This window comes from Carcharhinus amblyrhynchos, unplaced genomic scaffold, assembly GCF_965287045.1.
Source record: "Carcharhinus amblyrhynchos unplaced genomic scaffold, sCarAmb.v2.hapA scaffold_38, whole genome shotgun sequence".
In the NCBI taxonomy this organism is placed as follows: domain Eukaryota; kingdom Metazoa; phylum Chordata; class Chondrichthyes; order Carcharhiniformes; family Carcharhinidae; genus Carcharhinus; species Carcharhinus amblyrhynchos.
Window position 1 is genome coordinate 4,493,033 of NW_027649779.1, and position 66,663 is coordinate 4,559,695.

A 66,663-nucleotide genomic window follows, 5' to 3' on the forward strand; every position below is an offset into this window, starting at 1 on the left:
TTTTCGAGAATGGGAACATTTTAATGGTTCATCGATATCATTGTCCCAGCATCCTTTTTGTTTTTCTCCCTGTCCTTCGCTGAGACTGAATAAAATGCAATAATTATACAGCTGTCGTCTTTTGTAAATCTTACCTTTTTACAGCACGTGTGTGTGTGTGTGTGTGTGTGTGTGTGTGTGTGTGTGTGTGTGTGTGTGTGTTTGCCAGGAACCAATCCGAAATCCTATTTACAAACCATCACTTTGAACAACTTAGCACTGGATCGAACTTGATTAGGAAAAGCACAATAACGCTTAACATTTATTGCACTGTTCTTTTTCTTCCGGAGAGGTTTTCATACTTAGTCTTTTCAATCTTCACATGTCCTAATTCTGTCTGTAAATGCGGAACTGCTTGTAAAAATGAAAAGGAACAGATGATTTTCTGTTCCTCTGATAGATTCACCATTGTTACCTCAGATAACAGAAATCTATCGAGTCCGCCATGACTGTCCCCCACCCTTGGGAATACCAGCTCTTAGTCAGGTGGAGTCAGTCACTCCTGCGGTTGTCATAGGGTTCCCAATCCATGTTTGTCACACAAATCCCTGTGTCACTCGCCCTGACAAAGAAATCTGTGCTAAGGCCCTAGAAATGATTGTTTCCTTATGGCAGGTCCCAGTCTGACTCCGGGCCCAGCTGTCTCTGTCAGTGATACACTGGGGCCAGTCATTCACATTGTAATGTTCTAATTCTCAGGTTCCAGTCTGACTCCGGGCCCAGCTGTCTCTGTCAGTGATACACTCGGGCCAGTCATTCACATTGTAATGTTCTAATTCTCAGGTTCCAGTATGACTCCGGGCCCAGCTGTCTCTGTCAGTGATACACTGGGGCCAGTCATTCACATTGTAATGTTTTAATTCTCTATGGTTATTTTTGGAAACCGTTACCCAATCCGTTGTGAATTAGAACCTGCATCTGATTTTGCTTCATTTGACCCCTGTCTGTCATTATTGGACAAATCACTTTTTCTAGAATGATCACACGCACAAAAAATGTTTATTTAAATGTTATATCATGTTCTGTCTCTCTTACTCGAAAGAACCCATACGTTGGTTTACGTGATTCTCCTGGTCAGTTTATGTCATCATTGCGCTAGCGTATCTGTCTATATTAGATTAGATTCTTCTTCTGTAGTTGGAGCATTATGTTTAATCATTTATAGGGTGCGGGCAGCACTGACATCTGTTTCCCTTCTCTAATTGCCCCTGACAGTGTGGTGATGACCTGCTATCTTGAATCGCTGCAGTCCATGTTCACCAGGTGATATCACTGTTTATATCACACAAGGTCTGGCCACCCTTATGATACACTTGATCCTGATTCATCGTACTACCGATATTGTACAACCCACAAACAGGAGAAAATATTTAGGATGGTTACCATGGAATTGGAGAAGGTAACGGTTAAACAGAAATATTGTTCCTTCTCTGGAGAGGAGCAGATGTTTCAATCCTTTGCATCAATAGAAATAAGAAGTCTGAGAATTACAGGTGTAATTATCTCCTGTCGGTTATATATGCAGGGTCATTTTCACCATCATTTTCACAAATCAGCTCACAATTGAGTCCTATATCAGGAAGTTTAATGAGACATTGAGAAGATCAATTTCCACAATCTCATCGTCATTCGAGAAGGGATTTATCCATTTTCCAACAGATCTCTTAAGACAGATAAGTCATCACCGGGAACAAAATAGTGAGGCTGCAATAATTGTATGTGCAAGAGCGCACAACAGAAGGGTTGTCAGTAAATAATTACATATTAAATGTTCTTCAGTTGAAACACATGAACTGTTTGGTGTTTTCATGCACTCGTGGAAGGCAGAGATGGGCTGAAGGTTATCACTGGGAAAACTGAAGGGGAATTGCTAAAAGAGATCATTTCTCCAAAGAGGGTTATTGGAAAATAGAATATTTAAAATAAGTAAGCACGCAAATGTTTATGATGTTTGTTAGACATAGAACCATAGAATTCCTACAGTTCAGAGGCCATCTGGCCCACCGAGTCTGCATCCCACCCCAGGTCCTCCCGTCTGCCATATCCCCGTTAGCCCCACACATTTACCATGGTTATTCCGCATACTCTGAGGGAAAATAACGGGCAATTTTGCATGGCGAATCCAACTAATACTATCCGTTGCAATATAATCGAGAGACTGGTTTCGTGCAGTAATGTTGAGACAGGGCCGAATACACCAGATATCAATATAGCACCTGTACTAATATAAATGCAGACTGGGTCCAGTTCAGTCATTACTGAGAGGGTGTATACAGTATCTAACACTCTCTAACCAGCGTGGTATTTTCTCATATGAACAGAGACATGCCAGACTCAAACAACTGGGATTTTGCTGAGTACAGAATCAACTGAGAATTATTGTAGTATTATCATATAATCAGAAATATGATTTCGTGTCATATAAACTGGGTCACGTTTAGGATGGACAAAGACTGAGTCTATTACAGAAATAACTGGGACGATCTTCTGTGTCTTGTCGTGCCAAAAATTGCCGTTTCACCGCCATCTGCTGGATTAGCTTTACTATTGTAGGTGTTGTGAGATGCTGATTTTAGTTGCTGTTTCTCATTCTTTCATGGGCTGTATATCCAGCTGGTAAGGACAGCATATATTGGCAATCGCTAATACATTGAATTTACTTGTTTTCTAGACCATCATAAAAGGCACGTAATAGCCAAGCACGTGTGCGCCTAGAGTCACCTCTGGGCTAAACTGGGAAATGATGGAAAGTTTTCTTTTCTGCAGGGCATTAGAGAATCTGATATATTTCAGGTCATGGCCGCAATCACGGAAATGACCTTTACATTCAAAATTGTAATTGCACTTTGAAGCCTGCTGTAGTTGGACTTGAATATTTATCTTGAGAAATTGGCCTACCCTCACAGAGATATTACCACTCTGTCACTGTCACCCTTTCAACATTGATAAAGTACTTACAGCAGAGAAGAAAGCCATTTTGAAGCGTCATGTGTGTGTTGGCCCTCGAAAGGAGCAATTCATCCAATAACACTCTGCACCCCACAGTCTAGCATTTTGTTCATTTTCAGACAATTATCCAATCCTATTTTGAACCCATTAATTGGCGCTGCCTGCACCACACTCTCAAACAACACATTCCAGATCTGGATCACTCACTGTCTGAAAATGTTTTTCCTGATGCCTCCATGTTTCTTCCACCAATTTACTTCAACCCGCGCCCTCTGTGCCAAGATCCTTCTGCCATTGAACAGTTTCTCTCTATCTACTCTGTCAAGACCCCTCAGGATTTTGAATGCCTCGTTAAAGTTACATCAGCAACTTCCTGTCAAGGAAATTAGTCCGAACCTCTCCAAAATATTTTCGTCACTGAAGTTTCTGATCTCTGGACTTATTCTCGTGCTTTCCGTTACATCCAGCCTATTGACTTTACATTCTGCCTGAGTTCGGTGCCGAAAATTGGACCGAATTTTTCGGTTGACGATTTTCCAAGTGTTTTCTACAAGTTTTCTACAAATTTAACACAACTTCCTTGCTTCTGTATTCTTTTCCCCAATAGACAAAAACTATTCACTTTTTTTTGTTTGCAGCTTTCTCAACCTGTCTTGCATCATGAATGATTTACATACATATTCACTCAAGTCCCTCGGCGTCTATATTCACTTTCATAACTTTTCATCATTTCCATTTTTTTCTCCACATTCTGTTGAACAAAACTGATCATGTAACTTTTCTCTGCACTATATTAAATATGCAAATTACTCGCCCTTTCAACCAATTAGTTCTTTTTGCCCTGTCACCATTTACCTTAAATCACCATCCTCTGCTTTCCAACCTTTCCCCCAACGTGTCGATTATCCCCAAGCTGATTCCCCAATTTCCTGCTAATCATTTATATATCCATGACAAACAGCAAAGGTACCAGAGCTGATCCCTGAGCCACAACACTCCATTCAGAAACGCACACTTGCACAGCTACACTCTGTTTTCTATGACTGAGCCAGTTCTCCATCCACCTAGCCAGCTCACCTCTGATCTCATTTTACTGCAAATTCTGTACCTCTCTGCCATGAGGGACCTTGTCAGAGGGTTTACTGGTGTCCATGTAGATAATATCCACTGCTCTACCATCATCAATCATCTTCGTCACTTCCTCAAAAAAAAACTTGATCGCGTTAGTCAGACATGATCAGGTCTTCAAAAACAAAACATGTTGCCTTTCACTAATACATCCACTTATTTCAAAGAGGGATTAAATCCTGTCTCGAAGAATTTTCTTCAATAATTTCCTGACAACTGACATACGGCTCATTGGCTTGTGCTTATCTGGATTATGGTTGCTATTCTTCCTAAACAAAAACCGGCTATTCTCCAATCCTCGTACTTCCACTATAGCCAGTGATGATACAAAGATTTCTCTCGAGGTCCCAGCAATTTCCTCCTGGCCTCTCTCAGTATTCTGTGGTATATCACATCAGGCCCTGGGGACTTGTCTACCTTAACGTTTCTCAAGAACCCCAATTTCTCCTCTTTTTTGCTCTCAACATGACTCAAACTATCTGCGCATCCTTTCCCAGACTCATCATGCACTAAGTACTTCTCTTTGGTGAATACTAACGTCAAGTATTCAATACCTCGTCATTTCCCTGGCTCCGTGCATAGAATCCCTCACCTGTCCTCGGGTGTGCCAACCCCCTGCCTGGCTAAACTTTTGCCCTTTATATATGTGTAAAACGCCTTCGGATTTTCTTCCATCCTGCGGCCAAATAATTCTCGTGACCCCTTTTCGCCCTCTTTACTCTTTGCTTAAGTTTCGTTTTACATTCCTTGTATTTCATAATTGTTTTGTGTCTTCCTAGGTTAGAAAAAATCTTTTTTTTCCACTTTGACGAGGTTCATAATTTCTCTCGTTTTACAATGTTCCCGAAATTTGCCATACCTACCCTTCATCCTCATTGGAATGCGCCAGTCCGGAATTCCTATCAACTTGCACTTGAAAGCCTCCCATGTACCAGATGTTGATTTGCCCTCAAACATCTGCCCTATTCTACATTCTTCAGTTTCTGCCTAATATTGTTATAATTAGTCATCCCCCAGTTTAGAGTCTTCACTTGCGTATTACACTTACCATTCTCTGTCCGTACCTTAACGCTTACTGAGTTGTGATCTCTGTTCCCCAACTGCTCCCTTACTGAAATGTCGACCACCTGTCCAGGCTGATTCCTTATTTCCAGGTCCAGTTCAGCAGCTTCCCTAGTTGGATTACCTATATAATGTTTCGGCAAACCCTCCTGGATGCTCCTTACAAACACTGCCCCATCCACACACTCAGCACAAAATGAGTCCCCGTCAATTTTGAGGAAGTTAACTCTCCCACCACAACAACCCTGTTACTTTTACATTTTGCCAAGTTCTCATTCACATCTCTTTCTCAATCTCCTGCTGGTTGTTGGGAGGCCAATAGAAAATGTCGAATCTTGCCAGTACACCCTTTCTATTCCTGCACTCTACCCATACTGCCTCGCTGTATAAGCCATGCAAAGTACATTGGGTGCAGTCCACCTGCAGTACTGCTGCAATATTCCGCTTACCAGTCTTGAAAATGTCCCTCCCCTGTTACATCACTCTCTATCCTGCTTGAATCATCTGTATCCTTGTACGTTAAGCTGTCATTCCTCTCCTTTCCTTAACCAAGTCTTTGTAATAGCAGCAACATCACAGTTCCAAGAACAAATCCAAGCTCCAAGTCCATCAGCCTGACCTGTTACACTTCTTGTATTGAAACAAATGCAGTTCAGCCTGCCGGACCCGCTTTAATTAGGAGCCACACTATTTCTGCTCTTTCTCTGAGTCTTACTGGCCCTGTTCTCTAGTTCCACTTCAGCTAATTCACCTTTGCTTTATTCCCCTCTCCCTGGTAGATTTCCTTCCCTAAAGGACATTAGTGAAAGGAATTGATCCTTTCGACAATCAAATATGGTTTTATGGTCATCAGTAGATTTTCATTTCCAGACATTTTTTGTTTAATTCAAATTCCATCAGCTGCAGTGACCGGATTTGTACCTAGAACATTAACAGCATGAGGAATCCTTCCTGAAGTTATGACATCAGTAGGAGCTACTCAGAAAATTTCCTCAGTTTTCCTTCCAAGGACTTACTCAACAATCAGCTGCTTCTGTTTGTCCCACGTCACTTTCTGAACTGTAATACCTGATAGACACCTACCCAACTGGACATGGCAGTATGGACCGGGTAGTAAGGGACACAAGGCACAGCAACACCTCTCCACCCACTTCCCTAAACTCCCACACTTTCCCCAACTCTCAGCGTTTCACTCTCTGCAACTTACAGTCTGTGGAGATCCTTCAATAGGCAGATTTCACAGGCCTCAGTTCCGAAGTTCATACTTGGTCATGCCCAACTCATTAATCAATTTTAAGTTACTGCACCCCCCCCGCCCCCCTCTAGGTCTGAGCAACCGCCGAGGGCTGACGGGCTTGGAAGCCTTTCTTTGAAATTTCAATGCTGGGTCTGGTTCCTCCTGCTCAGCCTCGGACGTGAGTGGGGTTCAGCAGACCGGAGCTCGCCCCTTCCACCATGAGCGTTGTGGCCCGAGTTACCTTTATCCGGAGACAATGTGGCCGAGAGGCTAAACCCGCTGTGTCCATTTCAGACTCCGAGTTTCTTACTGGTGGAGATGGAGAGCAGGAGCCGGAGTATCTGGAATTCTTTCCAAAGTTCCGGGTGTGCCGGGAATTGATTTTCCCTGCATGTCTTGGGGTTTCATGGTTTAGAAGAATGAGGGAAGATCTCATTGAGACATATAAGATGATGAATGGGATGGATAGGATAGAGGTGGAGAGACTCTTCCCGCTCAGATAGGACAGTAGGACTAGATGGAACAGCCTCAAGACAAACGGGGGGCGGTTTAGAACGGAGTTGAGGAGGAACTTCTTCACTCAAAGGGTGGTGAATCTCTGGAATACTCTGCCCGTTGAAGTGGTGGAGGCTGAGTCGCTAAATATATTTAAGATGCGCGTTGATAGGTTTTTGATAGGCAAGGGGATTAAGGGTTATGGGGAGAGGGCGGGAATGTGGAACTGAGCCACGACAGATCAGCCATGATCTTATTGAATTGCGGGGCAGGCTCGAGGGGCTAGATGGCCTACTCCTGCTTCTATTTCTTATGTTCTTATGGTTTGTAGATGTTTGAAACATTCCCATCGATGGTATCTCCCAAGCGGACTTGAGAGGAAACTGGCCCTGTTCCTGACCTGAACGTGCCTCATAACCAGCGTATCCATTGCCATGATTCTTAACTAATCGCCTAACAAATGCCTTTAAGTGCCGGTCCCAGTTGATGGAAACGGCACTGGGTGTCAGCTCCCGCCCTCGGAAGATCAGAGTTAACTTTGGGAAGAGTGATCATGAGCAACTCTGCTTGGGCTGTTCCATTTGTTGAAGAGGGGAGGGGACTGGTGATTGGGAGGGGGTGGGGGGGTGGTGCTGTCCTGTATCTGAAGCTGAATCTTGATAGTTTGGTGTCAAAGGAGGCTGTGGGATAGTTTTTTGAACCTGTTCTTACTGTTTGTGCCGCTCTTTCTGCCAGGCCGTTGGATGATGGGGAATATCGACTCTGTCCTAAAGTGTTCAATTCTGTTCAACTTCATGCAATGCACAAATTCCTGGCTCATGAAGGGTGGACCATTTTCAGAAACCAACAGCTGCGGGATCCCGGGTGTCAAGAAAGAGGTGTGAAGTTTCTCCACTCTTGTCCTTGTGTTTGATGATCTCACCCTCTGTATGGCCATCCATTGTGAATCAGCATCTACCATTATCAGGGACAAAGACCCCATGAACGGTCCGGCACTGTCCATGTGCAGCCACGCCTACGGCCGTTCCAGCCATTCCCAAGTGTGAAGAGTAGTGACTGGTGACATTCGTCCCTTGTTGACATTGCCAACACTGACCCACGACCTGTATTCATACCTGGCCACAGACGTGGCAATTTGGAGGTTATTCAGTTTGTCACTCCTGGGTGGCCACGAGTACCGCGAGGATGAGATGGTGAACCTTGGCTCAGGATGACACTCTTGAACCCCATCGGCGTGTGCCATCTTCCACAGTCAGCTGTCCTCTGCCACTCCAATATGGGTGCAATTAAGGCTGTAACGGCCTTTTGGTTTCCCCGATCAGCACTCGCTGCTTCAGTTTATTCAGGACTGGGTAATTTTGTATCCAAAGCCAAATATTATTGGCTGCCACTGGGAGAGTTTTGAAAAAGTTCATGATTACCGTCTCTTCCACTGGGGATATGACCAGTGTCTGTTAATTGTAGCCAACTCAAGGCATCTTCCTTTGCAACTCTGATGCCTAGTTGCCCATGTTCAGAGGGCAATGAAGTGTCAACCACATTGCTGTGGCCCTTCCCTGGGACATTGATAAACACAGTAAAAAGTCTGACAACACCAGGTTTAAGTCCAACCGATTTATTTGATAGTAAATTCACTAGCTTTCGAGGTTACCCTCTTCATCAGGTGAATGGAGAGTTCTGGTGACAAACATTCACCTGACGAAGAGGGTAACCTCGAAAGCTAGTGAATTTACTATCAAATAAATCGATTGGACTTAAACCTGGTGTTGTCAGAATTTTTACTGTGTTTACCCCAGTCCAACGCTGGCACATCCACATCATGACATTGATAAACCAGATGGGTCTTTCTGAAAATGGACAATGTTTTTATGGTCACTAATGAATTCTAAACTCCAGATATATTTACTCAAGTTCCACCATCTGCGGTGACGTGATCAGAATCCGTGTGCCCAGAACATTAGCTGAGTTCTTGCATTAATGCTCAAGTGATAAAACCTACAGCCCATCACATCCACACCTGAGTGTACACATCCTGAATTCCAGTTACCCAGACACACCATACTATGCATGTCTGCAGGGCTCCCGGATTGGACAGCATTAACTGCCTCAATCAGGGAGCTTATATTCCAAAGCTCCACTTGATGGTTATCGTTGAAGTCCTTAGATATACCTCTCTACCTCTTTCTATGTTTCTTGTGGCTCTCTCTCTGTCACTCTTTCTCTATGTCTCTCTGTGCCTCTGTCTCTCTCGGTGTTTCACTCTGTCTTTTGCCGTCTCTCCGCCTCTCCCCCACTCTCCCTCTGTCTCTCCTGCACCCCCCCAGTGTCACTCTCCTACTCCCACTCCCTGTCCCTCTTTAATTTATTTGTCTCTCTGCCCCCCCACCCACCTCACTCTGACTTTTGCTCTTGCTTTGTCCATTGTGCTTTTTCAGTCCCACTCTTTCCCATTCACTCCTGCTCTGTGTCTCGATATCTCTGTTTCTATCTGTCTCTGGCTATTTCCTTCTGCATCACTTTTTGCCTCCCGTTCCCCCACCCCCCGCCCTTGTCTCCCTCTCCCTCTCGTATTACAAACTCCAATCTGTCTTCCTCTATCTCCCTTTCTCATTCCCTGTATATCTCTCTCGCCATTTTCCTCATTATTTCTGTCTTTCTCATTCCCTGTTTATCTCCCTCGCCATTTTCCTCACTATTTCTGTCTTTCACATTCTGTGAGGCTCTGTCTTTGTCTCTCTTCTATCTCATTGTCTCCCTGTTTATTTTCCTGTACCTGTTAGAAACTCTTTCAAATTCTTTGCTCTCCAAGTCTTTGTGCCTTTCCCTCTCTTTGCTACTCTCTGTCTAATAATCTCACTGTTGCTAACATTGTCCTCTCTATCTATCTGTCAGTCTTTCTATCTCTGTGAGGCTGTTTGGTGATTTACAGTTTGAATGCCCAATAGGAAGAGTCAGAGGTCTTGTTGTTGTCATTTCCTCTCAGGCTGTATTGAGTTGAAAAATTGCAGTAAGGGGATATTTCAGTAGATTTTTTAGCTGCTGCCTGAACTGAGTTTGTGTCACAGCATAAATAACAGTATTTGTACAGCAACTTGTGAGTTGCAGCATGAAGCCCAATTCCATAACATAAAAGTCTAATCTAAATTTAAACCCCAAATCATACATGCGATTCCATGCTGAATAAACCATGAATATTGACCATAAGATAATGAAATTGGCTGAGATAACAAATAGGAAAATGATGGATTTCCTCCGACTCTCCAACTCTGGGTCTCTTGGATTCTCACCGCTGCGGTGAGCCCGGAGTCTCCTGCGGACTCTGCTGCTCACTAAAATGTGTCTGACGGTGAGAGCATTCAGCAGCAGAATCAGGACGAATGGGGCACACGGGTTTAGAATGTAATGGAGGAACTCGATTGCTCCCCAGACCAGAGAGTACATAACACCAGTTGTGACGTGACAAAACCAGGGGAGGTTCTGCAGCCGATATGTATTTAATAACATAAAATACCAGATAATGTTCTTTAAACAGCTCAGCACTGTCACTGTTCCCAGAACCACAGACGCCGATTTCTCAGTGCAATATTTACTTCTCAGCTTGGGGCAGCAAATGGCCACAAATCGATCAAAGGTGAAAGTGACGGTGAACCAGACAGAACAGTCAGTGGCTGCATAAAGCAGAACGGCGTGGATGTTACACACGGGGAGTGACAGCAGGAAATAAAAGTGTTCCCAATAAACAATGGGAATGTGTCTCAATATCAGGTCGAGGATAATGACCAGCAGATCCCCCGCTGACATGGCAACCAGGTAACGAGTGACACATTTGGACAGACCACAGTTTCTGCTCGTCAACGTCACAATTGTGATTATGTTCACTGTCAGGGAGGGAAATACAGAATAAAATTAGATATGATTCAATGGACGGAATTACCATTTAGACTTACGATGGGTTAAAATTTTTAAAAAGTACAGAAACACAACAATTGGAATATATATTTTTAAGCCAGCACGTCTTTTGGAGTGTGAGGGGAAAGTGGAGCATCTGGAGTAAACCTGTACAGACACAGAGAGAATGTACAAACTCAACACAGACAATGACCCAAAACTGGAACTGAACCCAGGTTCCTGATGCTGTGAGACAGCAGTACTAACCACTATACCACCGTACTGCTCCTTGGTAGTGACACAAAGTTAACATTTGGGAGAGAGCTTTCCAGAGAGTCTTCAACATTATCCCTCACTCAGCTACGGGTAAATATCCCCTCTGCCTGTGAAGGATTTGGAGGGTAAGAAGGATGAGACAGTAAACCCTAACAGAAGATGCGGAGTGGAGTCCTGTAGGTGGTAATCTGTTGTCTCTCAGACAGCTCACTGACAACTCCCACAACAGAGCTGGTACCAAACAGTATTGGTTTGACCCTTTCCTCTGGACAATACTAACAGTTGGCAGAGGGAGATCCTGATGCCCTGAAGCACAGAATCTCTATTAGATTTACATCTCCATGAGTCCTCCCTTGGCAGGAATGTTGTCAATATATGCACCAGGGAAAAACTCAAACAAAGGCCAGTAGCAAAGGAAAAGCCAAGCAAGCTGCCTAATGACTCTCATCCTGTGACTCCGACATCCAATATTATGAAATGCATGAAAAGGTTAGTCATGGCATGAATCAGTTCCGGCTTCCCAGATTTCCTGGATCCACTACGGTTCACTACATCCACAACCGGTCCAAAATCCCATCTCTCTGACACTACAGTCAACCCTGTAACACCGACTCATGTTTTTCGACGACAGCTCAGCCATTAACACCATTATTCCTATGCATGTGTCTGTGTGTGTGTGGGTGTGTGTGGGTGTGTGTGAGTGTGTTGTGTTTGACCACCAGAGTACCTGATGAGTGTTCTTAAGTGTATGTTATTCCGGAGCCTTACAACAATTTTGGCTTCTGAATTTGTGTGTGAGTGGGAGTAAGTGTCTAAATCTGATTGCTTCTATCAGTAAATGTTTCTATTAATATATGTATGTTTGTGTTTCTGTGACTCCAGGAAAGTTTGTGGTGGTACAGGGGACAGTGTTGTTGCCTCATAGCACTAGGCTCCCTGGTTCAATTTCAGGCTTGGCTACTCTCTGTGCAGAGTCTACTCGTTCTCACTGTGTCTGCGTGGGTTTCCTCCAGGTGCTCTGGTTTCCTCCCAAAATCTGAAAGTTGTGCTGGTTTGATGCATTGGCCGTGCTAAATTCTCCCTCAGTGTACCTGAACAGGCGCCGGAGTGTGGCGGCTCAGGGATTTTTACAGCAACTTCATTGCAGTGTTAATGTTTGCATACTTGTGACATTGATGAATGAATTTCAATATGAAATATTTTTTCTCTTGAGATCCTGCTGTGCAAACATGATCAATTAAATGCATTCTGCAGCGTGGTGACTGGGTGGGCAATTGCAGTGAACTGGCGTTACATGTAGATGGTAAAAAACGATTCTTCTTTATATTTTTCTCACAAAGGATTAGTGTTAGGTCACATGTCTATGGATAATCACAGCACACAGAAGACACCCTAGCCCATAGGCCCTGAGACAATTGTCAGCGGCTGAAAGAATTAATAACTGGATATAGGGATTCAACAGAAACAACAAGAGCAGCAAACCCAGTACAGTAAATGACAAGGAAATCAATACAGTTAAACAGCCTTTCTGGAATTAGGAACTGGGGACAGAACTTTACAGCCTCAATTTTCCGAAAACTGCAAAATCCTCCCCATGTTCAACAGACCTTCCCATGCTCTGACCCTTGCCTGCTCCGATTCCAGTGGCAGTCGGACTGGTACAATTCCAGACAGGGACTTACTCGGAACTCCAACAATCGCCAAGGTGGGATAATAAACGAACTGAATCACCATCAGTAGACTTTCAATCCGGAAAGCTAATGGCATCCTCCAATCATCTAAGGTAAACAAAGAAATCCAATAGGATAAACTTTTGTCCATGGCTGGAAACTTCCAATCCATTGTTCCCAGATTCCGATCAATTGTTGGAACTTTCTGGGTCATTGTCCCCAGATTCTGATCCACTGTTGGAACATTCTGGGCCATTGCTCCCAGATTCTGATCTCTCCTCTCTCTCCCTCTCTCTCCACAGCCGCTGATCGCTGTTAGTGTTGGAGTTGTTGCTCCCGCTGACTCAATGGGACAACACACTGAACGGAATCCCTTATTATTAGAAGGGGGAAATCCCTCCAGGCACACTAATCAGATCCATGGAGACTCACATCAATTACAGTCACTAAACAAACAGCTTCACCTCACCGTGTTCAATCCAACACTTTTTACACGCAAAGAAGAGAATTTACAGCCTAGATGGGGTGTTGAGGTTCAGGGAAGTATGGGAAGTTGGAAATAATGGAGAGGCAGACATGACTGTGCAGAAGGAGGCCATATGGCCCATTAAGTCTGCACCGAGTCTCCGACAGACCATCCTACCCGCATTGGAATGATCATAGTATATGTTTTCTTTTAAGATCAATGTAAAGGTTTAAGTGTGGAGACCTGAACGCACCTCTCAATGCACACATATTATTGGTTTCGAGATAATTTACTTTAGCATTAACATAAACCCATTTATATTATATCAGGATATGCCCGCAAATATTACCGTAAGGGTAATATACATCATTGAACTTTTTGCCATTCATCGCCTCCAATAAATTCGTGACTTGATTCATTAAGCGCTAAAATCATTCATCTTTTTTTCAGGCTTTAGAGTAAGAACAAAGAAAATTACAGCACAGAAACAGGCCCGTTTGGCCCGCGGAGCCTGCACTGACCATGCTGCGTCGACTGAAGTAAAATCTTTCCCCATCTAGGGTCCATATTCCTCCGTTCCCATCCGATTCATGTAGTTGTCAAGACGCCTGTTAAAAGTCACTACCGTATCCGCTTCCACTACTTCCCCCGGCAATGAGTTACAGGCACCCACAACCATTTTTGTAAAAACAATCTGCCTTGTAATCTCCTTTAAACCTTGACTGTCGCACCTTGAACCTGTGCCACCGAGTAAATGACTCTTCCACTCTGGGAAAAAAAAAGCTTCTGACTATCCACTCTGTCCACCCCTCTCATAATCGTGTAGACTTCTATCAGGTCACCCCTCGACCTCCGTCATTCCAGTGAGGTCAAATTACGTTTTTCCACCTCTTCTCCCAAGTCTCCAATCAATCCTGATCTTGCTGTATCCTCTTATGATCCGAACCGTCATCTGCAAATCCATCAACTTTTGTATCATTTGCAAACTTGCAACCTTTCTGTCATACACAATGTTGCAAAGAGCAAAGTTCCCAGCTCTGATCCCTGAGGAGTGCCACTTGTCAAAACCATCATTCAGAACAAAAACAACCTCCCACTGCTACACTCTGTCTTCTTTGACCGAGCCAGTTTTGTATCAACCTTGCCAGCTCACCTCTGATCCCATGCGATTTCATGTTCTTCATTAGTCTGCTAAGAGGGATCTTCTTAAAGGCCTTACTCAAGTCCATGTAAATAACATCCACTACCTTAACCTCATTAATTATCTTATTCGAAAACACTCGATCAAGCTAGTGAGACACAATTTCCCCTTCACAAAACCACGTTGCCTCTCACTAATACGTCCACTTACTTCCAAATGGGAACAGATCCTTCTCGAAGAATCCTCTTCAATAACTTTCCTACCGTTGATGTAGGGCTCATGGCCTGCAATTAACTGGATTGTTCTTGCCACTTGAAGTATCGAGAGCAAAATCAGTAGCGACTTCATTGTGGTGGCACAGTAGTTAATAGTGTTGCCTCACAGTGCCAGGGACCAGATTTTGAGTGCGTACCAGCTTTGTTCACTGTGTGGAGTTTGTGTGTCCTCCCCTGTGTCATCATGGGTTTCCTCCAGGCGCTCCCGTTTCCTCCCACAGTCCAGAAGACCTGCTCGTTAGGGTGCATTTGCCATGATAAATTCTCCATCAGTTTTGCCCAAACAGGCGCCAGAGTGTGGAGACACGTGGATTTTCACAGTAACTTCATTACAGTGTTAATATAAGCAGACTTGTGACATTACTAAATAAACTAAACTCCTCGTCTCCATCCAAACCAAAGATATATTCCAATAACCTCAACATGAGTTAGGGAGGAAATGGCCGAGTGGTATTATCACTTGACTATTAATTGAAAAACTCACCCCATGTCTGGTGGATCATTGGGTCGAATCCCACTACAGCAGATGGTGGAATTCGAACTGAAGGGACGTTACAGTCTATTGCTCTCAGAATCTGAGGCATTGCTGTCTATTGTTCTCAGGTTTTTATCCAGTATTGGAACATTGTAGCCTATTGATCTCAGATTATGATCCAGAATTGTAACATTGCCGTCTATTGTTCTCCAGTGCTGCGGAATTTTTGTTATGAAGTGAAGTTGAATAGACTGGGGAATCCGCCGCCCTTTCCTATTCTGGCCTACATATCACTCCAAATCCTCATCACTATGCCTACTTCACAACTATCCTGTAAAAGGGTTAAGCGAGCCATTGAGTTGATTGGTAACTAGACACAAGCTACAAATGCTGGCCCAGCCAACGACATCACGTCCATGAATGAATGAAAATAAAAATAGTCATTCACATTGTGTTTGCTTTCTTGTGGAAAATGGTGGCACAACTGGTGTATTATTATTATTTAAAATGGGTTTCCTTTACTTATTAACCTTACCTAACCAGTGGATTGGTGTGATGTCTCACAGCACCAGGGGCCTGGGCTCGATTCCTGGCTTGGGTCACTATCTGTTCAGAGACGACATGTTCTTTCCGCGTCTGGGTGGGCTTCCCCCGGCTGTTACGATTTCCTCCCAAATTCCAGAGATGTGCGGGTTAGGTGGATTGGTCATGCAAAGTTGCCCCTTATTGTCAGGGGGATTAGCGAGGGTAAATGCGTGGGGTTATGGAGATAGGGCATGGGTTGGTTTGTGTTCAGTGCAGACTAGAATCGCCTCCATCTTCACTGAAGGATTCTATGATATTCCCTATGTTATTAAGGCAGGTGTGGTTCAGAACGGGAAAACTGAACAACCTTTACCCAAAGACAAGACATTGCACATATTACAAATGACATCTCACAACAGAACATTTTGTGAAACTGAGGGAAATGGAGAGCATGTTTCATTTCGGTGGTCTTTTATTGGGAAGAATTCAGATATTTAGGTTTTTTCTAACCAGTGCAGAGGCAGGGAAAAGACAGAGGGAGAGGAAGAAAGAACAAATGGTCTTGTGATAAGAGGGAAGGCTGGAGTTTTTTTATTATTTGACAAAGGGAATGATGCTAAGAGATAATAAGAAATCTCATAACACCTGGTTAATGTCCAAAAGGTTTATTCGGAATCACAAACTTTTGGAGCGTTGCTCCATCCTCAGGTGAGTGGGACCTGGACGAACACACACAGCATATATATACTATAAACACACACAGATGCAAATGCAAGTAAGTAGTTGGAATGCGAGTCTTGACAGGTAATTAAGTCTTTAGAGCTACAGAAAATGCAATTGTCGAGAGGATGACTCACAGGTTAAAGATGTATGAATTGTCTCAAGGCAGGATAGTTAGCAAGATTTCACAAGCTCAGGCCAAATACTGAGAACGATATGCAGTATAGCAAGAACTCAACGTTGAGGCCGTCCTCGTGCAGAACTTGGCTATCAGTTTCTGCCCGGTGATTATGCATTGCCGTGTGTCTTGAAGGCCACCTTTGCAGGACACTGACCCAAAGATCGGAAGATGAGCGGGATTGACTGCCGACATTTTCCGCGATCAGCATTGCATCGACCTCCTCAGAATTTAAACACAGGACATGACCGACACATTATCCTTCATCATCCAGTACTTTCCCGGACCAGAAAAGCAATGAGATCTTCTTCGGAACCTTCAACATGTCATCGATGAAGACGAACATCTGGTCAAGGCCTCCCCATACCCCCACCACTTGCCTTAAGACATCCACACAACCTTAAACAGACAATTGTTGCAGCAAACGACCCAACCTTCAGGAAAATAGCGATCTGGACACCAGACAATAACCTCTGTAGGACGTGCCGGATCATCGACATGGATATCACCATCACAAATGAGGACACTATCCAGCAGACACACGATATATACTCATGTGACTCAGTCAATGTGGTCTACCTTACACACTGCAGGGAAGGATATCCCGAGGTGTGGTACATTGGTGAAACAATGCAGACGCTACGACATTGTATAAATAGATACCGCAGGACAATCACCAGGCAGGAGTGTCCCCTTCCTGTCGGAGAACAGGTCAGCAGTCAGGGGCAATCAGCCTCTGACCATTGGGTCAGCGTTCTCCAAGGCAGCTTTCAAGACACATGACAACACCAAATCACTGAGCAGAGACCGATAGCCAAGTTCCACATGTGTGAGGATGGTTTCAACCCAGGTCTTGGGTTCATGTCACATTACATTTAAACCCCAACATTTGGCCTGAGCTTGCAAAATTTTACTAATTGTCATGGTTTGAGACAATGCATACCTCTTTAACCTGTGATTATCTCACCCTCCATTCGCATTATCTGTAACTGGAAAGACTTGATTACCTGCAATTCTGTCGATCTATATAGGCCCTGTTTGTGAACTCTCCATTCACCTGATGAAGGAGCAGTTCTCCAAAAGTTCATGTTACCAAATACAGCTGTTGGACTTTAACTTGGTGTTGTGAGACTTCTTTCTGTGGTGACTCCAGTCCAATGTCGGCATTTCTACTTCACGGATATCACCAACAGCACAAACCGTCGCTTCAAAGTGGAGGGGATCTTCAATTATATCATTTACATCGACACAGACATCAAATTCCTACAAAATGCAAGAAAGCAAACAAGGTCCTGAAAGGATACAGATCACGAACTCAGTCAACACGACCTACTATACAGATTGTGCCAAGAGATGTTGCCGTTGCATCTCTCTCACACTCCTCAACCACCTTGCACACTAGCTCTACAGCGGATGCCACAACGTGGAAACTAAGATAGAGGCAATATTCTGAACTTGCGCTCAGGACACTGCAGACCAGAAAGTAGAGACCACCAAGCAGAAAAGACAGCAGAAGTACACCACCTACATAAACAACAAGAAGAGGAAACCTGACAAACTCGGCATCACCACCAGCAGCAACCAAGCCTCCCCGGTACCACAGTAGAAAACAATACCACTACAGGGAAGTCCGTTGTCAACTTGTCGGACTACACCCTTCAACCAGATGAAATCGAAGTTCTCAGTCGAAGGTCCAATTTCTGTCCCATCACCAGAATGGACCCACTGGTTTTGTGGCAGACACAGAGGAAAACTTTAGTTGAATGAGGCTCTGGAAGTTCATTGACGACCCTTGAAGCCAACCCAATGAAACAACCAGATTGTATCACTATAATCACGTTTACAGTGAAAAAGGTTTTCAGAGTGTTTTTTAAGGGTAGGAAAAAGTGAATAAAAAGACGTCTACATCTTTTCCAGTAACTTACGGCGTGGAATGGTTGTGAATAGAATACTTACTTTGTTCTTCCTGCTAATAAAGATGTCTGTTTTCGGCTAATCATTCCATTACGTTCTATTTTATTATTTTAAATACTTGTTCAGAATTCATTCAAAAAGTTTATTCATAACTGAAGATAAATCTATTTTTGTCTGAATTTTTCAACAATTATTTACTTTTCAGACCCTTCACAAACAAAGACCAACCCTGCTTATATTCTGTTCTGTGCATCTTTAATATATGTATTTGCTTATTTCACTTCAACACTCCAGTGCATTTGGGGCACAAACTAACTTTGATCTCTCACACACGCTGCAAAATCCGCGAGGGTCGTGGAATTTAATGCGCATTCGGCTGAGGTCTTTTAATTGAATTGTACCAAGTGCATTGTCAAATACTGCCATTGAGTTTTACTAAATGCAATCACTGCCACTCCAACATTCTGTCTCAAGCTGCTGTCTAGCACCGACCCTAAATCCTTGGAAGTTTAGCGTTAACATTTTGACCAAAGAGCAAAGAACAACACAGCATGGGAAACAGGCCCTTTGACCCAACGAGCTCACGCTGCATTTCAACATTATGAGTGCCCTCCTCTACCCATGACCTTTGTCTACACCTACTGGGGAAGATTTTCAACCGCCTTTGCCAAATAATCCATTCATCCATGAATCTCTAGTCCAATCTGTTCAATTCACCATTGCTAAATCCAATAATGAATACTGTGCAAAGGGCGCGGGACTGTTTGGGCTGAGGGTCGAGCTGAGCAGGAGGGTGGAGTTGTGGTGGGGTGGAATTGTGAAGAGAGTTCACGGGTGTTGAGTTTTGATATTCATTTCATTGAGGGAGTTGTGTTGCAGTTGAAGTGAAATGCAAACATCCGCGCAAGTTAACAGAATGGTACAAAACTGGAGGTCAACATGATGTCCAGACTGGTTCATTAGTATTAGCTGATTTGAATCCGGATTTTTTCTGGACTCAATTCATTTTTTTATTTGTTTTTACAATTTCAATACACGTTTTAATCAGAAATGGTGACACAAAATATGTCTACACTGTGTATGTTTCACTGAGATATTGTTTTGTGCAGAACACGAGATAATCACCCTGTTCTAACGAAAAATATGTTTATTCTGCAAGTAATTTCACAATTGCAGTAAATGGAGATCTGATCACATTCTTTAGATCCTCTCTGAATTGTGTCTGGGTCACTGCGTAAATGTATGTATTGGTGCAGCAACTCAGAAGTTGGAGCATAAATCCTAATTCCCGCACAAATGCAGGAATATAGAAATGAATTAAGTTTACATTATATAATCGTTGACAAAAGGAGTGGATTAGCAACACTGACCATAGTAGGACAAAATTTCCTGATAGAGCAAAAAGTAAGATAATGGATTTTCTTCTCTTCACTGTCTCTGGGTCCTTTGAAGTGTCCATGCACTTGTGGCTCTGAAGTCTCCTGCGGAATTTGGTCGACCCTAGAATGTGTCTAATGGTGAAAACATTCAGCAACAGAATCAACAAAAAAGGAATGAACGGTGTTAAAATATAATGCAGATTTTCAACTGCTCCCCATGCTGCAGAAGAGAGGGCATCAAAGTCTACATTACAAAAATGGGGAGTATTCCACATCGCATATCTATCACCATACATGAAATACCAGAAAATGTTCTTTACACTGAATAGCACACTCACAGTTCCGAGAACCACTGTTGCAGTTTTCTCAGTGCAGTATTTTATTTTCAGCTTCTGACAAGTAATAGCCACAAATCGATCAAAGGTGAATGTGACAGTGAACCAGACAGAGCAATCAGTGACTGCATAAAGCAGCACAGCATGGATATTACATATTTTAATGTGGTAAATAATTACAAATTCAAACTTAATGGGAATTTGCCTCAAAATGAGATCGATAATAATGACCAGTAGATCCGCTGCTGACATGGAAATGAGGTAACGTATCACACTTTTGGAAAGACCACACTTCCCTCGTGACAGGATAAGAATCGTCAATACATTCACTGTAAGGAAGAGAAACACAATTTACTCGTATTTTAGACTGAGCACAAGAGAAGCAATCTCTCAGGATCCTCGGGAACAGCTGAAACATTTTTATTAAATCCACCCCAGAATAGAATGAGTTCACCTATTCTGCTCGAGACAACGTTCACAGCAGAAAAGCCCCGCAATGATGTAGCCGGACGCCACATTCATCAGTTCATAAAATCTCCAATTTTCTGCCTTCTTCAGATTTGTATATGGGGGAAAATGGTGCCAGTAGGTTTGGAGCAAATATTTCTGGTCTGGATGACTCTGCTTTGATTGTGCTGAAGGCTGTGCAGTTGAAAATATTGAATCAGCTGATTTGGAATTGATTGTGAATCATAGGTGGCATTCTCTGGGTTGCTGCCTAGTACCAGAAGGGCTAGGAATAACGAGATCATGCAGCTGAATGCATGGTTGAGGGATTGGTACAGGGTAGAGGGCTTTACTTTTGTAGACCACTGGGAGATATTTATGAGAGAAGGGCAACTGTGTAGGAGTGATGGGGAGAATTTGAATGGGAGAGGGACAAGTGTCTTAGCAGGGAGGTTAGCTGGGGTGTTTAGGAATGGTTTAAACTAATAGGGAGGGGGGGTGTGGGGATGTGACTGATAGCTCATTAGACACTGGGGCCGGGAGTGAGTTGGGTGAAAGGAAAATTATCAGGGAGAAGGAGGTTCCGAGGGACACTGGTGGGTTGGACTGTGTCTGTTTCAATGCGAGGAGTGTGACAGGAAAAACGGATGAGCTTAGGGCCTTGATGTTTGTGAGGAAGTTAGATGTGGTGGCAGTAACGGAGGCGTGGTTACGTGAAGGTCAGGACTGGCAGCTGAATGTTCCAGGGTATAAGTGTTTTAGGTGTGACAGAGGATGGTTGAGGAGAGGTGGAGGGGTGGCACTGTTAGTAAAGGAGAACATCACAGCAGTGCAGAGGGAGGAAATATGAAGGAGTTAGGGATTGAGTCGCTGTGGGTGGAGTTGAGGAATAAAAAGGGAGAGATTACGATGCTAGGGGTATACTATAGGCCACCCAACAGCCCGAGGTCAGTGGAGGAAGGTATTTGCAGGTGCAGATAGGTGCAGAAAGAATAAGGTGGTTGTAGTGGGTGACTTTAATCTTTCTGGAGTGGATTGGAAGGGGCCTAGAGCTGGGGGTACGGAGGGAGAGGAGTTTGTAAAATGTGTGTTGGAAGGGTCCCTAGAGCAGTACGTAACTAGCCCGACTAGGGAGGGGGCTATACTGGATTTAGTGTTGGGTAATGAGCCGGGGCAGGTGGTTGAGGTAGAGGTAGGCGAACGTGTGGCTAACAGTGACCACAAGTCCGTCTACTTTAGCATAAAAATGGAAAGGGATGAGTGCCGTCCGAAGGGGAGGGTGCTGAACTGGGGGAAGGCGAGCTATAGCCGGATTAGGAGGGAGCTGAAGGACACTGATTGGGAGGGACTGTGAGCTGGCAAGTCCACGGTTGGCAAGTGGGAGGCTTTTAAGGGCAAACTGAAAATGTTGCAGGAAAGGCATGTTCCGGTTAAGCGGAAGGATGGGAAAGGTAGAATTAGAGAGCCATGGATTACAGGAGGTATCGAAGACTTGGTCAGGAAGAAGAGGGAGGCGTATGTTAGGTCAAAGCAACTGGGAACGGAGAGTGCGCTGGAGGAATATAGAGAGAGTAGGAGGGAGCTAAAAAAAAGGGGGAGTTAGAAGGGCGAAGAGAGAGCGTGAAATGGCTTTGGCTGATAGGATTAAGGAAAATCCAAAAGCATTTTACTCCTATATTAGGAGCAAGAGACTGGTTAGAGGGAAAATTTGTCCTCTTAGGGACAAAGGAGGGGAGTTATGTATCGAGTCGGAGGGAATGGGGGAGATCCTGAATGAATACTTTGCGTCGGTATTCACGAAGGAGAGGGGTTCCGTGTTGTGTAATGTCTTGGAGGGAGCTGTAGATCAGTGGCAGGAAATATCCATTACGTGGGAGGAAGTACTAAGGTTTTTAGGTAGCATAAAAACGGATAAAGCTCCGGGGCCTGATGGTATTTATCCCAGGCTGCTTAGGGAGGTGAAAGATGAAATTGCTGGGCCTCTGACGCAAATCTTTGTCTCTTCTTTGGACACAGGTGAGGTCCCAGAAGACTGGAGGGTAGTTCATGTGGTACCGCTGTTTAAAAAAGGTAGTAGGGATAACCCGGGTAATTATAGACCAGTGAGTTTGACATCGGCGGTAGGAAAATTATTGGAAAAATTTTTTAGGGGTAGGATGTATGAGCATTTGGAGCGTTGCGATCTGATTAGGGATATGCAACATGGCTTTGTTAGGGGGAGGTCTTGCCTTACGAATCTGGTAGAATTCTTTGAGTAGGTGACAAAAACGGTTGACGATGGGCGAGCCGTTGATGTCATCTATATGGATTTCAGTAAGGCGTTTGACAAAGTCCCTCACGGTAGGCTGGTAGAAAAGGTTAGGGCACATGGGATACAAGGACAGGTAGCTAGGTGGATTGAAAACTGGCTGGGCAATAGGAGGCAGAGAGTAGTTGTCGAGGGGACCTTTTCGGGCTAGAGGCCAGTCACCAGTGGTGTGCCGCAGGTCTCAGTACTGGGACCTCTCCTCTTTGTAGTATATATAAACAACTTGGAAGAGAGCGTACGTGGTGTGATCAGCAAGTTTGCGGATGACACCAAGATGGCAGGATTGGCGGATACCGAGGAGGAATGTCAGGTGACACAGCAGCATATAGATAGGTTGGTATATTGGGCAGATAGGTGGCAGATGGAATTTAATCCTGACAAATGCGAGGTGATGCATTTTGGAAGGAATAATGCAGAGAGGAGCTACGTGATAAAAGGTAGACCGATTAGGAGTATAGAAATACAGAGGGACCTGGGAGTGCAGGTTCACAAGTCTCTGAAGGTGGCGACACAAGTAGAGAAGGTTGTGAGGAAAGCTTATGGAATGCTAGCCTTTATAGGAAGGGGTATAGAGTATAGGAGCTGCCGTCTAATGCTTCAGTTGTACAGAGCGTTGGTTAGACCGCATTTGGAGTACTACGTCCAGTTCTGGTCACCTTACTACCGGAAGGACGTGGAGACTCTGGAGAGAGTGCAGAGGAGGTTTCCCAGGATGTTGCGTGGCATGGAAGGACTGAGTTACGAGGAAAGGTTGGAGAAACTGGGGGTCTTCTCCTTGGAAAGACGGAGATTAAGGGGGGACATGATAGAGGTATATAAAACACTGAAGGGAATAGATAGAGTCAATAGTGGTAGGCTGTTCCCTAGATTGGGGACAATTACGAGAGGTCACGATCTAAGGGTGAGGGGGGAGAAGTATAATTTGGATATGAGAGGAAGATTCTTCACGCAGAGGGTCGTGGGGGTATGGAACGCATTGAAGAGTAGGGTGGTGGAGGCAGGCACGTTGCACTTGTTTAAGGTTGACTTAGATAGACACATGAGCGAAACAAGGATGGAGGGTTATAGTAGAGGGTATTAAATAGGGTCAAAGCCTCGGGACGACACCGGAAATGTAGAATTACATGTTAACGTTTTTGTCTTTTTATTCCGCAGGTGGAGGTCCACCTCGTTGTCCAACGAGGGGCATGCACACGGTGGGTCGTGCGTGGGCTGCTCTTGGAGGATCCGGGAGTGGCCTAGTACTTCGTGTCGTTGTGTGTGCTTAATCCTGGACCAGCAGACGGACACCACAACAGCTCAGTGACTAGTACTGCTTGCTGTGCAGATGCATGGATTTGGGCCTGTGTCTGTGGGAGTTTGCGCATTCTCTCTGTGGTTGCGTGGGTTTCCTCCGGGTGCTCCGGTTTCCTCCCACACCCCAAAGATGTGCTCTTAGGCTGATTTGGTGTAACAAATTGACACTACTCTCCCCTGAATCTGGCTAAATTAGGGGTTCCACTCACATACACACAGGGCAGGGTAGGTGTAGGGTGATGTGGCGGCGCGGGCTCGTTGGGCCGAAGGGCCTGTTTCCCGTGCTGGGTTGTTCTTTGTTCTTTGTTCTTTATCAGGAGGTACTCCAATGCAAAGTGGAGGAACATCACCTGATCTCCTGATTTGGTACTTACTGCATTCCGGGCTGAACAATGAGCTCAACAACTTCAGAACATCTCTTTTCCTCCATCTTAACCCTATTTCCTGTTATTTTGTTTCATTTCATATATCGTATTTATTCTTTTTTTCACTATTATATATCTTCATAATTTCCATTTTACCTTGTTTATTTAAAATCTCACTTTCTATCTTGTTTCCCCCCACTCCCTCCACCCCACTCGGGCCTTCTCTTACACTTCATTTATCCTGCCATTTACACATTCTGATCTCCTAATGGACAACCAACAACACCTTTCTTAGCCATGCTCACTACCATTGAAATTCTGCCTATTTTTGTATGTATATGTGACACCTTTGTCACCCACCACACACATGTATCCCTCACCGTTACAGTATCAATCTCGTCCAAATGTCTTTGTCTTCAGCTCTGACAAAGGGTCATCCAGACCCTTCTGTGATCACTATAGGGATTCACTGATTCATTCTATATGCTGAAACACCAGGAAGCTCACATAGGAAAACAGAACATTACAGGCCCTTTGGCCCTCAATGTTGTGTCGAGCATTGTCCAAACCCAACGTCATGCTATCCCACTCCCTATCATTCTGGAGTGCTCCATGTGCCTATCAAATAACCGCTTGAAAGTTCATAAAGTGTCCGACTCCACTATCACAGCAGACAGTGTATTCCACACCCCAACTACTCTGAGTGAAGAATCTACCTCGGACATTACACCTATATCTCCCACCATGAACCTTTATCTTATGCCGCCTCACACTGGGGCAAAACTATTCACCTGTTCTCTGTGTGGTGAACAATGAATTGATCCATATTAACAGACGGTGAATCAAACAGGAACCGTGGAGGTAAGCGGGTCGAACCTTCATCACTGGTCCACCACTGAGTTGGAGACATGGGAAACCCATGGATTCTCAAGATTTCAACACCGATTTTTTTTTTTACGTTGGTTCTGTTTTCCTTATACATTTCTTTATTCACACATTAGTTTAGGTGTACATAAACAGGAACATATTTGAAGGATGACCTTGTGTGGCATTGAGAAATGCAGGAATTGTTGGAGTTAAATGAAACTTTCGTTTTCTATCTCATATTTTCAAATCTTAAACACATTAACAAATCATCTCAGCAGATAATTCACTCCATTCTTTAACTCAGTCCTGAAATTCCTCTGAGTCCCTGCATAAATAAACGGGTTGACGCAAGAACTCAGAAACTGAAGCACATAACCGCTTTCCTCCAAGATAAATGACCATTCACTAGTATCAGGATCTGAGAAATAAGGGACCTTTGCAATTTGGACATAGAGAATTGTCACAAAAAATAACGCATATGAGAGAATGAAACTGCCCGAGATGGCAAAGAGTAAAATAATGGACTTTCTCCGTTTCTCCATCTCTGGGTCTCTCTGTTTTTCTCCATTACTCTGTGCCCGGAGCCTGGTGCGGGTCCGATTGGCTGCGAGAATGTGTCTGATAGTCAGAGCATTGAACAGTAAAATCAGAATGAATGGGATACAGGGCATTGAAACTGTTCGAAACAAATCGTAGGCGTTCCATGCGAGGGATGTGTAAAATATTTGTTTTATAACACAGAACCAAGGTATGTTGTTAATTATATATAACGGTTCAAAAATAAAATACAGGAAGGATGTTTTCAGAGTGCTCAGTGTGCAGACGGTCACTATGACCCACGCCGCTGTTTTCTCCCTGCAGTATTTGATTTTCAGCTTCTGGCAGCAAATGGCCACGAATCGATCAAAGGTGAAAGCAACCGTTAACCAGGCAGAACTATCAATGCTTGCATAGGTTATCACAACATGAAGACTGCAGATTGGGGTGACTGACAGAAAACTGCCAGGGAAATAAATCCCAGCAATCCGGTTTAATATCACGCTGGTAATAATGACCAAGAGATCTGTCACCGCCATGGACACCACATAGTAAATTATACATCTGGAGAGACCACAGTTTCTTCGGCATAGGATTACAGCGACTGCCAAGTTAGCTGTAAAATAGAGAAGGCAGGAGAATATATGCACGGCGACATGAGAAACAAGATGTTACTTTCTCAACTCACATCAAAATGATACAAGATTGTGCATGAAACTGAAAATCTTATGACTTGATTCTACATTGCAAACTATCCCTTGTTCAGGTTTCCATTCACATGATCACAAGAATTATAAATAAGGTGGGTCTTTGACATAGAATTGCATCATGATGCAATACAATATAATGAAAGATAAGAAGATATTGAAAACTCATAAATGCACCTTCAGGAATAGTCAGCAGTTTCCAACAGAACATATTGAATATGGAATTATAAAAAGCATTCATTTCAATATTCAACTGGAAAGTTTCCATCTCGCTCAGTTTCAATAGATGCCCCACCTGGCGAATTATTCTTAAAATATTCACTGTTGAAAATGCCTGCATTAAACCAAACTCTAAATCTTCAATCAACGAAGGGGGAACTAATTGGCTTTTCTCTGAATTTACAGAGGAAATATTGAAAGGGGCTCCAAACCTGAAAATGAAGTGTAATTGCTGATGTATAATGAATCTCTGTAACTGACAGATGCAAAGGACACACTTGGAAAGAGTATTGCTCTAATTGCAGGGGTTAAAATATACAAATCTGGGTGAAGTGTATATTTGAAGATGAAGAACTCGCAAGCAGTACTGGGTCCTTTGAACCTCTCTTCTGAAATTTCTGAAACAGGCATGAAAGCATTTCCAGAATCACTTATATTCCATCCAAAATATGCCAACAGTTACCCTGCCTCCGTCAACATGGTCAAAATAATCAGAAAGGAATCGAGAGAAATGATGACTTGCGCAATGAGTGTCAAGGGTCGAGACTGGAGACAAAACAGTGCGCTTTGTTTGTTATTGGTGTGTACCAATCATTCACCAAAGCGCCGCTATTGCAATCCTCCTATATTGTCAAAAACCCGTTGATACCGAAGGTGTGTCAATAAAATCTTTCATGATATTCAGATAGCAATTGTTCGTACGAATCAATCAATTTCTCTCAATATCAACAACATGAAAGAAATCTAGAATTTCTGGATAACAATACAGGAACAGGGAGAAGACAATAACATATTTACATGTACAGGGAGGTGACAATGCGATAATTCTGGAACATCAATGATACTAATAATAAAAAGTTACACGTTTGCAATGGAATAGCTGTAACTTCCAATAGCAGCGCCAGTAATTCTGCAGAAATAGAGTGATGCTGTGGTTTCCGAGTGAAAATTCGCAACAGTTAGTGTGTCAATGTCGTAATTGAACTACATGTACAACATAATAACTTTCAAGGATCCATCTACAATTGCATTGCTACGAAAATATAACTGCATTTCTAAATTGATTTTGCAGTGATAAATGGCAAGTTTGATGGGATCCAAAGTACAGCACAGGTCATAGACAGGCAGAACACAGCTAAATGAGAGACATTATCATGTCAATACTTTTTTCTGTTACTTGAGTGAAATGGCACTGCCTAAAACGACAACGTTCACAATTCATTCAGAAAATTGTGCCAGAATAAAGCTCTTAAAATTTATAAAATTATCCTGTGAAAGAGAACAAAATATCAGTTGACCCGAAGAATCTATATATTTTAGGGGAAAATTCATCACTCTAAATGATAGAAGTGAATGCCATGTGTTGGGGATGTGCTAGTGATAAAACTGAAAAAAAACGTTACAAGCTGAACAAAGACAGTACATGATAATAACAAAACTGTACCTGGAACTCCAATAGCTGCAATGACTGGGTAGTAAATGGCAAACACCAGTCCTTTTGGAGGTACATGCATTTTTATCGGAGGCTTTGTGCATGCATGGTATGACAATAAATGTTGTAACATTTATACATAACGTGAGGCTCCAGGGAAATGATTCTTTTTATATTATTCACATTTAGTGTGAAAAACAATTTCGTGCAGATGCTACCCAGCTGCTGTTTATGTTTTGATCGAGTATAATTTTTTTTTCAATGAATTCTCAAACCTCCTTGAGTGAAATACCCAGAGACTAAGGCATAATCTAGTTTCCCTGGATATTCGTGTCAGTACAGAACATAGCTGTTGGCTTCTGACTGCATTAAAAAATGCAAATAGTCCGTGGAAAACAGAAAAGAAATGTTCAAAATCCCGACCAAATGATAGGACGCATTTTAGTTCTAAAGATCTCTCATTGAGTCAACTCACGTCTAGCCATCTATAAGTGACCACGGTAAGGGCACTTAACTGTGGCTACGTTAGGAGTCGCCTTTCTTCACGATTATGTTAATTTTTGCCACGACATTTCAATTACATCAGTTTGGCCAAGTTTAATTTCCAGTCCATCCCAGTTACTTTCAGGCCGAACGTCCCCGGCTCTGCACAGCTACATTGGATGTTGGGGTACTCTGCTCAGCATCTGTCATGTAGAATAAACGGTTCCAGTCCAACCTGGTTACAATCGGCGTGTACATGCCCAAACTGGCTTGCGTCTGTTCAATGTCGACCAGATTCATCCCAGCAAATTCTCAGGTGCCCGAGAGACCTACTTCACAAGGCTCAACTGAGTGTTGTCAGATCAAATTCAGTATGGTTATATTCACTACGGACATCATAAATCACTTAATTCTGGCAAACGCATCTATATTTTCAGGTGTCGATGTCTATTTGAAAACGATTTTTTTTCGCTGGAGGAAAGTCCAGCTCAACGAAGGTACTGCCATAATGGACTGGACAACTTCATTGAACTAATTGAACCAACATTTCCGAGTCTGAGCTAAGCTCCGAGGAAGGGTCTCCCAGACTCGAAACTTTAGCTCTATCCTCTTTCCACAGATGTTATCAGACCTGCTGAGATTTTCCAGCATTTTCAGTTTCTGTATCACATTCCAACATCCACAGTATTTTATATTTATCTTCGTTGAACTATTGGTTGGTCTGATATAAAACATAAAAGGCTTCAAATTTACAGCGTGTCTTGTCAGTGTAGTTTCCTCTGATGCTACGGGACTGGTGGAGGACTCCATTGATATTCTGCTTTGTTTGAAGTACAATCAAAAAACCGCTGTTTTTTTTAAAGAAACATGCAAACTGTATAATGGAGAAGCGAAAGAAATTGAAGACGAAATATTAGTTTAGAGGAGACAAGAAGGGAAAAAATAATCCAGGGCTTTGACGCAGAAAGTGAGAGTCTATTTATTGGTCTTGTGAAAGAGTTTAAGAATCCAATGTTTATCATCACTCACATGGATTACAGAACATATGAATAAATCTGCGCACATCATTGTTGAGGGCACATTTCAAACGCTTGGTTCGGTTTCCTGAATGTTCTTTCGTTTCTGGTTAAGATCAAAGACAAGAAAGACTGAGGGAAAAAAAGGGAAAGTGATGCAGATGTTGAAAAGGAGCATGAGGCAAATGGTAAAGAGATTGAAGTAGGTGGGCAGCACAGAATTGCCAAGAGTGTTGATTGAATGGAGAAAAAACGGACTTTGCACTGGCCGGGAATCGCACCCGGGTCTCCCTCGTGGCAGGTGAGAATTCTACCACTGAATCGCCAATGCTACTCTAGCTAATCGCATTCAATGGGTTGAACTTCGAGAAAGCTGCTCCGACATCTGCAGTGATGACCTCAGAAATAGTTTTATCCAAGGCTTCCGAGGTGGAGAGAACTCATCGTTTCTGCAGTGCAGTGATTACCACATTCACCTAACGAAAAATTCCCTGTTGGGAAGTGGTCAGAAATATATTTTCTTCATCAATCATCAGTGGATTGTTTTTGTTGTTTTTCAATTCCACCCCCGTTCTGGTGATCCCCAGATTATGAGCTGGTTAAGGGATTAGACCACTGGACGATCTTCTCACCAAAACGCAAGTGCTCCAGGTGAGGGTCGAACTCACAACCTCGGCACAGCCCGCTGGCTATACTGCTATATAAATACCGCGCAGCTAACCGATTGCGCCCCTAGAGCACTATACTTTACTGACTTTTGTGAGATTAATAAAGGCTCCCGCAGCGTTACCTCCGTTAATAACCGTTATTCGAGGCCACATTTCAGACCGGGAAACAAACCCATCAATGATTCTCTTTTCCCCGGCTCCACAGTGAGTGAGACAGGGAGAAGCAGCAGGATTATATCCCGCAGTCTCCAATCGCCAGCAGAAAGCGGTGACTGCAGCTTCAATCAGCGGGTTACTGCCCATCCCCGGGACACAAGATCCAAACCCGTTCAAACCTCCCCATACACCGAATACAAGCTCAGCAAAACGCAGATAGATTATATCCCGCTCACTGAACCTTCGAGTAGCATTTACACAACACCCGAGTGATTCACAAACAAAATTCACACCAACTTTCCAAAGCTTTTCAGTGATAAATTCCTCCATTTGGTTGAAAAGCTGAGTGTTGTGAATCTGGAAATGAGCACCATGGGATTTCTGTTATCCAGTGACTTGTTTCCTACTGTTCTCCATCAGGTTTGTAATTCCATTTGTGTTGTATATTGAAGCGAATCTTATTTCAAAATTAGAAGAAAACGAGGGAAATATTAAATCTTGGAACAAATCCTGAGGGAAATGGATCGCAATATTCGGAAGGAGGTGCAGTTATGAATGGTATTATTGATGACTGAGTGGAAAGTATTGGATCGTTGGGCTACTGGTGGTCGGTTCCCTTTCCTCCCGTTAAATTCCTCCCTGTGATAAGAGAAATGGATTTATTTTACCTGCCCGTTCATAGGAGAAAGGGAATAACCAACACACTACAGCAGTGCTGCAGGATCAACGGAACTAAAGAGACTTGTACAGAATTGTAAACAGTGCGGTCATGCTGCAGTTCTGGGACAGGTTTTGCAGAAATTGAATTGTGGTCATTGACACACTAGTTTAGAATGTATTTAACGGGTGATTGTCTTAGTCTCTGCGGCGCAATTGGTCAGCGCGTTCGGCTGTTAACTGAAAGGTTGGTGGTTCGAAATCACCCAGGGACGGAATTTCATTATTTTCTCACCATCAGCATTCATCGGCAAACACTTGCCTGTTTGCAAAGTGTCCGTGGGTGCCAATAAAAAATAGCTCTCAATTGTTCCCGGCTGTACTGTTATCTGGAGTTACCAACATTATTTAATGACAACTGACTTCAAACATATTACATATAACATTATATATATGCTTCCATTATATTATTAAAGAAATACAATTGAAACATGAACTTGTGGCTAAGCATTTGTTCCAATTCCATGTTCCTGCTTCCATTCATTCCTGGATAGATCATAAATCTGTCTAACCCAAACTGAAATGTGTTCAATGATGGAACATCGGAACCTTCTGGAGTAGAGAATTCCGAAGATTCACGAGTCTTTGAGTGAAGCAATTTCTCCTCATTGCAGTCCTAAATCATCAGCGCCTTATCCTGAGATTGTGTCCCCGTGTTTGAGATTCCCGGATCAGGAGAACTAACGTTTCAGTTTTGTAGTACTATTTATTGTTTCTCGTTAAAGATGTTGAGATTTTCCAGCATTTTTATAGGAGGAACCAGTAAGGGCAATGCGAGTATGAATGGGTGTTGGCCATTGAGGGGATTGCTCAACGGGATTTACATTTCTCTCTGCTATTCAAGGCGGCAGAAATATTGAATGAGGATTTTCGGTGCGCGTGTGTGGTTCCGTGGTGTAATGGTGAGCACTCTGGACTCTGAATCCAGCGATCCGAGTTCAAATCTCGGTGGGACCTTGTTTTCACATGCAGATGGTTGATTTGCTGAAGAGTGTTTTGTTTAAATGTATCACAAAGCACCAATCGAGAGGACAATTTGTCAGCCAGTTCAATTGGTCTGACAATGCACAGTATGATAATCCTCTGGTTCCAGGTGTCTGCAATGTCAGTACTTTTCGTTTTTTTTTGCTGATTTTTAATTCCTCTGTTGGAAAATAAAAAGAAGCGGTTTGTGTCGCATAATAGCAATTTGACTCGAGTCTGGCAATTATTGAGCAAGTGTGTGTGTGTGTGTGTGTGTGTGTGTGTGTGTGTGTGTGTGTGTGTGTGTGTGTGTGTGTGTGAGCGTGAGAGAGAGAGATAGAGAGTGTGTAGGTGTGTGTGCATGTGTGATGTCCCCGACTTGCCCCAAATTTTATAAATTGCCGCTCCCCCTATAAACTTGCCCTAATCTAGTTCACCTCGATTAAATCTCAATCTCCTCTCCAATGGACAACAATCCCAGCATCACAAACCAGAAACTTCTGGCTAATTTGAACTTTTCAGAATAAAACTGACTCCGAAGAAATTCCTCCATCTGTTTTAACTGAAATTTGTCAACTTTTAAAAAAACTCTGTATTTTGCTTCTTAAAATTAAACATGCTTAAAAGAAATTCCTCAATAGATTTCATCAACTTTTTTTAGAAACTATTTTCACCATTCTGAAAAATGTAATGTTTCCATGTTTTTTTTTTCGAGAAATTTCCAACTTTTAAAAGGTAGCTTAAGCTTGCTGACGTATTTTTCCCAAATACTTTAACGAGAATTTTTCATTTAAAAAAGAAACATTTTTCTTTCAAAAGAAAAGTTTTTTCATTTTTTTTGTCAACATTGTTTTTTGAAAAATAAGTAGCTAAGATAAATATCTTCACAGAAGCTGATTGCATTTGGTCAACATTTCCCAGAATTGGTCTAAAATTAATGAAAAATTATTTTTCATCAACACGAACATGGAGTTTTTAAAGTAAAGTGACATAGCGAGCCAGCCAGGAGTCGAACCTGGAATCTTCTGATCCGTAGTCAGACGCGTTATCCATTGCGCCACTAGCCCACAGCAAAACCACCTGCAGCACTATTTACATATCCGTCCGAAGCTTCAAAATTGGCGGAAACATGGTCAAAACATATTCGATTTAGTGAGGAAATGTTACATAATTGAAATTTGCTATTCTCACTCGCAGTCATTCTACTTTGCCTTGAATTGAGTTAACCTGCTGTGTTGGAATTCGAACCCTGGTTCTCAGAGCGTCATTTGCTTCTCTGCGTTATCAATCCAGCGTCAACAACATGGCTGGAAACCGCACCCCTCCCGCCAGTGAATCCACTATTGAATATTACCTGAACACAGATCTTACAATCATATGACATTGGCTCTTACTTCAGCCTCAAAATACATTCAGGAAAAGACAAAAGTGCTGAAAATTCATGACAACACAGAGCAGGAAAGAAGATAGACCTATTCTGACTCAGCACACATTTTATCAGTTCGTTCAGTGGCTAAAAGAGCAGGTTAGAGGCTGGGAATCCTGCAGGAGTAACTTTCCTCCTGACTCCCAAAAAGCATCGAACATAGAACAGTTCAACACAGTACAGGTCATTCGTCCCACGATGTTGTGCTGAGCTTTGTCCGAACCCAAGATCAAGATCAAGATCAAGCTATCCCACTCCCTATCATTCTGGAGTGCTCCATGTGCCGACCCAATAACCGCTTGAAAGTTCCTAAAGTGTCCGACTCCACTATCACAGCAGTGAGTCCATTCCACACCCCAACCACTTTCTGAGTAAAGAACATACCTCGGACATCCCTCCTATATGAACCTTATAGCTATGCCCCCGAGTGACAGCTACATCCACTCGAGGAAATAGTCCCTGAATCAGTGGAACAGTCCACCATCGACGTGGCACAAGTCAGGAGTGCGATAGAATGTTCCCCACTTGTCTGCATGATGCAGGAATCCACCAAAGGCACCTTAAACAGCACCTTCCAAACACAAGACCACTTCCACCCGGCAGCCCCCCCGCACCCCTCCAACACCACACAGACAACAGCATCACCAAGCCTCTCAGCATTCTGTGTGGCGGGAATGTTATTTGCCATTTGTCAGCTTCAAACGTAAACATAAAGTAGCCTACTGCGGACTTTCGAAACCTGAAATAAAAACAGAAAATACTGGGTAATGTCAGTACGTTTGGCACGATCTGTGGAGCGGGAATCAGAACTAACTTGTCCCGTCCAAGATGGGTGTGGGCGCCTGCCATGTGGGTGTCCGAGAGGGCTCTTTCCGTGCTCTTAAACTCTGCCTTTTTACGGAGCCAGTCAGTAGAAAGCCATTTGGTATTTGGTTTGTTGCAGTTTGTGTGAACTGATGTTTGAAGACAGTGTGAGGCAAAATGTACTACCAATTAGCACAGAAAACCAGCAAGGTGCTCCTGCCGAAACCCGGGATTGAACCAGGGACTTTTAGATCTTCAATCTAACGCTCTCCCAACTGAGCTATTTCGGCTGGCGTGTAAGTCGGAAGCTTTCGTCTGCCAGATATCTAAGAGAGCAATGATTTCTGCCCATTCGTCAATGCATCATTTTCATCTTTCTTCAAATAATCTCAACCAAATGTCCTCAGTGATAAAAGCAAATTACTGCGGATGGGAAAAGAGGAAATGTTCCAAAATCTCCCAATGTCTGACAGCACCTGTAAGGAGTGAAAAGGGCGGACGTTTCGAGTCCAGATGACACTTTATCAAACGGAGTTACTCCGATCGCGAAGACAGACAGGAACACAGGCTGAATGGCTGTTTGTCGATATAAGCGACAGAATTGCAAACATTGAGACTGCAATCCTTGCCCAGAGGATGGATTGGGACTTTCTAACTGAGGTTCAAATTCTGTCATTTTCACCTCCCGTCATTTCTCATCGTGATTTATTTTTGTTGAAAATTATTGGAAATAAAGCAATGGGTGCAGAGATGGTCAATTCATTACAAATCTCTCACATCAGCAACACTGAGGGTCCAGTGATCAGGATCGGCGCCGTGACGCGGTTTCGATTCCCAGTCACGGAGTGAATCATTTTTTGTTCAAGACTTTATTCAACGAAAACACGCCCCACAGCGTCTGTGAAGGGAACAACATCTAAATCTTCCAGCTGGATGAACTGGCATCGGAGCTGGAGAAGTCAGAGATGTAACACTAACGATAAACTCTGAAGAACATACATGTCAGATACACAACATACATGTCAGATACACACACAGCACACATGTCAAATCATGTCACTTTCAAGGTGTGTCTTTTAACTTCCTGCTCTCCACCTCAGACATTTCCACATTCATCAAAAACCCCCCACCACAAACCCCATCCTGCTCCTCAATCCACTGATAATCTTACTAGTACCGGGAGGTACTGACAGCATTTGGCTCCATAGCTCAGTGGTTAGAGCACTGGTCTTGTAAACCAAGAGTCGCGAGTTCAATTCTCGCTGGAGCATCTATCCAAAGTTTAGCTAATACAAACTGTTAGAAAAAGGCAAATAGAGTGGGAGGCGAAACAGAGTCCTCTTATGAGTGGAGGGGCAGATTAGATGCTAATTTGGAAAGCAGAACGATGTTCTTCTTCGTGAAAAGAAATCGAAAGAGCAGAACATATTTGACGAGCTGAGAAATATAAATGTTGATATTAAGAATAGAGTAGATGCGTTTGTACAAGGAATGTATAAAGTTAGCATGTAGGTGCAGCAGATATTTGGAAGGGAAATTACATTTTGTTCTTATTGCCGGCAGACTGGAGTTTAAAAATAACGTGGTGTTTCTGCTGTTACACAGGATTTTGTGGAAACCAGGTTGAATATTCTGGGCAGATGTGACTTTCACATTTAAAAATGTTTACGCTTTGCATTAGATCATTAGAAACGGTAAAGAGAAGGTTCACCAGATTGTTCCCTGGGGTCAGTGAGTTGTCCTGTGATGAAATTCTCTGGAGTTTAGAAGAATAAGCGGTGATCTATTTAAACTTACACAGTTCTGATTCGGTTTGATAGGATGGAGGCTGAGAGATTTTCTTTTTCTCTGCTGGTCGGGAATCTAACCCCCTGCGGCACAGATGAGGGGCTGGTCATTTAGGGCTAAGATAAGGAGAAATTACTTCACTCAAAGGGCAAGAATCTTTGGTATTTTCTGTACCTGACAGTTATGTATGCCCCATCATCGAGCACATTTAAGGTCGGGATAAACAGGTTTCTGATCTCTTGGAGAATTCAGGGATACGGGGAGCTGTTGGAGAAACGAAATTTTATCCCAAGATCAGCCATGATGACATTGAATGGTGGAAATCTCGATGGACCGAGTGGTCTGTTTCTCCTCCTATGATTCCTGTTAGAATAAAAACAGAAAGGACGGGAATTTCTCAGCAGGGGTTGCAACTAATGTGGAGCAAGACAGAGTTAAGTTTCCGAGTTCAATATGATTCTTTTCAAACCAGCAACTGAGTGTGAATTATAACAACCAGCACAACATCGAGATTGCAAACACTTCCAGTATCACTTGTATCTGTCTGTTTGAGCACACAATACGCTCAGATATTTCAGATGGTGATTAACCATATTAGTCTGCAACTATAAACTCAATAAATGCTGTTGCAGACTGAACCAGATGGGAATAAATGCTCGTTGTCAAAATCGAACTTTCCCATCAGTGCACCTTATTTCACAGGAAGTATTTGAAGGTGATGTCAGAGCAATGATAACATGTTTTCTAACACCGAGGTTCGGATAATGTTGAGCAGTAAATTGAAATCAAACAATTTTCCCTTCCCCAACATAAGAAAGCTTAACGATTGTTTCTACGCGGTTTCGAACCGGGGATCTTTCGCGTGCGAGGCGAACGTGATAACCGCTACACTACAGAAACATCTGGAAACACCATCGAGCAAATCTGCCTGCCTGCAATGTTCAACTAGGCTGTGTTGCTACAGGTTCCGATGGTTCGACTGAGAGCCCATGTCACTGAATTCAGGAAGATAACCGTTACTTTCAATCTGATTGTACAACTTATCCCTCACATCAAAATTGAAAAGCGTTCGTCTGGCAAATATCTAAGGGAGAAATGATTTCTGTCCATTCATTAATGCATCATTTTCATCTTTGTTCCGATAATCATTCGCATTTTGTACCCTGTCGCTCCCTTATTTCTTTGTTCTTTAAATCTGACATTTCCAATTCAGGTACTGAAGAGGAAATCTCCCTGATCCCTCCAGAACTGGAAGTAACACAGGATTGTTGTACCGCAATAAATCTACATTCCCTAACCGGGAATCGAACCCGGGCCACGGCGGTGAAAACGCCGAATCCTAACCACTAGACCACCAGGGAAGCTGATAAATGCTTCATAAAATATTAATTTATCCATGAACCACCTGCCTTTTGTTCTGTTTCTGTCTTTTTATTCACCAAATACAAGTTTCTTCTTCACATTGCCATGTTTATATCACACACAAGTGATATAAACTTGTGGCCACAGTGCAGAATCCAAACCACTGATCCAACAGGGAAGCTGAAAGTGACTTTCCCAATCAGCGGATCATCGTCATTTTAGCCTTTCTCTTCGTTCTCTTCCGTCACACAATAGGCAGGTTTCTCATTATAAAAACATACTCTGCTTATTTCCACACTTGACACCTGTCATCGAGCCCATGGTGGTGAAAACGATGGCGTTGCACCATTGGAACACCCGGGTTCCGCCATCACCAGCTCAGTGTTACCTTGTTACTCCGGGACCCGGCAGTCAGAGTGTTCTCCCACCCCCAGTAAGTCCCCAGAGTTCAGAAGCTGTGACATCTTCTTCAGAACCTTCAGTGTATACTTGATGGAGACGAATATCGCGCGAAGCCATCTCCACGCCCCCACTACTTCCCTTCAAAAAACAGAGCAACAAGAAATTAAGAAACGACGAGCTTAGGGACAGTTTAAATGATGCAGCCCCTTCAGTGCAGCTCATTGAACAGAAGAACATATGAACATAAGAAATAGGAGCAGGAGTAGGCCATCTAGCCCTTCGAGCCTGCCCCGCCATTCAATAAGATCATGGCTGATCTGTCGTGGCTCAGTTCCACATTCCCGCCCTCTCCCCATAACCCTTAATCCCCTCGCTTATCAAAAACCCACCAACCCACGTCTTAAAAATATTTAGCGAGGCAGCCTCCACCACTTCAACGGGCAGAGAATTCCAGAGATTCACCACCCTTTGAGTGAAGAAGTTCCTCCTCAGCTCCGTTCTAAACCACCCCCCCCCACCTTTATCTTGAGGCTGTGCCCCCTAGTCCTACTATCCTTTCTGAGCGGGAAGAGTCTCTCCACCTCTATCCTATCCATCCCATTCATCATTTCTGTTTGTTACACAGTTCAGGCTGACCTAATTCAGAGAAAGATCAGGCTCAATCCTCCCGATGGCCTTTCCCAACTCCATTTCGTTAAACGAATTTCAGTAACATTTCCATTAAATAATATGATTGTGACACATGTCAATGTGGTTGTTTGGCCAAGCGGTCTAAGGCTCCATTCTCCGTGGAGATGTGGGTTCGAATCCCAACGCGAGCGAAATGGATTTAAATTTTGATCCTTACTGCTTTTGTAAGATTGAATGCAGGAGTGTGTGCAGTGTCGTTTTCGTCATGTGATTCTTCTGTGAAATGTGCGCCTTTTCCTCTAGTTCACTTACAGTATTACTTGTATCTGACTGTTTGAGCACACACTACTATCAGAAATTTCTGATGGTGAATAACCATATTAGTCTGCACCTATAAACCCATTAAATTCTGTTGGAGACTGAACGAGATGCGAATAAATGCTCGGTGTCAAAATCGAACTTCCCCGTCAGTGCACCTTATTTCACAGAAAGTATTTGAGGATGAAATCAGAGAAATGATAACATGTCTTTAACATCGAGGTTCGGATAACGTGCAGCAACAAACTGAAATCAAATAATTTCCCTTCCCCGACATAAGCAAGATTAATGACTGTTTCTGCCCGGTTTCGAACCGAGGACCTTTCGCGTGTGAAGCGAACGTGATAACCACTACACTACAGAAACAACTGGAAAACTAATGGAGCAAATCAGCCTGTCTGCAATGTTCAACTACGCTGTGTTGCTGCAGGTCCCGATGGTCAGACTGAGAGCTCATGTCACTGAATTCAGGAAGATAACCGTTACTTTCAATCTGATTGTACATCTTATCCCCAACATCAAAATTTAAAAGCGTTCGTCTCGCAAATATCTAAGGGATCAATGATTTCTACTCATTCATTAACGCATCATTTTCATCTTTCTTCGAATAATCTCAGCATTTGTGTCATCAGCGCTTTGTAAGCTGTCGCTCCCTTTTTTCTTTGTTCTTTAAATGTGACATTTCCAAATCAGATACTAAAGAGGAAATCTCTCTGATACTGAATCCGACAGAACTGGCGCAGACCGGGAAGTAACTCAGGATTGTTGTACGGCAATAAATCTACATTCCCTGACCGGGAATCGAACCCGGGCCGTGACGGTGAAAGCGCCGAATCCTAACCACTAGACCACCAGGGAAGCTGGCTAACATTAAAATATTAATTTATCCATGCGCCACCTGCCTTTTGTTTTATTTCTACACGGGGACACAATCTCAGGATAAGGTGCTGATGATTCAGGGCTGAGATGAGGAGAAATTCCTTCACTCAAAGGCTCGTGAATCTTCGGAATTCTCTACTCCAGAGGTTTCTGATGTTCCATCATTGAATACATTTCAGTTTGGGTTAGACAGATTTATGATCATTCCAGGAATGAATGGAAGCAGGAATATGGAATTGGAACAAATGCTTAGCCACAAGTTCATGTTTCAATTGTATTTTTTTTATGTTTAAAGGTATAATGGAAGTATATAAATAAATATATATGATATATATATATGTAATGGTGTACAGATATATATGTATGTATATATAATGTTATATGTAATATGTTTGAAGTCAATCGTCATTAAATAATGTTGGTAATACCAGATAACAGTACAGCCGGGAACAATTCACAGCTATTTTTTATTGGCACCCACGGACCCATTACCAACAGGCAGCTGTTTACCCGTGAATGCTGATGGTGAGGAAATTGTAAAATTCCGTCCCTGGGTGGTCTCGAACCACCAACCTTTCAGTTAATAGCGGAACGCGCTGACCAATTGCGCCACAGAGACTGAGACAGCCACTAAATATATTCTAAACCAGTTCGGGACCAATGATCACGCAATCTGAAGTTTAATTTTATTATTCATGCACTGGGCTTTGCTTCTATCAGGGCTACAATTAACCTTGTCTCATTTATGACTGTTCATGGCAGTGTTCACAACAATCACACATTTGGTGCAGTCTTGTACAGTAATGCACTAGGCCATGTCTCTTTATATACTGCGTTTGACTCATTTGAATCATTATTGCAATGGACTTTGCAACTGTGTACACTACATTACATGCCGCTTCATTTATTAATACATGTGGACATGCCATAATAAATGCTACAAGTCATCGTCTCTGAACTATTATTACTTAGTCAAGAGTCCACTTACGTTACATTAGGCTCCATCTCAGATATTATTGTGCTCGGCTCTATGTCATGCACTACTGAACACACCCGTGTATCACTAATAAAGCAGACACTTTCTCACTAATTGTTTTTAAGAACATAATAAGAACATAAGAAATAGGAGCAGGAGTAGGCCATCTGTAAAATTTTCTGTAAACTGTGACTAATAGATGGAATCGAACAAAGAGCGAGTGAGAAGAATAGATGGATATTAACTAAAAAGTGCAATATAATTGTGTGGATGAAATTGTGTTATAGATCAGAGTGAGTTAGGGCTCGAATTGTGCTGAAGTCAAAAATTATAACAAGGAACTATATTTACATATACACAGAACATACTATAGAGGCAAGGTTCGGCTGGATTTCTGAACGGACTAAGGAAAAAAATGAGCGCCGAGGAATGGAAATTCCAGCGAAAAAGAAACATGCGTCCAATTATAATGAAATATTATTTGATAATGTCTGGATGATAAAATAGACAAATTTTTAAATCACTAAAACGTAAGGTTATTCAATAATTTGCTGGTAATCGACACGTTCACTAGCGGGAAGGTAAATAGGAATGCAAGTATTAAATTCACTATCCTTCGGCCAGATTTCCCTGTGAATCCTACTGACAGAGATATTAATGCCTTTGCTTTACTGATTGTTCTCTTTCCATGGAAACAGGGAAATACGTTTTCCTCAAATATCTCCTCAAACCTGCTGCACTAACCTTGTGATTAAAATGATACAACACCACCATCTGCTGGCGGACCACAGCGACTGCAGGCGCTAGTGCTTGTGAGTCTGCGAAGCGGTTACTGAAATATGAATATTGAACGATATTGTCCGAGATTGTAGTTTATAGAAGGATCTCGGCTGGCGTATTCGCCCTTTTTATAACCAGACACCGCAGATAAACCGTGTTCTTCATTTCCCATTGGGAGATAATGTCTGGAGATTGAATTTGGGATTATTTGAAACTTCAACTTGTACATTCGATGCAGTTATCAGAGTTAATCAAATTCAGAATCTTAGTGGGTAAACATTTCTGCCCTCTGCAATTCGTTTGTCAGACATTTTCACGGTTTAGTCTTAAAAAAGGCACAAAGAACCAGACATTTACAAGGACACACACGCACGCACACACACACACACACACACACACACACACACACACACACACACACACACACACACACACACACACACAGGTATTCGAGCCTACAGAGATACAGGGGGGCATACACAGATTCAGGGACACATGTAGATGCAGGGGCACACTAGATTCAGACGCAGACATATAGAGATCCTGGTAACTCGAAAGATACAAGGACACACACAGAATCAGAGGCATGTACAATGTCTCAGCTTGTACACTGCCAAACTCTCTCTCGTAGTTCCAGACTTTTCATTGAGTTGATGCAGGCAACTATTTACCCGTGAATGCTGATAGTGAGAAAAATAGCAAAATTCCGTCCCGGCGTGGTCTCGAACCACCAACGTTTCAGTTAACAGCCGAACGCGCAGACCAATTGCGCCACAGAAACTGAGGCAACAGCAGTTAAATATAGTCTAAACTAGTGTGTCAATGACCACAATTCTATTTCGGAAAACCTGTTCCAGAACTGCAGCATGACGGCACTGTTTGCAATTCTATACAAGTCTCTTTACTTCCGTTGATCCTGCAGCACTCGCTGTAGTGTGTTTCTCCTATGAACGGGCAGGTAAAATAAATCCATGTCTCTTATCACAGGCAGGAAAGGGAACTAACCACCAGTAGCCCAAAGATCCAGTACTTTCCACTCAATCATCAATAACACCATTCACAACTGCACCACTTTCCGAATACTGTGATCCATTTCCCGCAGGATTTAGTTCCAAGACTTAATATTTCCCTTGTTTTCCCCCAATTATGGGAGGAAATTCGCTTCAATATACAGAGTGAACGGAGAAAGAAGAAGCGTTGCATTGGCCGGGGATCGAACCCGGGTCTCCCGCGTGGGAAGCGAGAATTCTATCACTGAACCACCAATGCTGCTCTTCCTGGTGCGACCCCCAACTGCTCTCTCTTCCTTCACACTCAGCAGCATTGTAATTTCCTTACTTTGTACTTTCATTCCCCAATGCCCACAAAAACTCTCACTCAAATCTCACACGCAACATCGCACAAGCCTCTCATGCTGTTCAACACCTTCCTTTCATTCACAACCGCATCTCAAACTTTCAACCTTCCTCCAAAGCACAAACACTCTGCAACAGTCCCCCTCTCACACAGCCTCATTCTCCCAAATATCCCTCTGCTTTCACCACATCAGTCTAAACATGCTTAAAACGTATTCAAATTATTTGCACACTGTCTCTTATACTCAACTCATATCACTACAATAAGCATCATGCCATTCTGCAAAAGTTTTAAGTTGCTACATTTCTTCAAAGCTGGTATCCAGTGCGACACCAGGACAAACTTCCACTGTCAACAGTTGATAACACCTATATAGGGTTACAAGTTAGCTCGGAATGAGTTAAAAAATAGGGCTTAGGAGAGCTAGTAGGGGGCATGAGAAGTCCTTGGCAAGTCGGATAAAGGAAAACCCCAAAGCTTTTTACTCTTACGTTCAAAAATGCATTCAATCTTCATGTATCGAGGCTAGTCTGCGACATCTGAAAGCGCTGAATCCTAACCTCGAGACCACCAGGATCCCCTCTGCCTGATTCTCCCAGATACTGGTTACAGCAATGTGCACAGCGCCAATTGTCCGCACTCACACACTCCTTCCTGTCTGTTAAGATTTGAAATTGTTCATATTTTCACATTGGCTTCCAGTGTGATGAAAGCAGAGCTGTGAAAAGCTGATGTTGTTCAGTGGATTTACTGCAGTAAGATTTATGTCAGTTCGATGCAAACATTGGTGTTTGAATGTGGTCAGTTACAGTGAAATTTAATGCAGTGGAAAGTAGCCTACTCATTTTTACAGGAGGAACCAGCAAGGGAAATATAAATATGAATTGTGCAACGGGACTGATATTTCTCCCTGCTGTTCAAATTGGCACAAGTATTGACCCACGATTTTCAGATTGTCACCTTGGGTTCTGTGGTGTAATGGTGAGCACTCTGGACTCTGAATCCAGCGATCCGAGTTCAAATTTCGGTGGACCCTTGTTTTAATTTGCAAATACAGATGATGGATTGGCTGAAGGGCGTTTCATTTAAATTTATCACCAAGTCCTCATCGAGAGGAGAATTTGCCAGCCCGTTCAGCTGCTGTTACTCAATTCAAGGGCAATTAGGGATGATAGGAAATGAATCAAGACAATCTCAATAATGGACCTTTTCCTCACAAGTAAACGCAAACTTTTTGACAATGTTTCTGCCTGAAACTTTCGAAACGTCGAACTAATATGTAACAACAATCACAGTTGTACGTGTGGGCCAGTGGCGCCATGAATAACGCGTCTGAATACAGATTGGAAAATTCTAGGTTCGACTCCCGGTTAGCTTAGTGCAAAGTTTTAAAAGGTGTTCACAAATTCCTTGTTCCTTTCGACAAAAAAGGTATTCGATAGCTTTATACTTATTCAGGCAAATGTTGGCAAGCATATTTTCAACCTCTCTGAAGAAAGTAATGTTAGGAGATTGCTAAAGAAGAGCAACCGACTATTTTAAATTATTTTTTTCGAAAAAAAAATCATTTAATAAGATTAGGATGTTAAATAAATGCTAACCTCAAATACATTTTGGACATAATTCAACATGTCTTACAGAATTTACACTATTTTGTGAAATTTTTCATAAAATTCATCATTTCTGATTTTGGAGAAAGCATTTCAAGCTGAGGTCAGTGCAAAGATAATATGACTGTAACAGCGAGATTCTGATAATATTCAGCACCAAACTGAAATCATACAGACTTCCCTCACCCTAGCATGTTTCAGATGTTTATTAACTATGTTAGTCTGCACCTAAACCTATTAAATTGTCTTGAAGACTGGATGATTGCTGATATGTGCAGGTATCAAAATAGGGTAGTTTCTTTCCTGGTATTGCATCAAACAATTTATCATTTCTGATTTGACACAAAGCATTTGAGGCCGAGGCCACAGCGAAGATACGATTGGTTTCACATCGAGATTCAGATACTGTTCAGCAACAAAATGCTCCGGCCGATGAAGGCATGCTTTAAGATGCAAGGGGGCAAGGTTTAAAGGAGATGTACATGGCAGATTTTTTGCACAGAAAATAGTGGGTTTCAGGAACTCGCTGCCAGGGAGAGATAGTAGAAGTGGATGCAGTCGTGAGTTTTAAGTCACTTGACAAGTACATGAATAGGATGGGAATAGAGAGATATGGTCCCGGAAGGATAGGGGGTTTTAGTTAAGTCGGGCAGCATGGCCAGTGTAGGTTTGAAGGGCCGAAGGGCATGTTCCTGTGCTGTAATTTTCTTTGTTCTTTTTACTGCCGTTTTACTTTACCCAAAACTGAGCTTCAGACCCTGTAGCTCTATATTTAACCATTCCATCTCTGACACCTTCTCCAGTCACACAACTCTGTGAGGTGTCTGTACTGATCTTATTGTGGCATCATGAGCGTTCAACATGCAACATGACTTGTATCTATAAATTCTCACCTTGAACATTTCAATTGAAATTCAAGGCGAGCAGAGCCTTTTGTGCAGAATGGTTCAGATTGCCATCCCCTTTAATGTGAACAAGTTGTTTCTGATTTCACAACAGAGCTTGTCTATTAAACAATGACTGAACACAGGGGGATGAATGTGAGAAGCTGAAGTTTCCAGTTGAAGAGGTCCTCAGTGTCTCTGAGCAGCTGAACTGGGGAAGCCTTTGGGCAGAGACTGTGCTGCTGTTATTTCCCTTCCTGGCCACCGGGGGTCGGTGTAACTCGACAGGGCGCTGATCGGCCCAGGGTCACCTCTTGCCCACTCCTGCCCGGCCGCTGCTCATTGGCGGAACATCCGGGTCATGTAGAGAGGCGGAGCCAGCCGCCATGTTGCCGTGACGTCACCGTCACCCCCGCCCCCTGTCGAGGAAAAAGCGACGGTTCAGAAATGTAGAAAGTGAGAGAAATTCCCACCCGGAAATCCCGCCAGGAGCGGAATTAAAATTAAATAAAATACATATTTTTATAAAGAGGCAGGTGGCGGAACCGCGCATGTGCTGTAGTATTTTCCCAGAGCGCACCGCGCGGGTGTGATTGAAAAACAGACGCAATAAGAAGAATGTTCCCGAATGGAGAAGGAACCGAAAGTCTGACGGGTGAGGATGTGAATAATAATCATCAAGATTCAACATATTAAAAGATTAAAATGTAACTGTCTGGGCTCATGTGCAGGAGGGGAATTCCCCCAGAGTGTCCTGAAACTAAATATTGAAACATATACAGAGCACAATTGTACAATGAGCGTTGACAAGGTGTCATCTGGACTCGAAATGTCAGCCCCTTTCACTCCTTATAGTTGCTGCCAGACCTTGTGAGACTTGCCAGAATTTTCCCTTTTCTTTTCCGATTCCAGTATCCGAGTGATTTGCTTTTATCGCTGAGTATAATGGATTGAGATTATTCGAAGGAAGATGGAAATGACGCATTAATGAATGAGCAGAAATCATTGCTCCTTTCGATATTTTCGAGACTGACACTTTTAAATGTTGATGTTGGGGATAAGTTGTACAATCAGATTGAAAGTAACGGTTATCTTCCTGAATTCAGTGACATGGACTCTCAGTCTCACCATCGGAACCTGCAGCAACACAGCGCAGTTGAACATTGCAGACAGGCAGATTTGCTGTAACATATTTCCAACTGTTTCTGTAGTGTAGTGGTTATCACGTTCGCCTAACACGCGAAAGATCCCTGGTTCAAAACCAGGCAGAAACATTTAGTCAAATTTCAGCTTTCTGATGTCTGCTATGGAGCATTCCTTGATTTCAGTTTTTTGTTCAACATTATCCGAACCTCGATGTTAAAGGCATGTTTTCACATGAAGGTGCAATGTCATTCGATGGGATTTTTATTCTCCGCCCATTTTCATATCGGCAAATTGTCACTTTGTGCAAAAGGAGGCCATGATGTTCGGTTAGTGATCAGAGAGCGCCCTCCCGTGGACAGTACAGCATTGGAAACAGACGCAGAGCCGAGACCCGAGATATCTGCACTCAGAGACACATCCAATACAGGCACAACACTGGACAAGAGGAAACTTCCTCTCAACATCCACACTGTTAGCACCTCTTAGAGTTTTGAAGGTTTCAGTCAATTTGCCTCTTACTCTTCTGAATTCTCGTGGGCACAAACCTGACATCACCATCCTTTCCTCATAAGATAACCCGCTCATATCTGGCAATAGTTCAATGAAACTCCTCTGAACTTTCTCTAACGCATTAACATCTTTCTTAAGAAAAGGAGACAAGTAGTGTGCACAATATTCGAGATATGTCCAATGCCCTCGCTAATGCCAACATTTCCGATCTACCTTTGTGCGTCAGCATATTTAGCATTTATATCTTCACTCTCTTCATCACTGCAGGAGTCATCCCATTTATATGTTTCTTGACCAATTCAGCCCGAGTGTATTTGTTCAGGTCAAATCCAGTTTAAATATCTTGTTTGAGTTTTATGCTGTGTGACAGAGATTGTTTGTGAGGATATTATCTAAATGGACGTTCAAAAGTCATGTGATACTGTGCTGCACCACAGTCTTGTTCAATGGCAGAAGGATCTTGACACAGAGGGCGCGGGTTGAAGTAAATTCGTGGAAGAAACATGGAGACATCACGAAAAACATTGTCAGACAGTGAGTGATCCAGATCTGGAATGTGCTGTTTCAGAGTGTGGTGCAGGCAGCGCCAATTAATGGTTTCAAAATGGAATTGCATATGGTCTGAAAATGAACAAAATGCTCGACTGTGGAGTACAGAGTGATATTGGATGAATTGCCTCTTTAAAGGGCCAACACATACATGAAGCTTCAAAATGCCTTCTTCTCTGCTGTAAGTACTTTGTCAATGTTGAAAGGGAGACAGTGTCATAGTGGTAATATTTCTGAGAGAGTAATTCCGAGGCTAGGCAAATTTCTCTATATATATATATATTCAAATCCACTTACAAAAGGCTTTAAAATGCAATTACAATTTTGGATTTAAAGTTCGTTTCTGTAATTGCGGCCATGACAAGAAATATATCAGATTATCTAATGCCCTGCAGAAAAGGAAACCTTCCATCATTCACCAGTTTGGCCCAGAATTGACTCCAGGCGCACACGTGTTTGGCGATTATGTACCTTCTATGATGGTCTAGAAAACCAGTAAATTCAGTGTATTAGCGATTGCCAATATATGCTGGCCTTACCAGCTGGGTATACAGCCCATCAAAGAATAAGAAACAGCAACTGAAATCAGCATTTCACAACACCTGCAATAGCAAAGATAGTCCAGGAGATGGCAGTGAAACTGTGCTTTTTGGCACGACACGATACAGATGATCATCTGAGTTATTTCTGTAATAGACTCAGTCTTTGTCCATCCTAAACGTGACCCAGTTTCTCTGACACGAAATCATTTTTCTGATTATATGACAATAATTCTGAGCTGATTTTGTACTCAACAAAATCCCAGTTGTTGCTATACTGCACCAAACCTCATTTGACATTACACCGTTCGTTCTGGCAGTTATGACATCACGGAATTAATCCTCGTCTAATGGCATGAAACTCTATATCTCCGTTGTTACTTCACTGGATCCTCTCTCTCATGATAATGCACCAGGATATGTTACTGTTTGCATTACACGAGGCTCCGTCTCAGTTATTACATTGCTGAAACCTGCCACATGTCAAGAAACATTGACAATATCTCAATCACTGCTGCACTAGTCCACCTCCCTGTTTATACCGAATAATATTCTGTCTATAATTATTATTCTGTTTCATGATTTATTTATTTCTGCAATTGCCCCTGTCAAAGTTTATATCAATCTAAAGGTTTGGTTTGAAATTACTGCATCGGCTTTGTGTCAGTTTATATTATACAATGTCCAGAATCAGACAAAATTACACTGGGAGACAGTTCTATTGCGCCAGCTGCTCTCTCCTTTATCAGTGAGCCAAACCATCCCTCTGCTCATTTTACGCATTATCCTTTCTCAATTATTGCTTTATTCTGCATTGCCTCACTTTTTATTCCACTGGGTCACATCTCTGTTGATATCACACTAGATCATGTCCCTATTTTCTGTTAGCGCTGATACGCTGGAACCAGTCTCAGTTTAAATTACAGTGCACATTGACCCTGCTTATATTAGAATAGACCTTGTCTTCGTCAAAACTAAGTATGTCATGTCTCTATTTAGATGAGAAAACACCACGCTGGTTAGTAATATACTGTGTACACTCTCTCAGTAATGACTGAACTGGGCCCAGTCTGTATTCTTACCAGTACAGTTGCTGTATCGATACCTGGTGCATTCGGCTCTATCTCTGTATTATTGCACAAAACCCATCCCTCGTTTATATTACAACAGATAGCATTAGTTGGATTGGCCACGCAAAATTGCCCGTTATTTTCCCTTAGAGTATGTGGATTAGCCATGGTAAATGTGTGGGGCTAACGGGGATAGGGCAGAGGGGAGGACCAGGGGTATGACGCAGACTCGGTGGGCCAGATGGCCTTTCTTCTGAACTGTAGGAATTCTACTGTTCTATGCCTAAGAAATATCATAGACATTTGTGTGCTTGTGTATTTTATATATTGTATTTTCTAATAACCCCCTTTGGAGAAATGATCTCTTTTAGCAATTCCCCTTCAGTTTTCCCAGTGATAACCTTCAGCCCATCACTGCCTTCCATGAATGCATGAAAACACCAAACAGTTCATGTGCTTCAACTGAAGGTCATTTAAGTTGTAAGTATTTATTGACAACCATTCGGTTGTGTGCTCTTGCATACAAAATGATTTCAGCCTCACTATTTTGTTCTCGGCGTTGACTTATCTGTCTTTAGGGATCTGTTGGAAAATGAATAAATCGCATCTTGAATGACGAGGAGATTATGAAAATTGAACTTCTCAATGTCTCACTGAAGTTCCTGATATAGGACTCAATTGAGTGCTGATTTGTGAAAATGATGGTGAAAATGACCCTGGATATATAGCCGACAGGACATAATTATACCTCTAATTCTCAGACTTCTTATTCCTATTAATGCTAAGGATTGAAACATCTGCTGCTCTCCTGAGAAGGTTCAATACTTTTACTTAACCGTTATCTTCATCAATTCCATGGTAACTATCCCAAATATTTTCTACTGTGTATGGGTTATACAATCTCGGTAATACGATGAATCAGGATCAGGTGTATCATAAGGGTGGCCAGACCTTATGTGATATAAACAGTGATGTTGCCGGGTGAACATGGACTGCAGCGATTCAAGGTAGCAGCTCGTCACAACTTTGTCAGGGGCAGTTAGAGAAGGGGAACAGATGCCAGTGCTCCCGACATCCTATAAATGATTAAAAATTCTGGAGTAACAACAGAGACAGAATCGAATCTAATATAGACAGATATTCTCGCGCAATTATGACATAAACTGACCAAGAGAGTCATGCAAAGCAATGTATGGGATCTCTAGAGTAAGAGAGACAGAGCATGATATCATATTTAAATAAACATTTCTTGTGCGTTTGATAATTCTGGAAAAAAGTAATTTGTTCAATAATAATCGACAGGTGCCCAATGAAGGAAATCAGATTCAGGTTCTAATTCACTACTGATTGGGTAACGCTTTCCAAAAAATAGTCAGAGGGAATTAGAACATTATAATTTGAATGACTAGCTTCAGTGTAGCACTAACAGAGACAGCTGGGCCCGGAGCCAGACTGGGACCTGATATAAAAAAGCAATTATTTCTTGGGCCTTAGCCCAGGTGTCGTTGTCATGACGAGTGACGCAGGGATTTGTGTGGCAAGCACGGATTGGAAACCCTATGGCAACCGCAGGAGTGACTGACTCCACCTGACTAAGAGCTGTTATTCCCAAGGGGGGGGGGGGTGTGGTGGGCAGTCAGTCGTGGGAGACTCCATATTTCCCTGTTATCTGAGGCAATAATGGTGAATAATTGTGAATAATCTGGTCCCTCTCATTCTTACAATTTGTTCTACAGTTACAGACAAAATTAGGACACGTGAAGACTGAAAAAACTAAATATAAAAACATCATCGGAGGCAAAAAGAACAGTGCAATAAATGTTAAGGATTGTTGTGCTTTTCCTAAACAAGTTCGATCCAATGCTAATTTGTTCAAAGTCACGGCTTGTATGTAGAATTGAATAATTGAATTTCGGAACAGTCCACCTCCCCGCCCCCACCCTCCCCACCCCCCAGCACTCCTCCCCCACGCACACACACAAACACACACACACACACACACAAACACACACAAACACAAGTTCTGTCACAAGATAAGAGTAGCGCAAGATGAAAGCTGCATGAATGTTGCATTTTATTCAGGCTCAATGAAGGCCGGGGGTCGGGGGTGCGGTGGGGGGGGGGGGGGGGGTGGGGGAGGGGTACAGAGTCGATGCTTGGGCAATGATACTTAAAGACCTTTAAAATGGACCTATTCTCGAAAATCCTTCAAATTTTAACTCTATGAAGGATATATCTCATTAATTTTCCAAAGTTACTGTGAAATCTGATTCCATCAGCCTTTCAAGCTCTTTATTCCATTTCATGACAACTGTTGTGTCAAGGTGAACAATTAAAATTCTGTCGCCCTGTTCAATAAAATACGTCTTTTCCCATTGGTTACCGACCGTCCTTCGAGTAGAAATATTCTCTCTTTAATTACCCCACTCACAACTTCACGATTTTGAACTCGAATTAAAGTGTTCAAATGATTGACAAGGAAATGGAGAGAGACAACGGGAGATTTGGGAGAAAGAAGAACAGAGTGCTGACAGATAAAAGCTGAGGAACAAAAATAAATAACAGATGGACAGAAAATGATCAAACAAGGAAAGATAACAGCTATCATTCCCTCCCTTCACGGAATCCGGGGGAGTTCAGTGACTGATCCACTGATCATTCCGATAATGTCCGGGAATGGAAACTCTGAACAGATCACATCAGGCTCATTTGTAAATGTCACCGCAATGTGATCTGTGTGACTCTGCCCTGACTCTGTGGGCAGATATAAGCCGCACTGACAGATGTTCTCACCAGATTGTGGTCTCTGGATTTATTTTCTGCTCAGAAGTGAGATGTGCGGTTTGGAGCTGGCAGCATGAAACAGGAAGTTGTGTTACCTGAGAATGAAACAACCGGGGCCAGTTTGATGTTATCATCGTGAACAGTCTTCCTGCCTGTGAGGGTGAACTCACTCTGAAAGCATCAAGAACAGTCACACAGATTGCTGCCGGTCTCAGCATTACATTCACTTCCATTCCCATTTTAAGGAATCAAGAAAATTATCATATTAGGGGGTTTAAATAGATTAGTTGAAGGGAAAATGGACTGACGATTATCACTGAGAGAAAAGAGGAAAAATTAAAGCAACATTTCTTTCCCGCCGAGGTGTTTTAAAATAGGAAGTTTAAGTGTGTTCGGTGCTGTGTGAGAGAAATCGAGGAGAGGGGTTTAAGCGAATGAACTGCTTTGTTTCCGACACTGAATTTTCCACTGATGAGACTTTTGTGCTTCATTTTTTTAGTCAAAAAATGTCGTAACCAAAAAAAATAAACTTTTTTTTAACGAGTAGCCAGATCCGTTTCCTGGGTACCCGTGTAACTGAGTTAATGGAGACTGAGGGAGAGAATAAAATTTATCTGATTTAGGTGCAGTCTGAGGCAGGGAAAGATAGGAGAGAAGTTCAGTGAGTCATTTGAAAGATGCATTGCACTGGCAGCGGAATGGCCAGCTGTACATCACATTCAAGGGCGCCCCGGGCAATTCATTAAATTTAGGTATTGACTGAGACATAGCATGTGCAAGTAAATACTGAATATGTTACTCATATCATTTTCAAAGTTAGTAAGAATTATTTACACAGTGGTTAGCACTGGAACCTCACACTGTTACGGACACAGATTCCATTTCGGCCTTGTGTAACTGTATGGTGTTTGAAAAATCACCCCGTGTGTGCGTGGGTTTCCCCCAGGTTTACCGCTTTCCCTCTACATTCCAAAGATGTACAGGGTGGTTGGAATGGCCATGCTCAGTTACCCTTTAGTGTCCATTTACAGTGCAACGTGACATACATTTATTATGTTCTTCAATCTATTTTGAACAAGAGAACGCTACAAGTTTCATCCCAAGCTTTCAAGAAAAGCTTGGCCTGGGTCCCACAGGTCCCTGGACAATATTTATAGGGTCTTCTTCCGTACAACAGTCTTGGATCAACCTACAATTCCTTTGTCCCAGGGATTCAGAATCAATTCACTCCGTCCAAAGACACGTAAAAAAACTCAAGAGAAAACGCTGGAAAATCTCAGCAAGTCTGGCAGCGTTTGTAAGGAGAGAGAAGAGCTGACTTTTCGAGTCCAATGACCCTTCATCAACGCTTTGTCAAAAGGTCAGCTGGACTGGAAACGTCAGCTCTTTTCTCTCCTTACAGATATTACCAGGCCTGCTGAGATTTCCCAGCACTTTTTTTCTTTTGGTTTCAATTCCAGAAATACACAGTAATTTACTTTTATACTTCAAACAACACCGTTCTTTGGAAATAACACGAGAAACGAAGATTCCTATCTTTATTCCGTCTGTCCCAGATAGACTCCAGTTCCACTGTGAGGAAAATGACCCTTCACCACCACTGAAATTTCCGAGCAAGCCACCCAGTTGTATCAAAGCTTTTATGGAGATTCAAACAATAAAATCATCTCGAGGGCAAGTTTCACCAAGGCGGTTCACAACCGCCTTTTCAGCAGGGATAATTACTGTTGGCTTTGTCGGTGATGCTCACATCCAGAAGATCAATGGAAACAGCGCAAAGTGCTGCAGATTACAGAAATCTATGCAAAAAAACGCTACTCAGCATTTCAAATGGCATCAGCAGACAGAGAAGCAGATTCACATTTAAGGTCGATGTCAGGATGCAATATCTCTTGATATAACCACAAAGAGCATGGCTGTTATGCCCAATATCCGACACAAATCTTCATTTTTCAAATAAAATCGCAAAGTTATGGTCGTTTATCATATCTCGGTTTGTTAGAGCAAGTTAAGCGTCCATTACTGACTGTACTTCGAACATTATAACAGTGACTAAATTCAGCAAAGTGAGCTGTAAGAACGTTGGGACGGCATGAGGTCGGGTAAAATGTTCTATAAATGCAAGTTCCACCAAAATGAAAGTTGTAATTTTTTGGAAGTTCTGAGATTATTGCGGATATGTTCATTCTTCTGCCTGATTAAAGCAGCATGAACTCATAGAATCCCTACAGTTCAAATGGAGGCCATTCTGCCAAAAAAGTCTGCAACGCTCTCCAGCAGAGCATCCTACCTGGGCCCAGCCTTCACCCTATCCCGACAACGATACATATTCACAGGCTAATCCCCCGAACCTAACCATCGTTGAACACTAACAGGAAATTTAACATAGACAATCCACCTTGTGAAGGATGCTCTGATGGATAGCTGGTGCAGACTTGATGAACAGAATGGTCTCCTTCTGCACTGTGGAGATTCCGTGATTCTACGTTGCACATCTTTGGAAGCTAAGGGGCAACTTACCACAGCCAATCCACCTAACCTGCACATCCTGGGACTGTGGAAGGAAACCGGAGCACTCGGAGGGAACTCACATGGATATGGATAGAATGTGAAAACCATTCAGATTCACCCAGGGTTGGAATCGAACCCATTTCCCTGTCGCCTGTGAGGCAGCAAAAATAATTCTATCTCTTAGTGAGAACCATATTGGAATTTTTTTCTATTCTTCTGTCGTGTGAGTGTGATCACTATTTGTGACAGGAATATTGAGACATCAGATTTTTTTAAAGAATTGAACTTGTGTAGTTTAAACAGATTAAATCCTCAATCAAATTAACATTCAGTGGAATATCAGCCTGTTCACAGATGCTTTATTAATTGTGACATCAGAACTTTCAGAACTAATTCTGAAGTGAAATGTATCATTTTCTTTAAATTAAATACAACTGGTGCTGTGAAAGTTCAAAAATTTTCTATTCATTTTGAACCAACTGTTAATATTCTTACAATAATTTGAGTTGAAACTGATCAACAAGTGACGGTTTATCTGGTTTTGCTGCCATGAGCATTTCATTGTAAACAGTGAGGTATTTATGTAAATAAATACAAAAATAGAAACTCCAAATTAGATTGTTGACTGACTAAAACACAACAAATATTTCCCCACCAACACGGCACAGAAATAGAGACAACCATGCAAATCAATCAACGGATTCCAGTAATGATTGTTTTTCAACATTATTTATTCAACAGTTATGTGAGGAAAAACATCATGATGATATCTATGTTCAGAATAGGAAATAATCACTCTGATACCAAAATAAAATGGCAAATGTGTTCATGGAAATTCCCTGTGTTTCATCTCTTTCTCTGCCCTTCTCCTGTCTGGTTCTGTGTCTTGTCTCTCCACGATGATTCATCGTCTTCACTCCACAGCATAAAGTCAATGTCTGTCCAATGTATTCTCTCAGCCACAGTTACAGGCTTCTAAAAGAATGTCATTTATTGAATTGTAATCCGTGAGTGAGATTTACTCGAAAAGATTTCTTGAACATTTTATTTTCTTGAAATGCTGGCTATATTTCCTCCTACACCTATCCTCAGCTGTAGCCGGTGATAAGGATTCGATGAGGCAACACCAAGGGATCTCTCCCTAGATTTAGCCGGTGTTGCCCCTGTCCTTGGAGGACTTGACTGGACAGTGTGGAGGAATCTTTACTGTACATCTAAACTCACTGTAGCTGCCCTTTGAATATTTGATATGACTTTGTCAATATCCCGATTTAATCCCTATCTAATCTCTATTGTACCTGACCTGGGTGTGTTTTATGGAACTGTGTAGGTGATCTTTCCCCTGAACCGAGCACCTGCCTCCCGAATCTCTAAAGCAAGAGTGCAGGAGAGGTTTTACGTAGAACAGAGTCCATTCTCTTTCTGCCTTCATTTTGTTTGAGCAGACTTTGCAGAGGAGGGTTCACTCTGTTTCTATACACAATACTGTTCTGGGAATGTTTGATTTGAATAGTGTAGAGCGAGATTCACTTTGTACTGACTCATGCTATTCCTGCATTGGGAGTGTTTAGTTTGGCAATACAGACAGAACTTTGCATTCTGCAGCAAATCCCATGTAATTCCTGTTCTGTAAATTTACGATGGGACAGTCGGCCTTCTCTACAAATTTCATGGGGATCGAATCTGTCTCATTATAACAGAGTCAATTTACCCTGTGTCAACTTATATCATGAGGCCATGTCTTTGTTTATATTTCACTAGACTCTAACTCTTTTTACATTGTAAGTAGAATTTTATATTGCCTGTCTACGCATATTGAACTGAATGTTTCATCTGTTTATACTAAATTAGACGTTGTCCCTGTTTATTTTATACATCACCATGTTTCTGTTTATATTAAGTTAGACGTTGTCTCTTTATATTAATTTCGATCTGTCTCTGTGTGCATTAAAATAGATGCAGTCTTATTTCTGCAATTGTCCGTGTCCACTTTTATATTGCTTTGGACATGGTCTCACTTTTCACTACACTGGTCAATGTCAGTAATGATGAAAGTGGTTGGAAGATCAGAATTCTCTGCATCCTTCTGCAAGTGCAAACTCTATGAGGTTTTGACCACTAGAAAAGAAGAAGCGATATCTGAAATCTACTTTTGTTGTCTGCATTAAAAATGGATACCAAGCTTTCTGTAGCATGTACTGTCAACAAAGACCAAAAAAAGAGAAAATTATAGCACAGGAAAAGGCCCGTCGGCCCTGCGAGACTGCATCAACCAAATACTGTTGATTTAATACTGTCCTTTTCTGGATCCTGCCTGATAACAATGTTTATATCCCAACATGTTATCTCTTCTCGCAGAACCGTGCAGTAGCACAGACAATACTCGAACAGAGGCATAGTTAAGTGCAGGAATAACACTGACACAGTCCAGTGAAATAGGTACAGTGTCAGCATCAAATATTATACATCCAGAGAGAATGTCTAGTGCAATATAAACTGAGTTCTGGTCTGGAAGAGTATTAACAGAGCCAGATTGTATTTTAATATAAACAGGGGCCTGATTCAACAACTCGGGTTAGTGCCGAGTGTCATGTGGGGGTGGTTAAATGCCAAATTCAAATGCCATCCACATCCCATGAAAGAAACATTTTTTTTTAATGACATTGAAAAGAAACCTGAGACTGTAATATAGGAGTTGTGCGACATGAACTGAGACGGTGGCGAGTAATTAATGATATAGCTGGAGCATTCTCTTCCATTGAACTACTTTGCAAAAAAGTGTGATGAATTTGAATCATTCCTTTCTTGTGGAATGGTGGGTGCCAGGGTGTCACAGTGGTTTGCTCTGTTACCTCACAGCGCCTGGACTACAGGCTTGGTTTCAGGCTTGAGTCAGTGTGCGGAGTCTGCACATTCTTGGTGTATGCATGCATTTCCTCTAAGTGCTCCAGTTTCCTCCCACAGTGCGAAAAAAAACATGCCAGCAAGGTGCACGGCCAGGCTAAATTCTCCCTCAGTGTGACCGAACAGACGCCTCAATGTGGCGACTCTGGGGTTTTCAAAGTGACTTCATTGCAGTGTTAATGTAAACCGACTTGTGACATTAATAAATAATCTTCAAACCTTAAATTTTCCTGACGGTAAGGAGAATATAATACATGTCCAAAAAATAGTAATTATTTTCGCCAATGCCCGTTCATTCGCGATTTAATAAATGCATTCACCAGTTTTCATTCATTCATAAAGATATTTAACATCACTTTATGCAAGGCGGGCGACACTATTTAGGCCAGCATTTATTCCCCATTGCTCATTGCATTCTGTAAATTGGTGAGGAGCCGCCTTCTTGAACCGCTGAAAAACCTGCAGTGTAGGTACTCCCATAGTGCTGTTAAGGAGGGTGTTCATGGAATCCGACACTGCTACAGCATAGGAACGGTAATATATGTTCAAATCAGGTTGATGAGAGTCTTGGAGGGGAAAGTCCAGGCGGGGTTGTTCCAATTATCATCAATTCATACAGATACATAAAAACAAATCACCAATTATATTCAGCATTTTGTAAAGAAAAGTGCAACTTTCTGCGGGTCCTGAAAACTGAAACAAAAACAATAAATTCTGGAAAATCTCAACAGGTCTGACAGCACCTGTGGAGAGAGAATAGAGCCAAAGTTTTGAGTCAGGACGACCCTTTTTTTCATTTGGAGGAAATTGAAGAGAATGATGAAATTGGGAAACGATGAGGGATTAGGATTTTTTTTTAAGGAAATAGTTATGATTGAGGCGTTGATTTGGTTAGCTAGGATAGAGAAGTTGGTTATGATATTTGGGATCGGTATGTAAATTGATGTAATTTGTATGTGACTCGAAATAGTGTATATCATTAGACAGTAACAAGTTAAACTATTCCCATCTCACAGGGAAGTTATGCAGCTTCTCTGACACTTTGTTAGAAACGATGATGATCTCTCCTACGCATCAGGAATACTCTGGCGAAGCGTCTTCCAGACTCGAAACGTTGGCACTATTCTGTCCCCACAGATGCTGTAAAAAGTCTGACAACACCAGGTTTTAGTCCAACCTATTTATTTGATAATATACTCGCAAGCTTTCGGGTTAGCCCCTTCGTCAGGTGAATGGAGAGTTCTGGCCTCAGACAGAGCATATAAAGCACAGACAGTTTAGAGATTACTGATTAGAATGCGAATCCTTACACCTAACCTGCTGTTCAAGACCTGAAGTGGCTGATAATCTGAGTGGAAGGAGCACTGATCACAGTTTAAAGAGATGTGTATTGTCTCCAGACAGTGCAGTAAGTGAGGTTTTGCAAACCCAGGCAAGTCACGGGGGTTACAGATAATGCGACATGAACCCAAGATCCCTGTTGAGACCGTCCTCATGTGTGCGGAACTTGGCTATCAGTCTCTGTTCAGCGACTCTGCGCTGTCGTGTGTCGTGAAGGTCGCCTTGGAGAATGCTTACCCGAAGGTCAGAGGCTGAATACCCGTGACCACTGAAGTGTTCGCCAACAGGAAGGGAACAGTCTTGCCTGGTGACTGTCGAGCGATGTTCATTCATCCGTTGTCGTAGCGTCTGCATGGTCTCCCCAATGTACCATGCTTCGGGACATCCTTTCTTGCAACGTATCAGGTAGACAATGTTGGCCGAGTTGCAAGAGTATTTACCATGTACCTGGTGGACGGTATTCTCACGTGTGATGATGGTATCCATGTCGATGATCCGGCATGTCTTGCAGAGGTTGCTGTGGCAGGGTTGTGTGGTATTGTGGTCACTGTTCTCCTGAAGGCTGGGTAGTTTGCTGCGAACAATGGTCTGTTTGAGGTTGTGTGGTTGTCTGAGGCCAGAACTCTCCATTCACCTGACGAAGGGACTAACCCGAAAGCTTGCGAGTATATTATCAAATAAATAGGTTGGACTAAAATCTGGTGTTGTCAGACTTTTTACTGTGTTTACGCCAGTCCAACGCCGGCATACCCATATCATGCCCACAGATGCTGTCAGACCTGCTGCGATTTTCCACCATTTTCTGTTTGTTTTCAGTATTTCATTCTATACAACATACAATTGTAATTTGCTTCGTATGATTTATTGATATTGACATTTATTGACATTATATTGGCCTTTTTGTCATCAAAGAATAAAATCTTCCTCAGAATTCGGTGTGGAATGAAATTAATTCAGACCGAGGATACCCAGCAGCCTCTGCGCTTCATTAACAAGGATGTGACTCCAGACGGAGAGTAAAATGGTTGACGTTTTAATATCTTCAGAAGTGGCCCAGAAAACGAGTCAGTCCAAGGGAATTTGGGACAGGAAAAATGTGCTGGACTTTGCACCAACTCAAACATTCCATGGAAAGATAAAGGGGAAAAAAACACACAAACATACATGTTCATGTATCATCTCCCTGAGACATCTCTCAGTTTGTCTTTAATTCTCTTTATCCATCTATCACAATATCCTGATACGTTGGGGAAAAAAAGTCATTTTGTTGCTAACAGGATGCCAGAGAAGCTGCATGACTTCCCTTTCTGTAGAGATGTGAAAATCTTCTAGATTTACAACTTTAAAAAATTAAAGTGCCTCCAATACTGTTGCTGGGTAGATTTGTGTATAAATAGTCCTCATTGACAACGTGAAGGGTTTTAAGTTGGCTTGCAGCCAAGCGGTCAGTACTGAGGAAACAAATCTATGATTTACTGCACAAACAGCCCCAGATGTTTCCTGTCAATAACTTTGAGCATTTGACAGCAGCCTGGATTGCTGCCAAGTACTGTGTGGGACAGATTAGCGTGAACCTGAATGGACAAAATGGGATTCGGACATTTGAACAAGAAATGTTTCATTCCCACAGAAAGACATATTTTAATTCGTAATCATTCTGATCAAATATTTTGATTCAATGTCCTGTTTGTTATTTGAGTAAATAGAATCACAAAACAATAAAGTGACCAGATGTTTATTCATTTGTGTAACTTCCAAGTAAATGTCATTCCAATAATTAAAGTCTGTTTATTAATCACTTCATGGAATGCGAGAGAGAGATGTTGATGGTCCCAATTTCCCCAGTCCATTGAAATCAGAGCAAAGGCAAAAATGCATCGAAATGTTATTAAAAGGGCATCATAAATCTGACAGGAACAACGGGGTTCCTGGTAGATCCTGAAAGTTCTGCATCTCATTTAATCAGCAACGATTAGCACCGTATTCTATTGTACAGCATAATTTGATTTCTGTTATTGAAGAGTTTCTATCATAGTTGCCAATGAGTGGAGAAATGATCAGTTCATAACCTGATTCAATGGAAGATGAAACATTTATTCTTGTGATATTCTGCAATGTGCTGCAAAGTCCTGGTGTAATACGTTCCCAATACCAGCGAATATTAGACAGCCGGTGGCCAACAGAGTGAGCTGTAGTGATTTGGATGCTGAAAGAGAAATTTAATGATCTCCATGTCCTTTCCGATTCATTAACTTCTCTGTCAAAAGACGATTTAATTTTATGTTTTTCTGTCAACACACGAGTTACTTATCAGGAGGGCGGGATTCTGATTACTATCAAAGGGCTGCCTTCGAGATAGGGGGAGTTTGACAAATACAAGGAGAAACGTTGTATTGTGTGAGAGTTTATTCTCATCTCCAAACTCAGATTGTACAGTGATAGCCATCCACACTGTAAATAGAATCACTTTGTTCATCTACCCCGCACCCCCCACCAACATTTCGTTACATAAATCGGTAACAATTCTTTTGATAAATGATGCTTTATTATTCTAAACTGACAGAGACCCGGAATGTTGCAAAATAAACTGACGGTCTCTTTATTTTCCGAAAAGTTTAAATGATCATGTTTAGATTTGTCTTCTTGTTAGGGGAGTGGTAATAAAAGTACCATACTTACAATGGAGTTCGATCTTCTAAAAAAATATATAAAGAAATGATGAACTGCAATATAGAACATAGGCACAGAACATAAAAAAACTACAACACAAAAAGGCCCTTCGGCTCACAAGTTGCGCTGATCATATCCCTACCTACCAGGCCTATCTGTAATCCTCAATCCCATTAAATCCCATATACTCATCCAGAAGTCTCTGAAAAGACCCCAACGAGTTCGCTTCCACCAGCACCGACGGCGGCCGATTCCACTCACTCACCACCATCTGAGTGAAAAACTTACCCCTGACATCTCCTCTATAACTACTCCTCAGCACTTTAAACCTGTGTCCTCTCGGAGCGGCCATTTCAGCCCCGGGGAATAGCCTCAGAGAATCCACCCTATCTATACCTCTCAACATTTTATAAACCTCTATCAGTTCGCCTCTCATCCTTCGTCTCTCCCGGGAGAAGAAACCTAGCTCCCTCAACCTATCCTCATAAGGCAGGCCTCCCAATCCAGGCAATATCCTTGTAAATCTCCTCGGCACCCTTTCTATAGCTTCCACATCCTTCTTGTAGTGAGGCGACGAATATAAATAATGGAGACAATACAATAAACAGATGCAGCCAAACAAATATCCCGACACAGATAAAATGTCCATTTTAATATTAATCTATTGTAAATCTCCGAGTCCATTCTGTTGGGGGTGTGGAAGGTGGGATGTGGATCCAGGCGCCGCCTCCAGCAGGGAATCAACAGGCGGCGCCTGGAAAGCCGTCCCCTTCTGCCGGGTATTTAAATACCGCTCACTGGGACCGGAATCCAACAGTCCGGGAGCTGGTTTGTTCACTGAGTTCCTGACACAACCATTTGCCCCAAATCACCAGAAAGATGAGGTCGGCCATTTCTCTCAGTTTGTTGCTGACTTTCTTATCTGGTGAGGATTTTTTTCATTGTCCAAGTCTCTCACTGTTACTGTACTGTTAACAATGTTAATCTATCTCTGGAATGTTCCAGAGTCAGCAGTCATGTCAGTGAGATTAATCCCCGGGTGTTTGATCTATTTTTACAGGTGTCCAGTCGGAGATTGTGTTGACTCAGCCAGAGGCAGAGACCGGGCGTCCCGGAGGCTCCCTGAGACTGACCTGTAAAACCAGCGGATTCAATTTTGGCAGCGCCATGCACTGGGTCCGACAGGTTCCCGGACAGGGGCTGGAGTGGCTGCTGTGGTACAGTGATCCATCCAGCAACAGATACGCCCCACCAATTAAGGATCGATTTACTGCGTCCAGAGACACTTCAAACAATATCTACTCTTTGGAGATGACGAGGCTGAAGACCGAAGACACCGCCATCTATTACTGTGCAACAGACCACAACGAGAGGAACCAGGGATGGACCCGAACAAGAACTGCCCGAGAGGGGATTCAGCAACTTCCATCATAACCTGAAGGTAAATATCTGTTTTCAGTATAATATTAACGGCAGTAACCAGAACCAAAACACAAACCGCTTCTGACAAACCTAACTTAGGGAAAGTTAAATATTAAACCGAGAAAACGCACAGACATAATGGACTGAGATTTTCACTCTATTTATATTTGCTGTTAACAGTTTCAGCAATTACACACCTGGATATAATGCTCGTTTTAATATTTCTGATACTTGGATGTGGTGTGTCTAAGCGCTGTTCTGTAAACTGTTGCATAAAGTGTAAATTACATCAGGAATACGGGTCTATTTGAAGTAAATATTGAGCGACAGTACTGAACAGAGAGTAGGTACAGTTTCTGTGCGGGTGTGTGTCACTGTGATCCACTGGGGGCACACTGCTGAGCACAACGACATCCTCATACAAAAACCTCATGGAAAGAGATTGTTCGAATTGATGATCAGTATCACAGCAGGATTTTCAAAGTAAACAACGTTTCCAGGAAATGATGTGAGGAAGTAATATTAGTTTGTGAAAAGGTGTAAAGCTCTTCCCGTAAAACCTATATTGACCGACATGCTAAATCTACACGGTGAGTTTAAAAACAATCCTATACCCTTTATAAATATAATGACCAGGTCAAGCTGAAATAACTCACTCATTCGCTCGTGGATGAGGCAGAATCAGATACTTGAGAGAACAGTGAAATTAAATCTCTGTATTCTACAGTTAGCAGGCGGGAACAGTATTTGGTACGCTGTGTCTCACTGTGATAACTGGGTTGGCACAACAGTTGTTGTCAATACAAAAACCCCTCAGCGCTTATTGACCGAGTCTGGGTCCGTGCTCTGTTTTACAAACCAACATTGTTTACAGTGCTGTATTATTTATGTCCAGCACTGCACAATAGCGAGAATCAAATGGAAAATCTATGATAATTATTCCAATATCGTTTGGTGACTTCAATAACATGTTCATGTGATGCTCTGTGAAATACAGAACATTAAGATTATTTATTAGGAGCGAACGGTATCCACAAATACAGTAATAATTTCATGAAAATTAATTGACTTTGTTTTTCCTCTGGTTTGTGAATACTTAAAATAACGGTGTTTTCTTTTTCTGTCCGTTTTGTGCAGTGGCGGTTATTGTATGATCCAGCCAAGGGAATGTGACACTGTGACGACTGGGGACAAGGTACCATGGTGACGGTGACTGCAGGTAAAAACCATGAAATTATTTAGTAACTGTTTTTCTTGAGTTTTTGTTTTATGCTGTTTTAAAATAAACTTTATTAAGTCATTCGTTCAGTGAAATGTGGTTTGGTGGATTCTGTGCTGAAAACCTTCACAATATTTTTTGTGAATCTGCTTAAAATGGGGGTTAAAGAATTATATTGTTAATTTACAAAATATGATGCTGAGTGTTTCTGGTTGTTTTGATTTGGTGTTTATCTGCTGAGGACATTGTGTGACTATTTTACTTTAAATGCCAACCTTCTGTCAAGCAATTCGGTGTTTCTGCAATGGTTAATCACGGTGACTCTAGTGGCTGCGAGTTGTACCATCTACTGCACAAGTGTTTGAAATCTAACCCAGTATTTACAAAACGTATCAAAGTTTCTGCATTAATGTCATGAGCATGTTCCGCTTACTCGCAACGCTGGTTTTGTTCTGTTATTTTTGTGCTCATATTAATTATTAATTTCTTTGGCGATGAGCGGATTGGCTGGATTTTAAATTGCGATTTTCTGTTGAAAGAGTTTGTAGATTTGAGCTTTTTCTGTATGAAGCGGGATTTAGTCTCTCAGTGATGTGCTTTTCTGGTGAAGAGATTTTGTATCTGGATGACTCTGAATAAGTAAAATGTGTGAAATGTTTTGGCGATTCCGTATTGTTTCTGCATTTTTTTTTAACACTCGGTGACACTGAGCTGTGATCGACAACGCTTTGTGATTGAACACAAACAGTCTGCGAGTTTTAAACTAATTGACGCGTGACTGCAGACAAAAATCAGGCAGCCTTTATTGTGTTTGCATTTTTTTGTAATATTAAGTGGTAATGGCAGGTTAAATTAAAACACAGCTATATGCCAATCGTTCAGAACATAGTTTGCCACTGCGTTCACTATTTGGGACGTTTTACCTTGATGGTACCTGACGGCTGCAGCTTCTCCCATCTCAATATTTAAATATGTTTGAAATCTGTTTGCAATACGACCGAGTACGACTAGAATATGGTAACGTTTCAATATTAATTTGTTGGATATATTCCACCTCCTCGCAATGCTAATGCTCTTGTTCCAGATTTCTGTTGAGTTTAGCCATTCATATATTTGGTGACGAGCTGGTTTGCCGGATTGGATAGTAAGATTTTCTTGCAATTGTATTTTTGATTTTGTTGAATGGATAGTTGAGTTGCGTCCCCCTGCAACGGATTAATTCCCTTCCTGATGTGTTTTGGTGTGTTCCTGTTGAGGAGGTTCTGTGGTCCGGTCACTGTGAATGTTTAAAATGTGTGAAATGGTTTGGTGTTTCGGCATTGTTTAAACTCGGTGGCACTGAGCAGATACTTGTTTTCTGGTCGAATGCAAATAATCTATGAGTTTGAAAATTCTTGTAGGGAGAAAACATACATGTTTTAGGGGAAAAAAATAAAGATATCACAGCATTTTCATAAATTTTAACTAACGTTTACAAATTAAAATAAATCATGACATACAACGTTCGTTCGGATACGAAGTCGTTGCTGCAACTACAAACATCTCATTAAAACGTTTAATCATAAATTAATATAAACTAAACAATTTTTTTTAAAAATCGGTAATATAACTCCATATTCACAAAAAAAATGAATATCATTATTCATTAATCCCGCCTAATAGTTCTGCTGCTCTTTGCGGACAACTAACACGACCAGAAAAGTTTTTAGGCTGGAAATATTTTGTGATAATTCCAGAAACTATTTCAATAATAACAAGCTGTTTGCACAACAGCGCTCAGTTTAACAAGATATTTTGCTTTAATCGTTATATCCCGATGAAGTTCGCATTCGCTTAAATATGAGATTTGGAAAATAAGACATTGCTATTTGGCAATTTTTTTTTGTGTGTGTCCGATTATTACATTTTTTCTGTGCAGGTGCAGCGTTACTTCCGAGTAATTTGTAGTTGGATGCCGAGATAATTAATCACTAATCTCATCCCAAAATTTGTGAAATGGTTTGGTGTTTCTCAATCGCTTCTGTACGTTTTTTTAAGCTCGGTGATCCCGAGCAGTTACACTTTTTCCGCTAAAAGACAAAAAAAAGTTTAAAAATCCTTGTCAGGATAAAACAAACAGGTTTCGGAAAACAAACAAATAAATAAATATATGTTAGTGTATTGTATCCATGTTAACTGATGCTTACAGCTTCAAACAAATCTTGAATTATAATTCTTTTGCGTCACTACATCTCTGTTAGGAACATTACACGGCCCTGAATCTGCTACATTTGATGTGCTCATTTTCACATTTTTTTCCCCAGTTTTCGAGATTTGAGAAAGACAGAGATAAGTAGTTAAAATTCGAAGGGAATTTTGCAATGAATATCAGTTTAGTTTAAAATAAGTTATTGATTTTTGTTATAATTTGACAGTTGATCAATTAGAATCCCACAGTTTGAATAAACTTG

At 42.2% G+C, this 66,663-nt stretch overlaps 1 protein-coding gene and 12 non-coding genes across 13 annotated transcripts; 4 read left to right on the top strand and 9 right to left on the bottom strand.

Moving 5' to 3' along the window:
• Positions 1-9,889: 9,889 nt before the first annotated feature.
• Positions 9,890-13,000, bottom strand: LOC145362413 (putative G-protein coupled receptor 139). The gene is made up of 2 exons (XM_080218452.1): positions 12,757-13,000; positions 9,890-10,788 (listed from the first exon to the last, which is right to left on the bottom strand). Exons 1-2 carry the CDS (start codon positions 12,998-13,000, stop codon positions 9,890-9,892), a joined length of 1,143 nt encoding a protein of 380 aa, XP_080074578.1.
• Positions 13,001-31,511: 18,511 nt separating this feature from the next.
• Positions 31,512-31,585, top strand: trnan-guu (transfer RNA asparagine (anticodon GUU)). Its single transcript has one exon. It is a non-coding gene; the product is annotated as a tRNA-Asn (tRNA).
• Positions 31,586-32,255: 670 nt separating this feature from the next.
• Positions 32,256-32,327, top strand: trnaq-cug (transfer RNA glutamine (anticodon CUG)). The gene has a single exon. It is a non-coding gene; the product is annotated as a tRNA-Gln (tRNA).
• Positions 32,328-33,327: 1,000 nt separating this feature from the next.
• On the bottom strand, positions 33,328-33,400 carry trnar-acg (transfer RNA arginine (anticodon ACG)). Its single transcript has one exon. It is a non-coding gene; the product is annotated as a tRNA-Arg (tRNA).
• A 1,380-nt stretch (positions 33,401-34,780) lies between these two features.
• On the bottom strand, positions 34,781-34,853 carry trnaf-gaa (transfer RNA phenylalanine (anticodon GAA)). The gene has a single exon. It is a non-coding gene; the product is annotated as a tRNA-Phe (tRNA).
• A 908-nt stretch (positions 34,854-35,761) lies between these two features.
• On the top strand, positions 35,762-35,836 carry trnat-ugu (transfer RNA threonine (anticodon UGU)). Its single transcript has one exon. It is a non-coding gene; the product is annotated as a tRNA-Thr (tRNA).
• Positions 35,837-37,178: 1,342 nt separating this feature from the next.
• On the bottom strand, positions 37,179-37,251 carry trnaa-cgc (transfer RNA alanine (anticodon CGC)). The gene has a single exon. It is a non-coding gene; the product is annotated as a tRNA-Ala (tRNA).
• A 389-nt stretch (positions 37,252-37,640) lies between these two features.
• trnae-uuc (transfer RNA glutamic acid (anticodon UUC)) lies at positions 37,641-37,712 on the bottom strand. The gene has a single exon. It is a non-coding gene; the product is annotated as a tRNA-Glu (tRNA).
• Positions 37,713-39,356: 1,644 nt separating this feature from the next.
• On the bottom strand, positions 39,357-39,429 carry trnav-cac (transfer RNA valine (anticodon CAC)). Its single transcript has one exon. It is a non-coding gene; the product is annotated as a tRNA-Val (tRNA).
• A 420-nt stretch (positions 39,430-39,849) lies between these two features.
• On the bottom strand, positions 39,850-39,921 carry trnae-uuc (transfer RNA glutamic acid (anticodon UUC)). Its single transcript has one exon. It is a non-coding gene; the product is annotated as a tRNA-Glu (tRNA).
• A 566-nt stretch (positions 39,922-40,487) lies between these two features.
• trnan-auu (transfer RNA asparagine (anticodon AUU)) lies at positions 40,488-40,561 on the bottom strand. Its single transcript has one exon. It is a non-coding gene; the product is annotated as a tRNA-Asn (tRNA).
• Positions 40,562-42,896: 2,335 nt separating this feature from the next.
• Positions 42,897-42,967, bottom strand: trnag-ccc (transfer RNA glycine (anticodon CCC)). Its single transcript has one exon. It is a non-coding gene; the product is annotated as a tRNA-Gly (tRNA).
• A 3,782-nt stretch (positions 42,968-46,749) lies between these two features.
• On the top strand, positions 46,750-46,822 carry trnav-aac (transfer RNA valine (anticodon AAC)). The gene has a single exon. It is a non-coding gene; the product is annotated as a tRNA-Val (tRNA).
• The last annotated feature ends 19,841 nt before the right edge of the window (positions 46,823-66,663 follow it).

Excerpts from the sequence above, each read along its gene's own strand:
- LOC145362413 (XM_080218452.1), bottom strand. The coding sequence starts at position 13,000 with ATGGCCCAGAATGTTCCAACAGTGGATCAGAATCTGGGGACAATGACC. Across the intron at positions 10,789-12,756 it reads GGCGATTGTTGGAGTTCCGA|TGAACATAATCACAATTGTG; the intron begins GTAAGTCCCTGT and ends CCTCCCTGACAG.